The 72,089-nt window shown below is 42.3% G+C and overlaps 1 protein-coding gene across 2 annotated transcripts; it reads left to right on the top strand.

Annotated features, from left to right (window-relative positions):
- The first annotated feature begins 34,054 nt into the window (after window positions 1–34,054).
- Window positions 34,055–47,683, top strand: ISL1 (ISL LIM homeobox 1). Of its 2 annotated transcripts, none has more exons than XM_027793316.2 (6): window positions 34,055–34,501; window positions 35,367–35,556; window positions 38,786–39,045; window positions 41,023–41,306; window positions 42,731–42,898; window positions 45,104–47,683. In XM_027793316.2, exons 1-6 carry the CDS (start codon window positions 34,474–34,476, stop codon window positions 45,218–45,220), a joined length of 1,047 nt encoding a protein of 348 aa, XP_027649117.1. In that variant the 5' UTR covers window positions 34,055–34,473; the 3' UTR covers window positions 45,221–47,683. The 2 variants fall into 2 exon arrangements, with proteins under 2 accessions (XP_027649117.1, XP_005242057.1); XM_005242000.3 differs by having other exon boundaries at window positions 41,020–41,306; window positions 45,104–47,681.
- Window positions 47,684–72,089: the final 24,406 nt, after the last annotated feature.

Raw genomic sequence — 72,089 nt, 5'->3', positions numbered from 1 at the left:
TTACTCTAGAGTTCTGCTAAAATTTCTCATTTTAAAAGTTACTGAAAACTGTATTTTCTGTTGGGAATGAGCTGAAGCAGCTCCTTTCTGTGCAAATCTGCAAATAAAGGTTAAACTTTATTACCCAGTTCTTTCTTTCTCCAGTTCATTCCCATACTTGGGAGTTGCAGAAGTTTGATAATAAACAAGGAAAATGTTCATTCTGCTCCTAGTTGTGTTTTTTTTCTTTTCCTTTGACTGAAAGGTTTCACAAGACGTCAGCAGCCTGAGAATGGCAAATGAGAATGAGATTTGACAAAATAAAAAGAAAGGACACAAAAACTGTCAATCACTGAGAGTTGCAATTTCTGAACTTAGAAGTCCCTGATTTATACTTTTCTTTCAGAAGGTACTACCATTGTTCTCCATTGTTTCAGCAGAATAAAATAGGAACAACTGCCTTTAGAATACAATACACCAGATCCAACCCTAGGTGGTAGCTTCTGGCTTCACGTGTCAAATTTATTCCTGGTCTTTTATAGAACCTGTTAAGAAAATTCTTTCAAAGGTTATTGATGAATCACCTGAAGGCTTTAGCACTACTTCCAGAGGAAAAAGTTACTCATTTAAAATAAATGTTTAAATAAATGAAACTATACTTTTCATTTCTTTTGCAAATATTGAATGCACAGCCACAGATTTCTTTGAAGCATACATATACTTTGAACCATAGCTTGTAAATGAGCATTGAACTTCCAAACCAGACCTTTTGCTGTCTACTCATTACTTCTGCTATACAGTACTTTGCAGTTCCTGTCTCTGCAATTTCCTTCTATCAATGTACAAACAAAACATGATGAATTAAACATGCTATTGCATGTACTTTTTGGCAAGCATGAAAGATGAGGTAATTGAAGATGGTTATTATTTCCAGCTGTACAGTGCTAGCACATAGTGACATTTAAATAATAAGAGAGAAAGTAAAATAGGCGTTTTGGTTTTAACAATACTGTCCTCTAGGCACCCCAACTCCCTAATTTCTACTAATTATTTCAGATTACACCATTGTCACACAAAGCTCTGTCTCAGACTATTTAAATAATTTCTGACATGTAAAAAACCCTGAAAAATGTTGTAACAACTAGGTATTTTATTATAGTTAGATACTAGAACCTAGACAAGTCACCATACAGGTCTTAAGACATAAAGAATCACTTCTAGCAAAAATAAACTTTCTTCCTCTTTGCTAAAGAATAGATTAATCATAAGAAAGTAACTCATCTTTATTTATTACTCTGAAATCTGCAATAAATATATGAGATATTTTGTAAATTTTTACTTAGTAAAAGAGATTTGTCAAGGTTTCCCACTCATTCTTCTTCTTCTCAACCTTTAGTTCAAGATCATTTACAGAAAGAAACAATTGTTTCTATCTTGATCTGTTCTCTGCAACCTCCTGCAAGCTGCATTTTATTTGGTACATTTTTTCTCAAAAATTATAGTTTTTATTACTTAAGTATGTAGACAGTAGCTGAACATAAAGTAGGGAATGGCACTGTTTCAGGTAAACATCCAGTGCTTGACTCATAAGAGATCACTGGCTCTACTGGGAGCTAGAGACTGGTTTAATTTCTGTGCTCTCACTGTAATTCCATGGAATTAGCCACCAAACAGAACTTTAAAGATCCATGGTTGATTGCCATGTATACACTAATTTTCCATTTGAAAAATAAAACCAGCAAATACTTGGCTCGTTTGAAGTCAATAACCATTACACTTAACAATGGAGAATACTAGATTGGGCCTGTCAGCCCCTTGTTTCAGTAAATTTGGGATAACTGTAGGATGTAGATACGTTTTTCATCTGTGCTTTGCAGAGGCTCTGTTCATTACATGCAGCCTATGGAAATTTCAGCAACTCATAGATATTCATGTAAGGCACAATTGGTCCTCCCATGTTTGCACACACTCCAATGAAATTATCCTAGGAGGACAGCACACAACTGTCTTCTTCAGTGCCTTCACAGTAGTAATATTGTTCTCATAAGCGTTCCAGTCTATCTCTCCAGTTTCACATTTATCACAGAAGTGCTGAAACAAAGGTCTGAAGCTTAGCAATTAACTGTAAAATCTTGTTTAAGACCTCATTTCGTAAATAATGAACTGTAGAGAATGTGGTTCTTAAAGAGTGTGAAAAATTTGCAGGTAACTGAGATGCATACCAGTGTAAATGTAAGGTGACATCAGTACAAATGAAATCCTCCTTAAGGTATTGAATTACATCTATTTTCTTTATGGTGTAGAAAAGTCCGACATTAAAACAATCTTAGTTTTCGGTCATGTGGAATACCACTGCATTTTCCTTAGTTTATTTTGTAGGAAAAAACCCAACTTAAACCAGAAAAAAATGTGCATACAGAGAATACAGCAAAAAATCTAACCATTGAAGTTTATGGGATGATAGAACATATTTTACTATTTCATTAACCCAGTTCCCAAAAGGGATATGAATACCAAGGAAAATCAAATTGTTCATCTTTCATCCCAAAAAGTGAAACAGAAACAAAAAGCAAATACTTAAGGCTGGCATGTATCTTCAGTGATTCTTACTCTGTAAACAATTTGGTCATATAAACACAGTTTGAGAGTTCAGGACCAGCAGCCTATGTGGTCATCCAGTCTTTCTTTAAATATATCACTAGATCATACATTTCATCCTTTTACCACTGTGCTGAGTCTCACTAACTTGCTCTTCATCAATGTCTTCTAAATATGTATCTGAAGTCATCCTCAGATCTGGAAATTAACCACATCCATCTGATGGAAGTTGAAGTGACTGATTGCAATTCACCATTAAAATATGTCTTATTTCCTATTTAAATTTGTCTGGCCTCGGATTTGTTGTGCTGAACCCTGTCATTCCTTTATTAAAAGTCTCATTTTATGACTATATTTTCTCCATGTGAAAGAAACACTGTAAGCAACTCAACTCTCAGTTTTCTTTTTGGGGTCCTAAACACAATGAACGGTTTTAAACCTCCCACTGTGAAGCTTCCTACTCCTTCAGTCACACAGAGGATAATTCCTATCTCCTATTAATTTTTTTCAGCATCTTTTTTCAAATGCAGACACTAAAATACAAACATCATTTCACCATCAGCAATTTTTGTAGAAGTATCATATGCATAACTTGGAATATATGCCCAGTTCTTGCTGAATTAAACGTAACTTTTAAATATTCTTTAGAACTCGGAGAGTAGGGTTAGTTTATTGGAAAGCAAAGGCCACCACTTTGGATTATTTTGACTTCACAGCTTTATTTTTCAGTCTCATAACAAAATAATATCTGATCATGCCAAATGAATTCATTAAAATCAGTAGAACTCTTACATACACTTATTTTAATTTCAGTGAATTGTAAGAGATTACATTTACATTTGACTTTTTATGAGAACCACTAGTTAGAAAAGGTTCCACATCTTATAATGAACATGCCTTGCTTTTGGATTCTATGCCCAAGCTGTGGGAGGTGTCTTTGACATAGCTGCATCTTTCACAATTCTTGTCAGTACCTGTGTAGGTGACAGTAAAGTGATCCTTGGTCTCCCAAAGCTGACTTATTTGCAAAGGTTGTTCTCTTATTTGTCTTATGTGTTATTTTTACCCTTTCTGACAAATCCATTTTCAAACACCATTGATCTAAAGTAGCTAACAAGGTCTCCGAAGTTCTATGCTGCAATTGAAACAATTGGGGGGGGGGGGGGAGGACTTTGGCTCTCATCTACTTATATATGGTACAAATGTGTGAACAGATCTATCAAGATTCTTTTCATCATGATTCAGCACATCAGGTTTTCCAAAGTAAGCACACGCTTAAGAACTGAACTGAAAAGCAGAGGTTTACTCACATACTCATCGCTGGAAATGTCCAATGATTGTTTTAGGAGCTGAAATCTGTTTTAAGGATCTTCTTTTTCATTTGGCCTGATTCTGCTTTCTTACTTACTCAGGTTAGTGCTACAGATTTGAACCAGCACTCTGGTATCACTCACCAGTGAGATATTATTAAGGACTGGTGGATTTATCCCTTCTACCAGATTTTTTAGGCAAAAACATACTGTTCATGAGTGAATATTAAAGTTTGTGCCTTGAGTTTCATGTGACTAATTTAAAGGTCATACTTGTTAACTGTTGCAAATTTTTGCCTACGGAACCTTTGACATTATAAAATGAAATATGATCTTATAACACTCTAAAATTCCTTCAGCCAATGGATTTTGTTTCATATGATGTGGCATTTCACATCTTGAAAGCATGGCGTTTCAAGCCACATTCTTTAGGAAAAAAACAAAAATGTGTTGTGAAACTGATTATGCAAATGCTTGTAAAGACTAACTGTAAATGAGTATGTTGCAATGGGGACTGAAAAGGACATACCTTTTTGTCATTAATACTTGGAAGAATGGGAAGAAATTAATTCACATTAAAGAGGGAATAGACAGCATATTGTATCTTGCAGCACACGCACAGCTTGCTTGGGAAGAGGTGAACGCCCTACTCTGGTATTCCTAGTTCATTATGATTAAGTAGTGTCTTGCCATTTCAATTTCTTCCTTTGAAGTCTCTTGACCTGATACCATGCTGCAGGGTTCCAAGGATCAAGTTTCATACAGCCATAACGTTTGAGTAGAGAAGTAGTGGTTTTCCATCAGTGGGGTATGGGCCCTGCATGTTTGCAAAAAAAATGTCTACTGTGTGAAAAAACGAAGTCTGATGACAGTAGGCTTAAATTTGCTACAGATCCTTATTCCAGTCAGAAGATTTTAAGGATGTGAAAACTGCAGGCATTTGAATTGACTGTGCAAGACGTTATATCTGAACAAAATACCTGCTTTTCTAAAATTATATTTATAAAGCTTCAGGTTTATAATCCTTGGAAATTATGCTAGTAGAGATAATAAAGCTAAAAATACATGATGCAGTTTGACTGGAAGATGCCACTGTCACTGCTGTGTCAGGAGGTTGTAGCCACTCATATCTGAAAATCTGGGACACATTCCTTCAACTTGCACTCTTATATCTTGCATCCTGGCTGGTATGCTAGTAATAATACAGTAATATCTTTTAGATGACATGTTAAATCAAAGTTTTCCAGAGATTAACAATTACATGGTACATTTTCAAAAAGAGAAGGATAATAAATCTGGTGTCCTGACAAATTTCTTCAGTAGTCTTCATAACCTACCCCCTAAGACAAGGGCATGGTCTCTCTGGAAACAAGCATTCATGCTCAAAGAGATGTCCTGCTCAAAAAGCTGCTAAAAGATTAACGGATATCTAATGCTCTAGGACACATTGCAATATGCCATTTTTGGAATGCCACAGTTTCACGGTTGTATTAAAACATAATTTTATTTCTATGCTCAGCCTACAGATTGCAGATGGCTCTATTTTCCACTGGTTTATTGAAACACTGGCAACTTGAAATACAGTACTAAAGGCCACACATTATATACAAAATGTATTAAATGCATATTTACATGAAGTTAAAATGAGAGTTTGCATGGATTAAAGGCTGTGAAACTGATTTGGGAATTTTAACCAATGAAAATTATTTTCTTTGTTACATTTTTACTATCTGAAAAAATGTTACTGCACTAAAAAAAAAAAGTACTAGAGTGCTTGAATTCAGTAAATATATTGAAAATGTCATTTCAGTAAATATATTGAAAATGTCATTTCAGTTTCTGTATAGTATCCAGTAGCAGCATCTGAACAGGATGCTTTCCAGCTGAACACACACCTTTAAAAAAAAAAAAAAAAAAAGAAAAAAAGTTCTGTGAAAATATTGCCAGTTCCCAAATATTTTGTCCTTGAAAAGTGAGTGAGCTGGCTCTATCACATTGTCTTTTTCATCAAAGCATAACTTATTCCTAAACAGAGGAAGAAATGTAGATGTTGATTTTCCTGAGTGCTTCCAACCAGCATATTGACACTCCTTTTGGAATTACAGACATAATTAATCATAGACATGTACAAACATGTCTATGAGAGAAATTTTCTAACAAACTTTTCTAACAATTTAAAACCACATGTGATGCATTTTGGAACGCTGGGCCTGCATTAAGTAATTAACTTCAGGTATGCAAAATGTGTTTCCGTACTGTTACAGTAGAAGGTCTGTTGCAATTCAAAGTATTGTACGTACTCTGACCCTTTCTTTACCCATGGAAACTAGTAGGATTATATGTACTTCTGGTCTCCTTGCTGTACCCATGGGGACTAAGTGGCAATATCTGTAGCCCTGGAATGCCAGCTTGTGTATTATTGTTGCTGAATAATGCAGCATATATAAGATTTAATTTGGAACATAAACAGTAATATGTTTAAAGGTGTTATGGTGTCACGGTTTAACCCCAGCCAGCAGCTAAGCCCCACACAGCCGCTTGCTCACTCCTCCTGGGTGGGATGAGGCAGACAATCAGAAGAGTAAAAGTGAGAAAACTGGTGGATTGATATAAAGACAATTTAACGGGTAAAGAAAAAGCTGCACATGCAAGCAAAGCAAAACAGGAATTCATTCACCACTTCCCATCAGCAGGCAGATGTTCAGCCATCTCCAGGGAAGCAGGGCTCCATCACAGGTAACGGTGACTTGGGAAGAAAAATACCATCACTTCCAGTGTCCCCCCATTCCTTCTTCTTCTCCCAACCTTATATACTCAGCGTGATGCCCCATGGTATGGAATACCCCTCTGGCTAGTTCACATCAGCTCTCCTGGCTGCATACCTTTCCAGTTTCCTGTGCCACTCCAGCCTTCTTGCTGGCAGGACATGAAAAACTGAAAAGTCCTTGGCTTAGTATAAACCTTACTTAGCAACAACTGAAAACATCAGTATATTATCCAAAACACAGCACTGCACCAGCTAGTAAAAAAATTAACTCTATCACAGATGAAACCAGGACATTCTCCATCCCTTATTCCATACCATTTACATTATGCCACACTTTCCAACACAACCTCATTAACCACCACCACCCTTCCCATCCTTTGATATCATACACAGATATCATTCCCCTAGTCTATGAACCACTGTTTACAGAATGTCCACAAATGTCCACAAATTGTCCACCGAGTTCATTTTAGTCCATGACTTTGGGCACCATTCGTTACGGTGGTCACTCAGGACAACAGAAGTGGTGTTTTGCATGGAGTGACTGGACACCAAAGCCAGACCAGGTTGAGCCACTGCTGCACTTGCACAGCTTCTTGTAAGGTTTGTCCTCCATCAGTTCAGGTGGTTCCTGCTATAGCAATTCCTATAACATGCTACTCATTTCATGGGTTACAACAACTTAAAGGTATTTTCATTACATTCTCCCCCCTTGTACCATTTGGACCAGCCCATAGGGTTTAACATCGCAATGAAGTCATCCCCTTGCCCCTTCTCTGGCTTTGACTTTTCCACAGACTGCAGTCCCTCAGGGTTATAGCAGCTCCAAGTGGAGCCTCATCGATGAACCACAGTCTCTCCAGGGGTATGACTGCTGTGGCATAGATTTATTGCAGCCACAGCTGTTTTGAGGTTTACCTGTTCCAGCCTGGGCTTCTCCATGGGACACAATGCCTTCAGAGATATACCTCCTTCAGCATAATCACAGCCACAGTCCCTTCAGAAGTAAACCAGCTCTAGCACGGCCTTATCCTTGGCTGCAGTCCCTTCAGGGGTGCACCTGCTCTGTCATGGTATTATCCATGGGCACATCCTTTGAGGTGCTCCAGGATGACCTCATGCACAGCCACTGTTGCCTCAGAACATAACCCCATACTAGCTACTATGACAAAAATTATCTCAGTGAAAACCAGCATATATGGTTACATATTGGGATGGGGCAAAGGTAATGTCTGATCCATGTCATGTGCAAGATATGTAGTCCTGGAGCCTGAAGCCTTTTGTTTCCACCTGGTGTGTTTAGGGACTGGCAGCAATGCTGGCTGCCTTGGACTGGGTCCAGTGGCCACTGGAGCACCACATCTGCTTCTCAGTGATGATTGCTTTCAGAAAACAAGCCTGTTTTCAGAAACAAGGAACCTATTTCTAAGACAGTCTGAAAAGCCTGAAGAATAGAGCTCAGGGTCCTCAAAATGCTACAAATTAATGTTGATTTTAGGTCTGCAAGGAATTTGTTTGAGGGTGCCTGTTCACTTGGAAAAGGAGTGATAGATCCAGTGAAGGTATTCAGATAGATCACTGAACAGCCTAACACCATGAGCCCATGATAATTAGGCACACATTACCACCTAAGGATAGATTCTGAACTCACAGATAATGCTGTCAACCTCTGTGAAGATCTGTGAAGATAATGGAATAATTTGCAACCAGAGTCCCCAAACCCTTCTTTCTGACATTACATACAGTGGCGATAGAGATGTTATAGAAGTCATTCCCCTTTGACAGCATTTGAAGCAGGTAGCTTCCTGGGAATTGATTTTAGGACAAGATTGTTCAAAAAGTTTCACTTTAAACTAAAATGTCATCAGTTCTGAAAGGATCCTAAATATGAAGCATGTTAAATAGAATAACTCTGTTACTCCATTCACTTTTCTGTCTTCCAATCTCTACGCAAGCAGATAAGTTCACATTGTTTTGAATGACATATAGTGCCCACACTATGTCTGATGTCAAAGGGAGTTCCACAGTATTTGGTAAGAGCTTAGCTCTGTTGGTTATGGACACAATGTAGCTAGAAATACATAGCTGTAAGCAGAATGGCCACAGGGATTAAATACCAGGCTTTGCTCTATTAGCATAAATCTCAACTAAATTTCCTAAATGAAATAGCTAAAGAAAGTTCAGAATTAATCAAGGTCAAGCAGTGAATGAATCAGGTAGTATAAAGTGGGTCTCTGTTAGAAATTTGGCTGCTTCACAAATTTTAAAAAACCCTTAATTTTGGCTAAGCTGCGAACAGATGGCAGGCTTTGGAGACCTAAATCAGCGAACAACTGTCAGCCAGGAATAAAGAGTGTGCTTAAGAATGAGACCAGTGGGTTCTTGAGTTCTGCTTCACCAGACAACTCCCCTCTTTCATCTGCACAGTGAAATCTAGCACAGTGATCATTGCAGGGCTTCCAAAGCAATTCAGAATAATAAAGCAACAACTGTAAGCAGAGGTAGAAACTGTCATCAAGGCCCAACTATTCCTATGCTCTCTGCAAATCTGAAGCCACAAACTGATTTTTGTGGAACAGTAAGGATTTGGCAAATGTATACCCTCATATATTTCTAGCTTGACTTTCCAACCCAGATGTGTTTTCTGCAGAAGACTGAAGTAACAAAGATTGCACAGAGACCACTTGTTCCCTTTTGTCTCCACAGTCTGTGACAAAATCCATGTTTGGGACACTTTGTTTGAGGTAAATGGACTATATGAGGTCAAATTATGCCATATACTCTCATAAAATGAAAGGAACCACACTTACAGGACAGCTTTTATACAAATCAAACAAACAAACAAAAGATAAATAACACAGAGCTTCTAGAAAGCAAATTACTCCATTCTCAGGAGCTTCCTGATGACTAAATGTGGCCAGTACCTCTTGCTCCCAACCCATGGTAATGTGGTTAGCACAACTAATGCCATTTTATGAGGCAAGCAGACATGTTCTGTGATGACATGTGTCATGTATTCATTCCCTTTCTTTCATTATCAGGTCCCGAAGTTCTTGTGAACCAAGCAGACAAACCAAACATACTTTTTCTCCTCCTCACCAACCTCAAGACACCTGGGCACCAGGTTGATTACTCACTTCCTCACTGGCCTTGAAGGTTGCGGGCACCCAGCTAGCTAGGTGGTGGTGATGACCCCCTCATAGAACAGACAAGTGTAACAGCACCATCCATAAAATCAGTTACAAGTCCTAAGTGGGGAACCTGGATCAGAACCACTGCTGGGCAGTGAGACCCATGACCCACCAGCAGGCAGGAATGCCTCCGCAGTCTGCTGCTTCCTCCAAGGACTGAGTGAGTGACTCTTACTCTTTCATATGATTTTTGAGTCTAAGTTTTTATTGTTATATTGATATGGTAAACCATGTACTAAGATCTGGCATGATCTGTAGAAGGTCTAGGGGATTAGAAACCATAGTTAAATTGTATTGTAAGTTCTGTATTATGCTACTTAAAGATAGTGCTACGTTGATTCTGCTTGTAGGAATCCTCCATTCCACTCAAATTCTGTGCTATACTAATCATAAAGTACTGTTAAGAAAATAAAGCTTTAATTGTACCTGTGATTTATTGCTGTCATCATTCTGCCAAGGATCCCTAAAAGAACCTGTCTGTCCCCTCACTTTTGATGACACTGAAGCTGTGGAATTTCCATCTGGAAATACAAGAGCAAAACCAAAGAGCTATTTCCTCATCAAAAGATGAGCAGGAGTCACATTTCACAGGAAGAATCCAGAAAAACATCACAAAATAGTCACTTCCCTGCAGCAACAGGACTCTCTCTCCTGAAGATTCTCATTATACTTAATTATGGATGTGGGGTGAGATCCAGGATCATCCCAGGCTCCTTCTGACTCCATGCTGAGTGACAAGGCTCAGACATTAACTGTCTATATACCAAACTTTAATTCCACACAAAGCAGAACTGTTACACAAGGCAGAAAGACACTGTGGCGTGTTTTAACAGCCTCCTTGACCTGGACCATTAGGACCCAGGCCTGCTAGAGGTGTCCTTTTTCCACAGCAAACATGACTCATGAAACTCACTATCTCTTTCCTGATCAGGTGATACACTTCCTCCAAAACACATATGTGGAGATAGAAGCAGTTTGGCATGTAGGAATTAATGCCAGTTTTGAAGCAACTTCAAAGCAGGAAAAAACACAATTTGACCATTTCTACACTTGCACGGGAGAAAAACAAGAGATTCACCAGCTGTAGTAAAATGGATAAAGCAAAATACTTACTCAAATAATTCCGCAGTAGGAAGGACAGAAGAGCAAAATGATAAACAGATGACCAGAAACTTTGATGCAAACTGTAAAACTCACTTCAACCTTTACTGTACCGTGGAAAATGAAGTATTGCAAGTAACATGCCCTGGGCAATATCATTTTTTGCTCTCCTGCCTCAACTTTAACCTTCTATTTCTGGCGGCATTAAGCAACATCAGCATGTCCTAAAATAAAACGTCTACAGGTAGCAGAAATCACTGTATGGATGTGTCTGGAGAGGACCTCTTGAAATCTACATAAGAACTCAATGGGATGGTTTAGACCTCAGAATATATTTTTTGGTATATGCAAGATAATGGGCAGGAACATTTTGCATTCCAGAAACTTTGAGAAAGGCAGAGGCAATAATCAAGGATAAAACCAATTAGATTTACTGGAGTAGATCTGAAGCAGTTTCACAGAGGGGGCATAGTGTCCTGGTGACTATAGTCAGTCATAACCCTCCTGAAACATGAGACAGGAGACACTTTTGGACAACAAAACAACTCAGTGGCAGCCACAAAAGCAAATGGGAGGAAAAAGAAAAGGAGACTAAAAGCTATTTTTTTAAAACTCATTTTTGACCTGTCCTAAAAATCACTTGTATGTCTGATGTTTTTACTTCAAGAAGCTAAGACAAAACCATGAGTTACGGTCAAGACAAGGTGAAAAAATATCTGCAAGTATCAAAAGGCATGTTCACTACATATTATCATTGTGCAAATGCTGCAGATTGTTAAATGAAGTAACTGAATAGATTATTTGAAGAAGCAAAGAGCTGAGAATTTAAATTTTAGGACTTTTTAGCTAGTTCCAATTCTTACAGCTGCAGCAGCTCCGCTGATATAAAACAAGCTAGACAAACCCAGCCAAATGATGTTTGGTTCCGTATGCCTACAGGCATAACGTTTAAAGTGACAGATCTAAAGTGTATCCCTTACAACTGAAATGGACTTCCTCTGAATTATAGCAATGCAGAACATTATAACTTTGTAAATAAATTCATATTACTCTCCCATATAAAAATGTGGATATATTCCACTGAAATAATACATGGTCCTACACATTTACATTTGGTCTTGCATATATTGAAGTCATGCTGTTAATAATGTCGTTCTTTTAAGATGTGGTCCTTAAGACATCAAACCTGTAACCATTTGGGCAGGTAGTACAGCATCATCTAGTTAGGAATAACTAATTATCTCATCCATGATGCCAAATTAAAAAGAACCCCAGAACTACCTGCAGAAGCCATGAGAAACTTGGAATAAGCATGAGGACGTGGAAAGAGTTTTCTATGGAGAGCTCTCTGCCAGCACTCTGTACCTCCAAATGGCAAGCTGATGGCACTACTCCATCATCAGCTGATGGCTGCTGGAAACACACCACCTTTTCTACATATTGCTACATCTTGGTTTTACACATGAGCCAAATCAAAGCCTAATTTTCAAAGATCTTGAGAAACATATTTTCACATTTGCATGGCTGAAAAGCTGTCTATTTTTATGAAGATCATACACAGGGGCCAAAACATCATTCCCTATCCTTTGGATGTGCTGGGAAAAGAAAGAAAAAGAATAGCCTTGAACTGCCTCCCTCCTTAATCTGTGAGCTTTGGCAGCACTTCACTGCAGACTTCTGGGCTGTGTCTCCACGGGTCACACTTCCCACACTGCGGTACTCTGATGGACATGGTCATTGCATAAGCAACCCAAACTCATTGAAGAGTGCCCACGCTCCTCCAGATTTATCTAACTATATGGTCAGCTGCGGCACTGTAGAAATTTAATTGAAACTAGAACCTAGATGTAGGCTACAGTATAATAACCTAAATCTGCATGTAAATTTTCCTGTCTAGCCATGTTTTTACAAAAATTTCAGCACTGTGAAGGTGCGAACTTTTATATGACAAGGTTGTTGCATTTATTTATTCTTTGGAAAGCTTGTGACCCTAAACTTAGGAGGAGACAATTTTAAACAGAGAAAAGTGAGAGTTATTGGAACGGTGTCATTTTCCTAAGGTCTCAAGGCCAAAATGTACAAAAAATAACAACAAAATGTGTGTAAATTATGTTGGTTTGATCAGGCAGGATGGCAATTATAACATTGACATGAAAGAGGCAACAAAATGTTTCATCTCTTGTAAAAACCGTAAAGAATTTTAATTTAAACTTAATTAGAATTTCAAGTAAAGTATTTTACATTATTCAGTCACCAGGGAACATGAAAAATAGTGCTGTTCTGGAAGAAGTTAGTTTGATTTAGTTCTGTAAAGCTGCCAGCTGTCAAATGTAAGTAAACATTTTCTTAAGGAACTTGCATGCACATAAATGAAAATATACAGCAGCAGAAACAAAAATGAGAATGAGACTGTAGTGCATGGGAAAAGTCCTCTCAAATCTAGCTATAATTCTTCTGGATGGCTGATAGGTTTTCTCCCTATTGCAGTAAAAAAAAAAAAAAAAAAAAAAAAAAGTTATAAGTTATGAGCTTTCTTTTTAAATATATCTCTACTGGAATTTTGAGGCCTTTTGCCAAATCAATTCTAATACAGTCACTGGACAGACTCATATTTAACTGTCTTCACCTTTCTAGTACATTTGTTTGTGTCTTCCTCAAGCCTGGAGGCAGACATGGGGCTCCTGCCACCACGTTGGTGGGCTGATTCACATGGGTGGAGCCTGAATCATAGAATCATAGAATCATAGAATGGTTTGAACTGAAAAGGTCCTCAAAGATCACCTAGTTCCAACCCCCTGCCATAGACAGGGACACCTTCCTCTAGACCAGGCTGCTCAAAGCCCCATCCAGCCTGGCCTTGAACACTGCCAGGGATGGGGCATCCACAGCTGCTCTGGGCAACCTCACCACTCTCATAGTGAAGTTTTTCTTCCTAATACCTAATCTAAATCCACCTTCTTTCATCTTAAAGCCCTTGCCACTTGTCCTATCACTACAGGCCCTTGTAAAAAGTCCCTCTCCAGCTTTCTCACAGGCCCCCTTTAGGCACTGGAAGGCTGCAATAGGGTCTCCCTGGAGCCTACTTTTCCCCAGGCTGAACAATCCCAACTCTTTCAGCCTGTCCTTATAAGAGGTGTGCTGCAGCCCCCTGATCATCTTTGTGGCTCTCCTCTGAACTCGCTCCAATGGGTCCATGTCCTTCTTATGCTGGGGGCCTGTTGTGGTTTAACCCCACCTGGCAGCTAAGTACCACACAGCTACTCACTCACTGCCCCCTGCCTCAGCAATCTGGGGATGAGAGCTGGGAGAAAGGTAAAACTCAAGTGTTAAAATAAGAGCAATTTAATAACTGAAATAAAATACAATCATTTAAAATAAATAACAGTTGTAATGAGAAGGAGAGAGAAGGGAAGAGGAATAAAATCTGAAGGGAAGGGAGCAAAACCCAAGTGATGCACAATACAGCTGCTCACCACGCTCTCACCAGTATCCAGCCACTCCCTGAGCAGCCTTGGCCAACTCCTTCTGGTTTATATACTAGCATAACATCGTATGGTATGGAATACCTCTTTGGCTGGTTTGGGTCAGCTGTCCTGGCTGTGTCCCCTTCCAGTTTCTTGTGCCCCTCCAGCCCTCCGGCTGGCAGGGCCTGAGGAACTGAAAAGTCATTGACTTATTATAGACACTACTGGGCAACAACTGAAAACATCAGTGTGTTATCAATATTGTTCTTATACTAAATCCAAAACACAGCATTGCACCAGTTACTGAGAAGAAAATTAACTGTACCCCAACTATCTCCAGTTTAGAGACAAGGATGTTGTGTGAGAAAGTGTCAAACGCTTTGCACAAGTCCAGGTAGATGGTGTCAGTCCCTCTTCCCTTACCCACCAGCACTGTAACCCCGTGGTAGAAGGCCAGCAGATTTGTTAGGCACAAAGTGAAGTCTCCTTGTTCTGTTTCTATGTGAAGGAGGAGTGAAAAGCCCATGTTCACATGGGGCTCAGCCTCTGTAAATCAGAGAGCATGGCTCAGACATCCACTTTTCAGTGTGCGCTCTGCTATTTGACTCTTCAGGTTTTCATAACACACTGAAAACTCCAGTATTTAGGCACCTAATGGTGGAAAGCCACTAATGCAAACTATTGGTAATGAGATGCAGTGAGAATTAGGAATAATTAAGCTATGCTGATTTTGGCTGCAGTACAGAATTTCTGGGTGAACCTTATTGCCAGGTCTCAGGATTTTACTGACACACTCACAATATTTCACCTAGGCACTGACTTCTGGAATCAGTGTTAGAGAAAGATCTTTGCTTGCACGTGCAGAGAGATTTTTAATTTTCTCAGTTGTAGACAGAAGGTTAAAGCACAAGCTCTTCAAATCTGAAATACCTAATGTGAGCAGAAAGAACAAAACGGTATCTGTTAAAATCTAATTGTTGGTACCCCATTTTACAATTGCGCTCCTTGGTAGTTGGTCAAAATCAACACGAAAACTAAATGTGAACTTACGCAACCCTTTTTTATGCTGTACTATATGCAATGTATAACCCACACCTGGTGATGCTGCCTTCATTTAAAGTCAGAGTAGACTCCAAATGTTTATCAGCGTATCAGGCTGACTTTGTGGAGAAAGGAAAGGGAGGGGAGGGGGGTGGGAAGGTTCATCTGTTTTACACAAGGATGCTGTGACAGATGCCCCCACTCTGACTGAGCAGTACTTTGATTCAGGCATCACTGACAAGAAGGCCTGGCTGAAATCAACCCTGCTGTGCAAATCTTGAGAACTGTGCTAGACAATACCTTCTCAGGAACCAGGGAGTCTGAGCTATGTCTTGTCAGGAGCTAGCTGTACCAGCCTGAGCTGGGACTAGACAAAAACTAAACCTGCTACAGCTGCAAACATGCACATACACCAAAGAGGCAGGGGGAGTGATTTTATGCTTTATGCTATAGATATCTGTAGCCCCCAGAGCCCATTGAGTTCTCCTGTACAGCAGCAGGCTACACAGTGACCTTCCCTTGGGTAAGGATGTCTCTCAAGGTTACTCCTCAAGGCTGAGAGACCCCTTACCCAGTATCTGATGCCTATCTAGGCCTAAGACTATATTGTATGCTAGCAACATTTACATATCCAGCTATAGGTCAATTATTAGAAGTGTAGTAAGTAGCAGAGTGTTCAACTGCCATCTAATCACCATCTAAATTATTGTTCCAAATTACTGTTTAAATCATCATCTGATTTATTGTCAAATCATTGTTAAACCATATTCTCATCATCATTAAATCACTGTTTGATTACTATTCAATTATTGCTTAATCACCATTTGATTATCATTCAGTCATCAATTAATTATAATTGGATTATCGTTAGTAAGATCCTTTTAGTTAACCCCACAATGATGACTCCTCTTAATAATTCACCTGTGATAGATACCAAAAGAAAATTAGTCTTTTCCCTTTTTCCTGACTTACTGAACTGAGAAGGAACTTCAGGAAAGAATGGCAGACTTTTAGGTAAAAAGCATAAATCCAAGCTCTAGGTGCTGCAGAAAGGATGAATCTTACTAAGGCTGTCCTACACAAATCCTAGATTCATACCATTTGGCTAAAGAAATGGAATCAGGTTAAATAAAGCTAAAAAAAACTAGGAGGTAAATTTGAGCATAGCCCTGATGTTTCTCAGCTCATTGCTGCTGCAACTGAAGTACTCTTCTAATAATTTATTACTTCATGGGTTACCTTCTTGTTGCTTACTTGTTACTTCACCAGTCCCACTTTCCTTCTTTATATTACAGGCTTCAACAAAACCTGTTTAAGATCCTACATTGTTTATTGATTAAGCAACAGGTTATTAAGAAACCAAGAAATAATCTGAACACACTAGTGTTAGTAATTTGATATATCACTTTTCACATTTCTATACACAGTAATATACAATAATACACACAATATTTTTTTAATCACACTTTAATTTGATTTTTTTTTTACTCTTCTGAGGTAACCCTTCTTTGAGGCATAAGGCAGTATTACTATCTACTTCCAGCTGCTGCCTCCAGACCCCTCCAATCATCTCCAGTTGCTGCTGACTTGGACTATTTGGCCGTTGTTCACATATTGTTCAGAATAGTATTACTTTCTGTTTCAGTTATGGATTGCAGTTTCATCATCATTTTTCTGGAAGATTCAGGGTAAACAGAGCCACCTATGCTATTTAAGTTTATTCTGAAAAATATTTGTGTACTGAGTAGCATGTCATCTGCCCTGTTACCCACACTATTATTTTGAAATTAATATAAAATCTACAAAGTTTGCTGCTTAAAATTAATTTGTTATTTCATGTATTCCAGATAGTTTCTACTTCATCTAGCATGTGCACAAACACACAGGAACCTAGGAATCTCTGTTTAGAAAATTTGTCTCACTGAGTAACTCTAGCAGTGGAAGTTTACAACAGTCTGCCATCCTATTCAGCTTTGGTGATAACTAGAACAGCACAATGGGCCAAATCTGGCACAGCCATGACCTCCGCAAGGAGTCTCACCAGGATTGTGGTCCAAACACTCACGTTCCAGAACAGACATGCAGAAATTGTTAACTTGCTTAAAAGCTCCAGCAAATATAGAGAATGAACAGTGTCAAACAATCTGGACAGTTTGTACCAGGAAACACAAGGAACAGAGCTGGTTAATGTGCCAATGCTGATTTAGCCTGGGCTACACAAAAGTATTTCTGGGATTAGAGAATAACCCTGGCATGTTAAGTTTAAAATTAAATGTACAGGTCTGGATTTACCTCCAAAACTTACAACTTCAAACTGTAAAGTGTCGCAGAATACGAGTGGGAGTCCCTGTTACATAGATCAGTTGTTTTTCCCTTGAGAATCAGAGTGGAGAGTTTGTTTGGGTTCATCTCAATGGGATTGTGGTCTCCTGTCTCCAGCTGCTCATTGTAATGGATGAGAGACAGGAACAGGAAGGGGTTTGGATACTCCAAATTACACACAGACACACACATACATGCATGCATGCACTTACTTTCAAGAAGGGAGTTAAACATAAAACCCATGGAAACAGAACAGAGTCAGGTGACAGCACAGAGCTCTATATCACAAACTCTGCAGCAGCAGGAAAGAGATTTCAAGGCCATAACACCTTATTGTGTGGGCCTGCTTTGAGCAGAGCCTGTACCATGACCAGGGGAATGGGGAGTCCCACCACATACTGTAAGAGGAGAGCTATGCCACACACAGCAGCAAGAGAGCTAACAAGCTCAGAGCTGTTGAACTTGCAGTAGGGGCAGAACTTGTTTCTGAGGTACAACTGACTCAAACCATATAGGAATTTATGGATTAAAGTTGGCCTCATCAACTGACTTACAAGCAAACTGGATATCTATGGGAAAAGATATGATGTATCCCTTATAGAAGCAGTGCTAATTAGAAAAGAATTAGTGCTCTGAAATACTCGCATACTGTTAGTGGACTTCAAAGCAATCTCAGAAAGAAAGCTCTGAAATCATCCAGCAGAATTTATAATGTCAAGAAGGCTGCACAAGCTCTGTATCAGAGCAATGAGAATAAAGGCTACAGCCTCTTAAGCAAATTGAAGTGACTGGAAATCTTTGCTACTCTGCAATCCAGGAGCAGCTGTGCTTTGCTGATTCTGAAATTAAGGGTGGTCGTGTGCCTTCAAAAGAAAGAAAAAAAAATTACAAGGTCTTCTAGATGTATTTAGTTGATACACATCTAATGTTAGGTGTGAATCTACTTCCATTCACTGCTTATAACACATTCGGACAGAAACCATAAACTGCTAATAAAAGCAGTCACAGAATCAGGCCGCAGATGGCTCTGATGATCTACAAAGTCAGTACTGGTTGTGAAATGTTCTAAATGTCAAAGTTAATCTTAGCAACCGTGGCAAGTAGGAGGATCTTTTTTCTTTACAGAGGCATCCTTGAAAATGTGAACCAATACAAATCAGTGTAGACTGATAGTCTAATTAAAATTGTCACTTTTTTTTTCCCCCTGAAATTCATGGGTTGTAAGACTTGTCTCTGTGAGGCTGTGAAACTCCTATCAGCTCCTCTATTATCTGAAGGAAAAGAGAAGGCTGGGAGAGACAGAAAGAAAAGCTAAGGAGCAGACCAGACTAATTGGTGTTTGTAATGGAACTGAGACACCTGGGAAGCCATTAATAATTTTAAGGCCAATGCACTTCCTCTCCTTCAGCAGCCTGCAGCTGATCAACACCTTTCCCTGTCTCTAATATGAAGGGGAAAGTTTCATTCTGAGAGAAGTGCAGACTGGGAGTAAAGGTGGCAACTCTGTAGTTCTCTCACTTCTTTCTAGAAATTCGCTACCTTTCCTCCATTGCCAGAAGGACAGAAAGCAGAACAAAATTTAGGAATGCTCTGAAGAGACATTGAGAGATTGCAGAGTGCAGAGAAAAAGAATGGAAAGAAAAAGGAATTGATAATGGTTTATACATGATGACAGAAGAGGTGAACAGACCAGGAATGTGTGAATGGCAGAAAAAGACCAGGAGGGAGGAAAAGAACACTTTTCAGAAAGAAGAATAAGGACAGGAAATAATGATCTGTCTTATAAAAATGTCCATTAGCTGGATCCCTCCATCAGCACAAGACCTGTGGAGTGATACTAACACCATCCACGGTCAACATTTCTGCTGCATTTGAGGGCTTGGTGGAGAATGGAAAGAGATGCAATCATGGGATTTCTGCACTGTCTATTAATTTCTTGCTACAGTTTCCAAGCATTCACTCATGTAAAACAGATACTCATGAAAAAATCTGCATATACTAACAGCACAGACCCTTATTTGTTCCAAAAGTCACATTGAAAATACTGTTGACTGTTCAGTCAACAAAAGCAAAAAGAACACTATGCTTTTGTGTTCTTTTGGCTTACAAACAATAAGAAGCAATGCTATGTGCCACTGACAATTATTTATTGGAAATATCTAACAGTCAATAAGTGAACATGTAATAGGAACCTTTCCATTTTAAAGTATTCTTTTAATTCTCTGTTGTGTTATTACTGGGAGTCAGTGTATGGCACTCTTACAAATACTTAACTAAGCACCCAGATGATGAGACTGAAGTATGTCCACCTCAGCTCCACGTGGTATCACCCAAACTCCTTCTGACTGGATACAGAGCTGTACTAATATGTGCACAGTGTTTCTAATACTTTAACTGGCTTCTGCAGAGATCAGAAAAGAATTTAAGATTTATAGGACCAAAAGATGAGAACCCAAGGAACATGATCTTTAATCTGCTCATTGAAGAGCAGAAAAGTTCATATTTGTAGCTCCTTGTCCAACCACTATATGAACTATCTATGAACAAAATGTGGTTATAAGCCTTGAGACAGAGATCACAGCTTGGATTTTTTTTTCATCCAGTTCAGTGACCCGTCACTGAGCTTCACAAACATGCTTCCTACTGTTCTTGCTTTCTGGTTCAGCAGATCTCTTCTTCACAGTTGTACATCTTCAGCAGAATGGTCGGAAGATGCCTATCCTTTTCCCAGTCCCCTGCTCCCACCAGGGTAATAATAGCAAGGTGACAGCAACTCTCTGATGGAACATGGAAGGTGTCACCTTGAGTCTTCTCAGGTACATCTGGAGTGAGTCCTGTAATCTGTAAGTTATTGTCTAACAGGTGCCTGACAGCAGCGTGTTGTGGTTAGCTTTGTTTTCTCTTGGTTTTGTTTGTTTTTAACAGGGTCTTCTGTCCTGCTTTTTCATAAAAGATCTGTGCAATCACTAAGCTTTTACTCTCAGCCAGATTAAAGTGCTTTTTCGCAGCCATAGCTAAGTAGTCAAAGCCATGAACAGGGAGAGGACTGGAAACCTAATAGTTTTCAGGTGCTTCCCACTTAGGAACTCTACACATCTCCTTGATCAGCATGCTGACTGCAGGCAAACATTATTGCAGTGGACACGCATTTGGGATCACGTACCTCACCTCACACCCCTGCAAGCTGAGACATCCAAGCCCAGGGTTCCAGATTTTCCTACAAAAACATCAAAGAGTTTTGGAGCACAAGATGTAAATCTACTGTAATTACACCACTTTTCTTGGATCTAGCCCTCACTGTACTTACGGTCATGGATATTCAGCACAGAGTATATAGTATATTCAAAAACACTAACTCAGGAAACCTGCATTTCATTCCATGTTGTTTTCATGCATGCTGTTTAATCTTCAAAAACTCACTTTTTGTGCCATTTCCTTTTCCCTTCCTTCCCTTCACCAGTACTATAGATTCTAAAAGGTTTGAGGCAGACATTTTTTATTATCATGGTTTTATGGTGGCAAACATGCTACGCCTTGATTTCCACTGGGGACTGTAATGCTCATAGTATCTCTGGTGATGTTCAAGGCAACCAGAACTACAGCTTTAAAGAAGGGACAATTAATATTGCCTTAGTACCTTTCTGTATCCATCATGAATGTACCACGGCATACCCTGAGGGCCACTCTGGCCCTGTTCATGTCAGTGTGTACAGAAGCCTTTAAGCTTTTTATTCAGCCAGATGCACAGAAAATAGAGTAGCAGCTGGCTATAAGACATGTTGGAAAAGTGTTCTGTCACCAGAGCATTGCTGTACTCCAGTGGAGTACACACTATGCAACAGTCATGTAAAAAGGGCTGTGCATTCTCACATCAGCTTTTAGGACCCCAAGATATAGGACCTTGAAGGATGGTCTTAAAGCCATAAACCACTCCCAATGGATGCACTGAGCAGACATTCTTCACACACATCTGCATACGGCAGTATCTGCCAATTTCTTCTTTTTTTGGAAGTCTTTTTATATCTACTTTTAAATGGATAGAAAAAATGTGTATTTCAGTAGGCTACAGGTCATATATAGTCAACATTCAGGCACTACTTCACCAAGAAAATTACCTCCACCACATTCTCATCAGGGTTCAGTTCACCTTTGCAATATAATCAATAGCTATCAGTCAATAGTAATTTAAGCTATGTTGTAGAACTGACCCTGGTATTCAGTGCTTATAAAAGTAGGTCCCAAAACCACAATTCTGTGACACATCCCCTACACTTTTTTTGCCATAGCTTAGTCACAGGAATCAGGAGCTGAGGTTATTTCCCTTTTCTTAACTGATTGAATTGATAACAAGGAAATTAATAGTCATAGCAATCAGTGTGCATGTTTCTGCTTCAGAGTTTGTCTCCATATCCCTGCATTACCTAAGCAAAACAAAGTGAATATTGTCTCAGATATCAGCATTTCATACCCAACAAAAGCTTGCCATGGTTTTAAGTTAGTTTCACAAGCTTAATGTTGTATCAGCACACTCTTTTGTCTGTAAATATAATAGCCTTATTACTGACATGTTAGGAGGAGGGGGGGGGGGGGGGGACGCGGGGAACAACTTATTTTGGAAGCCTGCAATTAATCAGTTAAAGATATAGCTGCAAAGTCATAATTTATTGATGGTTGCACACAGGATACTGAAATGGTAGTATTAGCGAGTTGGTAGACTCATAGAGATTATATGTGTTCTATTCACAAGCACTAGACACATTTTGTCCCTGTAAGTGTCTGAATATAATTGCATCAAGTTATTTATTTAGCAATCCAAAACTTCCTTAAGAATAATATGAGGTGGTGGGATTAGCATAAAAGGTAAACATTTACAGTACACGGGAAAACATGCTCATTCTGTGTTGGAAGTTTTCTAAAGATCTTGTTTAAATTGGCAGATTAATTGCATGTTTGACTTAAAATGTTTAAAAAGGACAGACCAAACCTAAAAAAAGGAAGCACAACTGAACTATACTCACTGTTTAGGATTCTACTACTGAAGTAAATGTACTACTCTATCAGTTTGACTCCTAATTATATGTGATTCTACTACCACTAACTAACCACAAGATATTCCTTCTATGAAAAAGACTATAGTTTGCATATTACTGCACTTTATTCCACTTCACTTCTCTCTCCCTCCTCATTTCTTTACCATTTTGTTTCTATGTCATCAGAACATTAAAAGATTCCTAAAATTATGTTTAATTTTGAATATATTTAAGCCTAAGAATTCAATTTCCAACAGTATTTTGGCTGTCTATAAGTAATTTCCAGTGCACATTTTCTTTTCAGTAAAAGCACTTTTGTTAATTGGTTTAAATAAACTGAGTTTGTCTTAGGTACAATTTTATGAAGCCTATATAAATTTTGTTTCTGTAACTGGACATATTTACAGATACTTCTAGCTTCTGAGGAAAAGTATTCTAATGACTGTGATATACTCAATCTTGTAACTTTCTGGGGAAAAAGAAAAAAAAATCTCATCTGTAGTGTACATATTGGACAGAAAAAATGTTTGAGCATATGGGGGGCTTTTCTCACATGAAAATTGCACTGACCTGAACAATAGAGCACCTTTGGCTAAGGTTTCTGTCACAGAAGTCTGTATTGAAACTTTTATAATAGAGGTCCTGACTTAGTGCATCAATGTAATTAATCATCCAACTAAGTATTTGTATGTTTTGGCCCAAAAATGCGTGTTTCTACAGTTCTGGACTGTGATACCTAACTATTCCAGGTGGTGCTAGTAATCTAAGCTGTGTTCATGTACCTTCAATCATTAATATTTCTTCCAATGAATATATGAATGTACTGAATGGGACTAATTCACAGGAAGAAAAGATAAGAAGAAAAGAAGCTGAAATATGTTCCTAAGATAGAAGCAAGTTGTAAGAACCTTTACTTAGTATCTGCTTGACTTTCTACAAAGCCCATGAAACCATTACTTGTTATTTTCTTAAACTGAAGAGCAGCCCTTCTGAAGCACATGGCTGTTTCTTTTTGAGCTCTTAAATTTATAGAAGAATCAAGATGTGGTGAGTTTAGGTGTAACCAACTTGTATAAACTGAAACACTTCTTCCAAAAGAAGAAAAGACAGGAAGTCAACTAACAGTTCAAGATGGTAACTTTCAGAAAATCCTTCCTTCCTCTTCCATAAGAGTTCTTAAGAATAGAGGCAAGATTTCACCCAAAACAACTGAAATTGGTCCTTTGTGATGATGACAGTGTGTGAGAAATATTATAAATGAATGGAAGGTGACAGAGGTTTAGGAAGCCACATATTCTATGTGCCTGCCTTCAAACATATTTGTGAGGCCATTTATGACAGTGGAGTGACTTGCATCCTTAAAAATAGGCAAATTCTTAACCACTTTATAAACAGAGCCCTTAAGCCCGTAAGGAGTCCATTTGCATAATAAATAACCTTAGAGTCAAAGGTCATTTATGTGTACTGTAAAGTGCATAAGGAACAAAATTCTACCCGAAATACTGTGGCTTTTTTCCACTTTAAAACTGCTTGCTAGCAGGCAGGATCATCTGTAAGATTTGCAGATCTAGGGGGATCACAGATGAAAATGTATGTAAAAACATTTGGGTTTATGTCTGCTTAAGTATTAAAGCTGATGCACCAGTATAATATTGCACACTCAGCTACCTTTGCAACATACACATTTATTTGCTGGAACATAAAAATGCAGAGACAGTGTAACTTTGATTCTTAAGGCTGAGAAATATGTCAGGATACTGCACCATAAGTCAACAACAAGCTTCCCACTGATAATATTGGCAGTAGAATTTCACTCTTTTTCACTTGGAAGGACAGTTCTGTGTATCTGTAAAATGGGTATCATAATTATTGCCTGCCTCACCATATTGTTTGACTAAAAACTTTTGACTGAGTCCTGCAAATCCCCCCCTGTGCCCATATACCCACAACTCCAATCCTATTATTAAGGACTGAGTCCCTGAGGCAATGGTTGTGTTGACTTTCTGAGACCCTAAGAAATCACAGATGGGCATATTATTATCATTATCATTAAAACCAACAATTAAAGCCTCGTTACACAGTATATTCTAAATAATTTTTTGTGGTGCTTCATGCATCTGGCATACCTTATTTTTGTCTTAACATGTTAACCATTTGCTCAGCTTTTGAGTCATGAGTGCTCTAACTTTTCATGTCAGTGAAGTTCCACCAAGAAACACTGCCAATTACCTAACAGAGATTTGAGAGAAAGGAAGGACTATTCTGCTTATCTATTCTGACCTACTGTCATAATTCCTGCAATAAAACCAGTTTTTCCTTTCCAACACATACACAAATGTTGTCAAACCCAATAGTTTCAGTATCAACAGAGTAATATTTATAGCACAGCCTAGATAAAGAGGCAAGAGGTTGAAACAAATAAGGCTGACCCCAATTACTATTGAAAATCCAAGTATGCCAAAATATACACCCACCATAAAAACATTCTTATCTTGTCACACAGAGGTGGAAGATGGTTCATTGCAACATGTGGTGCCAGTATTACCGTTTCTAATGTCACACAGCAAATCAATTTCTAAATTAAAAACAAAAAAAGTAATTTCAGGTTTTAAAAAATCTGATAAGAGTTCTCCATCTGCCATGTTCCACAGTTGACAGCTGCTTCCTTTTGCATAGCTAAGATCAACCTGACCTTAGACAGTCAGCATGTGCAGGTTATATGGGCATTGTTGGACATATTAGTAGAAAAGTATTAAGGCTTGGCAGAATTTTTTGTTCTTTGCCTTCTGTCTTTTGCTCTGATTAATACCTATCCCTTTCTAAACTGTTCATGTCTGTCTCATATTCCTTCTCTGTGGTAGATGCCTTTTAAGAGTAGCCTGATTCAGCTGTAGTTGACCTTTTATGGAGCAGTGCTGACTCACATCAAGTTTTTATAGGCCTGCTAGTTTCTGCACATACGCAGAGCAAGGGTTCTCTTTGACCTACAGGAGTTACAGAGAGAGAGGGAGATTTTTGGGGAAGGAGGTTTGGGTGGGGGGGGGTACTTTCTTTTGGAAGAGCAAAGCTTTCTTACAAACAAACAAACAAAAGCATTTTATTTTTTAGGAAAAAGAAATCTTATGCAGATCCAAGAGTAAAAAAAAAAATTTAAAAATTAGATTTTTAAAGTGAATATAACATAACCATGTTTTGTTAAATATATTAAGACTGACAGCAGCCCTAACAGAAAAATATTTTTGTGAGAGAGATTGGAAGACTTTTGAGTGCCAAATTCTCGTCATCAGTGGCAGCATTTGATTTGTCACAGCCTCAGCGTCAAACACAAATACACATAGCAACTCCAAGACAGAAGATCTCTTCTTTCTGTTTTCCTGCCCTGTCACCATCTTCCCTGTCTTCCTTCCTTATTCTGCCATGCTCTTTCTTTTCTATCCTTTTCACCACCAGTTTCTTTCCTTCTTCCTTATTTTCTCAGTTTCCTATGGCACAGCATTCAATTCCTTAAACATTTCTCTCCCCTCTGTACCTCTGTGGTTCTACTTATTCCTTAACACATTTTAGCTTAGGCTTCTCCTACTCCTACCACCAGGTTCATCCATTTTTTACCTTTCCCCTAGCCTTCGATCTCTGTATGGCGTTCACTCCTTGCACACACACTTTGTCCTGCAACATGGCAAAAATGCATATGGTCTTCAGATCAGATCATATCTAGCCTTTTTCCAAGGCCCTCCATTCATTTTGGTTCTCTTGACAACAGTGGGAATGACACAGCCTCTTTACTGATTGCACTTGCAGTGCTGCCCAGAGTACATGTCATCAAGTACAGTCCTGGGGCTAGAACGCATTTACTGGTCTGCCTCCTTCTAAGAGATTTTATTTTCTTTCCAACCTCTCATGGAACCAATGAACTAGTACATAGCAGACAATCTACAGGCAAACTGGAAAATCGTTGTAAAGACATCAAATTTCCTCTAATCTGCACTTCAAATATAATACATGTGCAGATAGGAAGCTGATATCATTTTAAAATTCCTGATCTGCAAAACATATATTTGGCAGCGAAACTGTTAAAGTACACACCTTACTTGCAGGGTCTTCAGATGCTGAGTTCACCCTGTACAAGTGGGTTTTTTTACACAGGAACACAAAAGCTGTATACAACAGAGTTGGAAAAGTCACAATATGTGGATGCAAATAACCATACAGGCAGAAATACACACCCACCGAAAGAGAAAGAGAAAAAGAGAGAGAGAAAGAGAAAAAGAAAGAGAAAGAGAAAGAGAAAGAACAAACAATGACTGGCAGCTCTTGCTTCACTTACTCATGATACAGCTCATTTCAAGAGCTGGGGCTGAATCCAGGATTCTGAGCAATACAAAGGAAACCACAAGTAGCTTTAATAATCATTAGATGCTCCAGACAAATGTTACAAATGTGTAACACATGTATTGGTGGTATCTATTGCATTAATACTCTGATTGTTTTTCTATCTATATACATATATAACTCAATACCATTGTATTGTGTGATATACCTTTCATCTTCATATGTAATGGATGGCACATGTTCCACTAGCAGGAAAAAGTGCTAAGCCATAAGTATGTTGTGAGTGTTTGTTCTTAATGTAAGATTTATGATTTATTGATGGCTTTTATTTGCCCCTGTTCAAAACAGAGACCACTGAACAGTGGACAATACATAACAATCCCCCCCTCCATTCTTCTGCTTTCATGCATGAGAAATGATGGTACAAAGGGTCATGGTCCGTCTTTAATTCATCCCCCTAACATGCTGATTGCACTACTTTCACTCAGGATTCTCCTGTTTTGTATGTAGCTACTTTAACAAATTTGTGTCTGCAGTTTTGAAACTTGCAGGGTTAGTATTGTGCAAATCTTGTTAGGCTTTTTTAGTTTGGGGGTTTTATTTTTTTTTTCTGTTGTAGTGAGGAATCTTGTCCTCAGAACAGGTATAATAACCTGTGAGCATTGCAGGGATATTCACGCGAGCACACCGAACAGTATTTATGGATATAGGGTTCTAACTGTTCCCTGTTCAGACTTCATCTACTTTTTGGGTCTCCCTACTGCTTCTGTGGTCATTAATTTTGCAAGGTTTGTTTTCAAGACCTAAGCAATAATAGCTAATGTAACAGGGCATCATTTTGTGTTTACACACATCCATACTTGGGCTAATTAACTCGACCTGTCTAGCCTCCATGCAGATAACTCTGTGTGTTCGGTTTGTTTTTTGGGTTTTTTTCTTCAGGTTGAGCCTGTCAATTTTATTGTGCTCTTTTGGGATGCAATAAATATACCTTAGAATGATCAAAGACAGGTGGAATATCCACTGCTAGGTCTAAAGCAGATCACTCCCCGTCGGACAAGTAATCCACTACCCATGGTCAAACTTAGTTTCTTCTAGTTGCTACACTCCTTCATTTATTTGGTGCTGTTTCCACTTTGCTGCTGTTGGGTCTTACTGCTTATGCATTGCTGGAAACCCTGTTGCAAAGGTCTGCAAGGCGCCGAAGACAGCGAGCCTCTCAGAAGGACAACTGGGCAGTGCCCGCCGCACAGCCATGTTCCAAACTGGTGAGACATCAAAGACGCGGCTGAGAGCAAGGGCAGGGGCGAGGGAGGCAGTAATGAATGCCTAATTGTCTCTGAGGGAAGGCGCCTTCGCTCGTCGGGGAAGAGCCCTTCGTAGGACAGCCGGTGCCGCCCGCACCGGGAGGCTATGCAGCTCTCCCCGCCGCCCCTGGCTCCTCGCCTCGGCCCTGGGTCGGGTGACCCGTGGTGCCGGGAGCCCCGTGGCGCTGCGCGGAGCTGGCAGTGCCGTCGCGAAGGCTGCGGAGCGGAGCGGAGCTGACCGGAGTGGAGCGAAGCCGCCCGCCCCCGCCGCCCAGCGAGGGGCGGCCTCGGGGCACCCCGGTGCGCTCCAGTCGGGCGAGGTGGGCAGGGAGCGGGCAGACTTGTGCAGCGGCCGCGGGCCTCGACAGCACCGCTGGGCCCGCCCCGGCTGCTGTGTGTGCTGTGGCGTTATCGTTGCTAGTGGTGGTGATGAGGGTGTTGTTAATTATTTACGTGCTTTCTTGGTTTGGTTCTTTTTCTTTCCAAAGCCATGCTCCAGAGCTGAGGGTCTGGGCTGTTTTCCCGGGAACTGAAGAAGTGACCACTGTAGCAGCACTGAGCCGGAACGCTAGCTGAGGTTATTCTGGCGAGGAAAACCTCCAGTGGGAACGAGCCTGTTCACGAGCGGGTAGAAGTGGTGTGTCCCCCGCGCCTACCCAGGGGGACAGGGTTATCCCGCTGCTCCGCCTCCCTCCTCTACCGGCAGTTTGTCCCCCGACGTGGGCTCGCTGCCTCCCCTCTCGGCCCCCCACGGCCCCCACGGACCGCGGAAAGAACGAAAAGGGCCCGATCCCCTCCCGGCGGGACCCCCGGCAGAGCGGGACTGGAAAGCGTGCCTTAAACTCCCTCTCTACCCAGAGATTGCTGTTCGCCCCAGAGACAAAATTGAGGCTGTATTTCCTGTCCTCGAACACTTCCTGACACGGGGAAGATAACAAAGGGGAAAGTTTAAAGCAATAAATATCCCCGATCCGCCTCGCCCCCCGTGTGCGCCCGCTGCCGAGGCCGGGCGGTGTTCGGCTGAGGAGAGACCGGGCTGTTCCAGTCCTGCCTCGGACCGCCCGGCCCGACTCGCGCTCTGCCCGAATCTTAACATCTTCGCGGATTTTCCTCCCCCCAGAATTTTTGGGGTTTATTTTCCCCCAACTGCCAAAGACCTTGCTCCCCTGCCTGCACTCCCCGTTAGTGTGCCCATTTCTGACCGGATTAAAGTGGGGCTGGTGACGCTGGCCGGTTCTGTGACAGAGCTAGCACACTCCGAGGAGGAAAAGGATGGCTTTTTTTTAATTTCCTTTTTTTTTTTTTTTTAAGCGGTAGAGCGATTTAATAAGCCAAATTGTATTACCAAAGTCACAAAGGTTTCCTGGGCGCGCAGAAGCCCACTGACAGGTTTTCTTGTGTTTTGATAGATTTAGTGCTGTTACGGTACACTTCTCACTCATATGCAGTAGCTAAGATTTGAAGATTAAAGATCGCACACCTCTAGATGAGTCAAAGACACACCCTGGAGCAGCTAATACATTTCGTGATTGATTCCCCGCTGCGTTGTTTCCAGTTCAGCCTTGTGCGAAACTCCTTCCTCTTCTCGGCAAATTGCACGGGCTCAGCCCTGATTTCCTCGCCGCATCCCACCAGGCAGCGAGGGGGAATCTGAACCTCTGGGAGCCCAAACCGACTCTTCTTGCAAAGCATCTTTCCGGCCAAAGCTCCTCAAGAAAAGTTGTAAACCGAAGCCAACTAAAGGAGCCCTTCTGCGTGCCGAGTGGCGAGGCTGCGCCGAGCCACTGCCATGCAGTGGGACAAAAAACGGCCCTCGCAACGGGAGTCGGGGTCGTTGGGGGACGGGACGGGACGAGACGACACCTCGCTGCTCCCCGCGGGCAGGACCCTCGGTCTGAGCCGCGGGACGGTTACACCGGCGGGCCCCGGCGGGACGGGTGGGAGCCCCCGCTGCCGGGGGCGCGCCCGGGGCTCGGCCGTCGCAGCTTGGTAGTGCCCCAGCCCTGGCCGGCAACGGCACCTCACCCAGACCCTAGTGCTGCCTCTCTTCCGAAACCAGCACTACCTCTTCAAATATTTCCCAAAGCTGATCTTTTTTCTCACTTTTTTTCTCCCCTGGGAAACAGCCCTAGTTTTCGCCGCTAAGCAAAGTCAGAACAGAATTTATAGCTGTTTTTTACGGGACAGAAGGGGTTAATCGCCGCTGTGAGTTTGGGGTTTGGTTTGCTGGGGGGTTATTTGTTGTGTTGGTTTTTTTCACCCGTTTCCTTCCCTAGAATGCATATAATCTCATTTGAGCCCCTCAACGTGATGAAAGCTATTGATTGCTGTGTAGAGCCACCGACTTTTAGCAGGCTCCCCCAGTCCCCTCCCCAAAAGTAAATAAATAAGAAAAAGGGGGGGGGGGGGGAAGGGGGAATGAAATTAACATATATTTTCGGAAGTGTCTCTAATATGTACAAATCCCATTTTATGTCTTTCCATTCCCATGTATATTGATACCATAAAAGAGAAATCCTTCAGGAGGGTTTTTCTCTGAATACCTTATTCATTGAAACTGGCAGTTCCACTCATTATTCCACTCCCTTAAACCCGATTCTGATGCTGGCTAAATACAGAGATTCCCCTTCCTGGAAACGCGAATCGAATACACAGTGAGCAGATCAGTAGCACAGGAGGGGGGAAAAAACCGTGATCAAAACCCTCCTTTTCTTCCTAATCCTGGTTTATTGGGGCGGAGACAGGTTTCTCGCTTATTGCACATCATTTGCAAAGATCAAGCTTAAAATGCAATCACCTCTCCAGAAGTAGTAGTTAAAACCCTAAAAGTCAGGAGATGGGGGTTAATAGGATTAAAAACAGATTGACTTGCTTTCAAATAAAGGTGTAACGGTGGAAAATAAGATGCGTTATTTCAGAGCTGAGGGGATGTATTTTAATCAGGCCAAATTTTTAAAAGAAATACAAGCGTCCATGGGGGAAATGCATAGGACGAAGTACAGGAAAACACCTTCCCTGTTTCCGTCTCTGTCATAAAATCCGCGCATTTTTTTTCTCAGGCATTGGGACGACTCTTTTTTTGTTGTTTTGTCGGGTTTTGTTTTTGTTTTTTTTTTAATTACTCGGATCTTTTGCCAGCTTGCAGCCTTCGAGGTCACCCGAGGGGGCGAGGGGGGGGTGTCTCACCGTGGCCCGTGCGGAGGCGGGGAGGATGATATTCGCAGAGTAACAGGCGGAAAGGCACAAAAGGTCCGAAACGTGCCCACGGTGCGGGGCCGCGGCCGATCGCCCCTCGGCCAGCAGAGGTCGCCGCGCTGCCTGTGCGCTGCCTGCGCGCCTCGGCGCGGGGAGAGGCCGGCCGGGGACCGGGCAACCGGGCAGGGACGGTGCCCCGCTGGAGGACGATCCTCCACCGCGATGGTGCCGCCGCTGCGCACGCTAAACACCGCGCACTGTGCCCCCACGGGAAAGGCGGCTGCGGCGGGCTCTGGGGGAGCGGGGGGGAGGGGGGCACGGCAGCGCTGCCCCCGCCCGGCCGACCGGCGCAGGGGTGACACCGCGCTCTGAGTCGATTTGGGTGAGATTGCCCACTGCTAGAGCTTTGCTCCATCACGTGCCAGGCTGTCCCAAGCTGCCAGCATCAGCAATCGTTGCTGATAATTGCTTTTTGGTTTACTCAGCTAACACACAGAATTATAAAGTATACGTATACCTAGTCTCTTACATATATATACGTGTACATAAACAATCCTATGTATATATATATGTATATCGTCAGTTTCTTGAGCGTAGAAGTGATCACCTAGCAGATTTGCATTTCAATGTTAATTTGAACGTCGAACATATAAAGTTACTGTGTGTGTTTACAACCATATCTTTACCGCCTGACACTATCTTGAGATCATTTCGAGACAGCTTGGTTATCTCTACAAGTGGGTCCCACTTCTTGTTTGAAATACTGCTGGAAGGTGTGTTTGTTCCGTCAGCTTCGGAAAGAAAAATATCTTGCAAACTAAGTTAGGACTCCGAGGAGGTCCGTTGTTCAGTAGCTGTCTTATCAGCAAATGCGAATTGCAGAACTTTTTCTTGGCTGTTTCATTTCAATTAGATTTCCCCGCGGGAAGATATCCCGAGTGAATAAGGCTTTGCCTCTCTTTCACCCAAACTCGATTGCCTTTGAAAAAAATAGGACTTTGAAAAAAATACATTCTCCTGAGAAGAAGTGATTGGAGGGCACTTATACACTACGTTCATGAGGGCGGTGTAACAGAACACAAAATCGGGATCTAACTGAAAGGGGACGTTTAAGTTGGGGGTGGAAAGGGGGGTGGGGTGGTAGAAGGGTTTGGAGTGGACACTCGCTGGAGCGGGTACAATTGCGCGCACAGACTAAACGAAAAGTACAACGGAGCCTAAGCGGAGCCTGCCCTTTGAAAAACATACACAAAGAAATCCGTGCCCATAGGAGAGTTGCATTTTGCCTGCTTTGGGAAGCTTTCAGATAACCGCCCGCTGGAGCCCGCAGCCCCTCGAGGCCGGTGCCCGGCGAGGCGGGCTGCGGGGCGCCGTGCGCCGGTGCGCAGCGGGAGGGCCAGGCACCGCACCGCACCGCACGGCGCCCGGCCGCGGCTCTCGGCTCCGGGCGTCCCACGTTTCCTCCAGGGAGCAGCGCCGCACAGCCGCGCCGGCAGCGGAGTCCGCGTATTCTCCCCCCCCCCCCCCCTTTTTTTTTTTTTTTTTTTAATAAGAATGTTACGGCATTCTCCACAGAGAAAGACAGAAGTTCTTGACTTTTATCCGTAAATCTCCATTCATGGCCAACCTACAGGGTGCGTTTCTATTTACAGATGGCGGGGGGGGGTGGGGGGTGGGGGCGGGGGGAGGCGGTTGGAGAAAGAAAGGAAAAGGATCTAAAAGGATTAGAAAACATAAATAGAATGGAGGGAGTGTTCAGAGATAATTTAAGGCAAATATTTGTACCTTCTTCGATCTTGTATTTGACAAAAATGCACGAAGCTTTTATCCGCTATTTGAAGGCAGAAGGAGGCTGTAGGAGAAGCACGAACAGCCCCAGCCCGTGGCTGGGGCCATGCCCAGGAGCCCGCCCTGCCCTCCCCGCTCGGCGCAGCTTCGCCCGCCCAGCCGGAGCAGCGGCTCCCGGCTAGGAAAGATAAACGCTCGGAAAGGAAACAGTTGGATTAACACCACCACCCAAAAAAAATATATATATACACACGCACATATATATATATATGTATGGAAATGGTAAATATGGCACGGCAAGACGGAGAGGTGGAAGGGGTGGAGGAGCCCGAGCGGGGCCGGGAAGGAGAATGAAAGGTGTGACGGGAGATAAGCGGCAGGGATGCAGTAGAGCGACAAGAAGAAAGTATAAAAGGAAATACAAATGAGGAGCGAGGAAAAGTTGCCTCCGAGAACCCGAGCCGGGGCCGCCGCGCCGCCAGACGCTGAAATATGATAATCAGAACAGCTGCGCCGCGCCGCCCGCAGCCAATGGGCTCCGCGCAGGCGTGACGTCCCCGCGCATGACGTCAGCCAATGGCGAGCGGGCTGAGTTGGAGCAGAGAAGTTTGAGTAAGAGATAAGGGCGAGGCGAGTGCCCGAGCCGCCAGCGCCCAGCTCGGCACCGCCGCACCGCACCGCACCGCACCGCGCCGCGCCGTTCCCGCACCGCGCCGTTTCCGCACCGCACCGCACCGCACCGCGCGGCCGGACTTCGCTGCGCTCCCGGCGCCGCGCCCCGCACGGCACTGCGCCGCGCCTCACTGCGCGCCCCCTTCTCTCTCCGCAGCCCTGACAGTAACTCTCCCACGCCCGTGGTGTTTTGTTTTGCCTTTTTTTTTCTTTTCGAGTCTCTGTTTTTTTCCCTTTTGTTATTGCTTTTTTGTTTGTTTTTTTTTTTTGTTTGTTTGTTTTGGTTTTTTTTTTTTAGCGACAGCTCTCAAACCTACTTTGGGGTCTTAAAACGAAACCGTACACCATTTCACTGTGGACATTACACCCTCTTACAGATATGGGAGACATGGGAGACCCACCAAAAAGTAAGGCGGAATTTTTACCGTTGTCGGAATAAATGTGCTGTCTATTGTAATCGTCTCAGGCAGGCGAACTGCTAAAGAGCTGAACTTCATTTGAATAGTAGAGAAGGTGCCTTTGTTGCCGTACCTGCATGCTTGCTGTGTTTTAACCTCGTAGCCTTGTATGTTAATAGCCTGGGGTCCTGCTCTCTTTTAAAGTTTGGGGAGTAGACATGATTTTAATGGGATCTCCAAACATGGAGCCTTAAATTCTCGTGCTAGACTGCGGTGAGGCTGTCTGCCTATCCAGCACCTAGTTTGTCTAGGGGAATTAGCATTAGACTTGCAAAATGGAGCAAGTGACAACAGTAATGATGCTTGTTCTTGCTAGCAGCCTTGAGTCCCCTTTCTGTGGCAAAGGGCTGAATGTGAAGAGCACCCTGCCACGCATTCATCGTTTCCAGTCACAGTCTCTTAAAAAATGAAATCAAACAGATAGGTGCTGTCCCCGTAAGGCAAGGAATTCAAACATGCAAACAATAAAATAAAAATAAAACAACGAGGGAGTTTGGAGTTTTGATTCCGTGAAAGGCTTGGGAAATGAAGACCTTCACCCTGAAGACTGTTCACATCTGCATTTTAACATATGTTCCGCCTCCTTTCTAAACAAGGCAAGGTTTTGATGGCACACTTCAATTACAATCCAAAAGTGTTATACTCTTTAAAACAAACAAACAAAAAAAAACCCAACAAAAAACCCCAAACAACCCAACAACAACAAACCAACAACACTCCTAAAGTACGCTCTATAAAAGAACGACACTGAAAGTGTGTTTATCGCTGTAGGAGAGTAAACGGTTAGTCAATCATGTATTTATTTTTATTTCAGAAAAACGCCTGATTTCCCTATGTGTTGGTTGCGGCAATCAGATTCACGATCAGTATATTCTGAGGGTTTCTCCGGATTTGGAATGGCATGCGGCGTGTTTGAAGTGTGCAGAGTGTAATCAGTATTTGGACGAGACCTGTACGTGCTTTGTTAGGGATGGCAAAACCTACTGTAAAAGAGATTATATCAGGTACGCCATTTACGTTGTTTAATTCTTCGGTGAGATTTTTTTTTTTAACTTTATAAATCTGACAGAGGCAGGAAGAAGATAAATGGTGAGAAAGAGGGTGAAAAGACAATTGTGACTTCTCTATAGATAGACAGGCGAGTAAAAAAGTTAGAGTCAAGTTTTTTGTTCCACAGATTCAAATGCAAATTTATGTATAAACAAAACCGCATTCGGGAACGGCTAGCGACTGTGTGGGACCCTCCTGAGGACTTTGGCAATGCATTCTGTGATTCTAAAAAAGTGGGAAATCGTAGGTAATGGAGAATATTTTCAACAGTGTAGATATTGCGGGCAAGACGGAACTGATCGCTTTCTAACACAACCTGAGAAATGCACCTCTCTGTTTTTGCAAAAGCATAATGGCATTCATAAGAAAGGCACTTCAGGCATGTATGCCTTAAAAATAAATACACGGCGCGGGGGGGGGGGCGGAAGAACCCAAAACACAACCTATTTAAAGTAGGCCTATCGGGGGAAAGAAAAAAAAAAGGGGGGGGGGGGGGGGGGAGAAAAGCAAAACCTAAGTTTCCTTCAGAATGAAGGATCCTTTACTGTGGATCCTAGGTTAAAACCTAGACCAAAATGTTTCTTCGCTAAAATAACTGACATTTAATCTTTTTAAATATTAACCCCTTTGGTGATATCTGACTGCCTTTTCTTTCTTATCTTATCTGTACTGATGAATTAGACAGAGCAGATCAAATTGCCCATCATCTGTTCGCGAACAATTGGGTATATTTAGATAATGGAACCGCTTCCTTCCTCACATTAAAATCTGGTAACAGATAAAATGTGAGAGTTGCCAATCCTGACACTATAGAGAAACCAAAGCAGGAATTTCGAGTGTGTTTATTTTTTGTGCTCCTGGGTCATGCTGATCCATTTCAGTGTCGCTTACTGGGTTTGCCAAACCAGAACTTTGCATGACACTGCGGTACGGACAATATAGTTTTTTACAGAAAGTTTTGGAAGCAAGTACCTCCATAGCCACCTAACATATCTTTTCTAGTTTCTTCGCAATTCTGAATTGAAATAAAACACTTGAGTCTTTCTTTCTCCAGTGCACAATTCATAAGCAGATCATTTCTTCAAGTCGTTGTGAGATTATTTTCAAAGTTTTACCATGGCAAAAACCAAAAAACAGCCAACCTTCTTTCTTCTTTCTTTCTTTCTCTCTTTCTTTCTTTCTCTCTTTCTTTCTTTCTTTCTCTTTCTTTCTTTCTTTCTCTTTCTTTCTTTCTTTCGTTCTTTCTTTCTCTTTCTTTCTCTTTCTTTCTTTCTCTTTCTTTCTTTCTCTTTCTTTCTTTCTCTTTCTTTCTTTCTCTTTCTTTCTTTCTTTCTTTCCTTCTTTCTTTCTTTCTTTCTTTCCTTCTTTCTTTCTTTCTTTCTTTCTTTCTTTCTTTCTTTCTTTCTTTCTTTCTTTCTTTCTTTCTTTCTTTCTTTCTTTCTTTCTTTCTTTCCTTTTAAACGCACTGTGGAGCCGTGCTTTTAAATGTTGTCCTTTCAGTTATTTCAGATGAAAGGGAAGTTGGGACTTAGATGTGCTCACTTGTCTCCTGCTAGAACTCAGTGGTCGAAATTTAATAAGGGAAAAAAAATGCTTCTCTTTTAAGTTAATACGGAATACATTTCATGTGCAAGCCGACTTCGAATTAGACCGTGAGCCAATCTATAATTGTAAGACATGTGGGCACACACACCCCACCCCCAACTTTTGTACCTATTGTACCGATTAACGCATACACTGTGCGATCGCCCTGTTCTTTTGCTGTTTAGCTGTTTGGGTTTTTTTCTTCTCAAAACCTTACAGTTTGGAAACATGTAGCTCTGAATATAGGATTAGCACACCTCCACAGATAGAGCAGCTGAAGATGTGTGTAAATAAACATCTGTACCCACAAGCATACATTACAGACTGTATGTCTAAGGAAGTGTACTAGTAAGGAAACGTGTGGGGATGTTTTAGGAAGAGCTTTTACAGTTCCGTGGATCGTGTGCGTATATACGCGTGCGTACATTTGCGGAAATATGTTAATTTTACTTAATACCAAGAAGGATGGCTAAGGAGCGCTTGGTGGGAGCCGGGAGACTGACTGTAGTTCCAGACACCCGGGTTGGTGCGTTTTCTCCTGGTCACCTACTGATGGGTGAGCTGTCCTCCTCTCCTCCACGGGAGACAGGGAACCTGCCACCCACCCCACAGACCCATTAGTTGCCGCGTGGGGCTGTCAGCGAGAAGTTGCCCTCTCACTCCTGCCGGAAGGCTTGAGCCCCGGCCCAAAGTGGGGGTGTCAGCCGGAGGAGAGACGGGGCAGGGAGGCTGGGGCAGAGTCAGGCAGCAGAGCCAAAGCACCCAAAATGCCTTTTAGTAGGGGGCGGGGGAGGGGAGTCGCACTTCTGTATATGTGAGCGTGTATATATGTAAGGAGGTGCGTGTGAACGCCTGTATTGCGGTATAAAATGAACCCGTTGGTAGGGGATAAGGGAAAGAGCCCCGGCCGCTGGCAGAGCCGCCCCTGCCGCGGCCCAGAGGTGCAGCTGCCGGCGGCCCGGGCACGCATTAAGTGGCACAAGCCCCGAGTGGGCTCCTCCAGAAACAGCACCGTTTGGTGAGGCTGGAGGGTTTGTGCGTGGGGAGCGGATGGCAGTTTCTCCATCCTTGCCTTTCCCCGGCGTACCCGGGAGGTCCGGTTCAGCCCCGGGCCAGGCTAGGTCAAGTCCCCCTGCCGTGGGGAGGGAAGGAGAGGGCAGGGACGGCCCCTCGCCTGCTGCAGCCCGGGCGCTGGGGCAGGAGGGAAAGGTCGGCGTCTACTCGGGAAGGAAGGGGGTCGCTTTTTTTGTTTCCTCCCGTTTCTCCTTCCACCTCCGTCGCGCCTTCCCTCCTCCCTCTCCTTGCCCACCGGTGTCTCCTGGTCCCCACCGCCTTTTTACGGCGTGGGGATCAGGGCACCAGCAGCAAGCGAATCTGTTTTGTTTCCTCTTCTGGCTTCTGTATTTTCAAGGCCTGTTTAACTAGTGGAGTGCGTGTGGCGCGGGGCCACGGGGCTGCCCACGAGCGGGAGTGAAAACCTCTCTTTCTTTTTCCCCTTCCTTTCTCCCCCCTCCGCCCTTCCCTGCCCTCCCCCTTCCCCCTTCCGTGCTCTCCCTCCTTCCCTCCCTTCTCCTTCTTTCTGGACTGGGCCCCGCTCAGGTTATACGGCATCAAGTGCGCCAAGTGCAGCATCGGCTTCAGCAAGAATGACTTCGTGATGCGCGCCCGCGCCAAGGTGTACCACATCGAGTGTTTCCGCTGCGTGGCCTGCAGCCGCCAGCTCATCCCCGGCGATGAATTCGCGCTGCGGGAGGACGGCCTCTTCTGCCGGGCGGACCACGACGTGGTGGAGCGGGCCAGCCTGGGCGCCGGGGACCCGCTCAGCCCCCTGCACCCCGCCCGGCCGCTGCAGATGGCAGGTACCGCCCGCACCCGGCGCCGCGGGAGCCCGCGGGGTTCGGCGCCACCCGGCCCGGCGCCTGGCGAGGCGGCCCGCCGCTGGCAGCGGGACACGCGCACCCGCGGAGAGGCGGCCCCGAGCGTGCGCGCCCCTCGCCCGGGGCTGCCGCGGGTCCCGCTGCTGTCAGAAGCGCCCGCGCAGGCGGTACGCGTGAGGCGGAGACACCTGCGCAGGGGGCCGCACCCCCGCCAGCCTGCGCCCCTCCCGCTCCGGCCATGCACAGGGCGCGGAAGCCGTGTCCCGTTCCGTCCCGTCCCATCCCCCCCGCCCGAGCCCGCGGCAGCCGGGAGCCGATGTCGGAGAGGGACGAGCCGCTGCAGGGAGCAGGTCTCCGGCAAAGCGCAGACCTCTCTGCCTCAGGCGCATGTGGAAAAGCTGTTCTAAGCACTGGTGGAAGCAGGGGCCGAAAAGATAGACTTCATAACTACAGGCGAGCACTTAGGCTGTAATTTAAAACTGTCAACAAGCTAATCTTCGGTAATTGCCTTTTAAAGTGACTCTGCCTCTTGAAACGTTTTATGTGATTTGATGAGAATTTCATCTTAAAACTCAGTATTGTAACTTCAGAGTCTCCGCCTTACAACTTTACTTACACTTTTAGTTCTCGACGGGTACATCAGACACCCGGGGACGCTTAGCTTTAGGAAGGGACACGTCTCTGAGGCAAACTAGGCTGGTTAGCCTACAAAGTTAGCCGGCGTTATTGCTGTGCAAGTAAGTGTAACTCGAAAGGTTACTTACAAACACGGGCTTGCTTCCCGCTTCTGAGCCTCTTTCAGGTGACATATCTATATATAGGGAGAAATAATCCCACAGCTGATCACGGCAAAATTTTAAAGAGATTGTGCGTGCTCCCTATAGCCTATTTGTCCTTGTCTCCGAAAAGTGTATTGTGTCGGCAGGTACAATGCTGCTAAGATTTGAAACCTTTGTATTATCTTGATCGCATTTGCTGATTTATTGCTATAATCAGAAAAGTCGGAACCCGATGGTACAAACCCAAGCACTTCTGAGCATTAGCTAACAAGGGTTTTAGGGGGGGGGGGGAGAAAGTAGTGTTTTTATTTTTTATTTGACTGGCTCAGATTACAAGTAGATAGCTACAGCTACACAATATACAGCAGAATAGCACAATCACACGAACACTTTTAGCTCTTGATGTGACGCTACCCGTAGGTTTGCATTTCTTGGCAAACGAGTTGCTAGGCTTGTTCCCCTTGTAAAGAATTGACGAAACATTCATTCTTTCTAAGTATTCATCAAAAGCCGACATAAATTCGCCTAGCACCTCTGCTTTCTAAGATAGACACCCGTCTTCCGAGCTCTGGGATACGGGGCTCTCAGAGGGCTTTCCTCCACTGTCACGGTGCAGCGGATATGGCTTGGTTTACTTGGATTTGGAAGCATCAAAATGCCGGGAGCTGTTGCACTTTACCGCAGCCTCTGGCTAAACTGAGCTAGATTCAGTATACAAGAAGCAGTCCCGAATTGTGATTAATTTAAGAAGGATTTCTTCAGTAATTTTCGGGCCAAAAATCTGTTTTGGTGATCTGTCAGGAAATAAATACGTAAAACCCTCCCCCTCCTTTCCTAGAGCACGCACACCTTAGAGAACTCGCCCTCCCCTGTCAAGTCTCACGCAGGTTCAAGCTTCTGTCATTAAAGGTTTTAGGGGGGTGGTTTGTTTTTGCAAATTAATTATCTGTGGAGTCAGAAATGTCAGTCCTGTCACTCCACCAGCGCATAAAGCAGAGGAGGCTGCAGGAGCACCAATAGATCTGACTGCTTGAATGGCCTCTGAAAGAGGGTTCATCACCCACCCGCCCCCCACCCCCCGCCTCCCCTTGTCCCACCAGCTTAGATTCATAGCCTCTGCAGACTCCCTGCTTCCTACTCATGGGGATCCTGTTCCTTCCTTCCCCTTTCCTTACAGCAGAACCTATCTCTGCCAGACAGCCAGCTTTGCGACCCCATGTCCACAAGCAGCCCGAGAAGACCACCCGAGTCCGGACTGTCCTTAATGAAAAACAGCTTCACACCTTGAGGACCTGCTATGCTGCCAACCCCAGACCTGACGCCCTCATGAAAGAGCAACTGGTAGAAATGACTGGCCTCAGCCCGAGGGTCATCAGGGTTTGGTTTCAAAACAAGAGGTGCAAGGACAAAAAAAGGAGCATTATGATGAAGCAGCTTCAGCAGCAGCAACCCAATGACAAAACTGTAAGTGGTTTCTGCCTCTGACCGTGTGCTGCCTTCCTTTCCAAGGAGAAACGCCTGGGCTATGGCCAGCCCGGCCAGTTTCTGGGGTCGGTTTGACGCTTTTGGTTTTGTGGGAGCTCCCTTAAAACAAAGAAAAGGGTACCATTTCACTATTAGCCGCTTGTTTCTGCTGTAAGTGCAATTAAAACAGACCACAGCGAGGAGCCGATATAGGCTGCTCAAGCGAGTATGTCTTTTGGTGGGGTTGAGGACACACTTCTCTGCAGCATGAATAGCGACCTGCAGAGCTTATGGGACATAAAAAGCCCAGCCTTGTGAAATATTTGTATTGCAAATGCAAAGAACTTCTGAAGGGGAAAATGACGCTTTTGCCCTCTTCAATGGTTTTACATAGGAGTAAACCCACAAGTAAAACCAAAAGGAAATTTGATGTATTTTCTTAGCATTTCATGCACTACAATGTGTGTGTGTGTCTAAGTGCTCTTACTGTAGAATAAGACAAATGCGGTGCAATTTTTTTAATTACCTTCCTGTTTACAAGTTACTCAAAATATATATAGTTTCCACGCAGATATAATATTAAGTACTTGTCTGCAGGCATATATATGCACGTGTGATGCAAACAAGTGGAAAGCACTGGGTTCAGCAGAGCAGACTGGCTGTCTCCATTTCAAGTTAACTTTTTTCCTTTTTTTTATCCCCCTTTTTTCCCCTGCTGTTATTAATCCACTTGAAGAAGAGTCTGTTATTCTCCCTGTGTATATTGACTGACCTAAGAATGACTATTAATTCATAAGGCTGCCTAGTTAAGTGGAATTTAAGGAGTTTCATTTTACCCTGTTGGAATGCAATAAAACACGATGTTATTAACTCGCCTGAACAATCTATTCGTCGAGGCTCGGAGTTATTTTGTACGCAGTGCCTGCTCCACTGGGAGGGCTGAGGGTTCCTTTTTTTTTTTTTTTTTTTTTTTTTTTTGAGGTGGGAGTGAGGGGATGCGGGGGGAAGATCGCGGTATTGGCGTACCCCAGGTTTGCCGTACAGTGGATATACGATCCAGTTAAAGTTGCTCAGAAAAAAAACCGGCCTGGATGCGAAGTGGAAAAGCAGCATGATTAACCGTTTCTTGTGCCGATCGGCAGCCAAGGTACAGGCTGCTCGTGTTTGAGAAAGCTTGGGGCGGAGGGGGTATGCCTTGAGAGAAATAGGAGGATTAAAGGGAAAGAAAGTAAACTTCCACCGTGATAAATGCAGCGGGTAGAAATAGGCTGACCTGGAGTAGAATAGAGTAAGACATTCACAGCAGATTAACAAAGCAAATACAAGCGACTGTATAGATAAGATAGAAAGCAGTTTATTGACTCTGCGCTTATATACAATATAGTTAACCAAGATCATTAACATCTTTCCCCGGCTATTTACAGAATATCCAGGGGATGACAGGAACTCCGATGGTGGCTGCTAGTCCGGAGAGACATGACGGCGGTTTACAGGCGAACCCAGTGGAGGTGCAGAGTTACCAGCCGCCCTGGAAAGTACTGAGTGACTTCGCATTGCAGAGTGACATAGACCAACCTGCTTTTCAGCAACTAGTAAGTGTCGGTTCCCAGCCAAAGCAGACCAGCCTGTACTCGAGGCAGGGCAATGGGGGATTCCCTAAACGTGCCGGATGCCCTCAGTGAGATGAGCAACCCGGACTAGACAGGTTTTCCTGAAATTGAGAGGTGGGCATGATGGCACCCTGTAAATGCAGCGAACTATATGATTTAATAGGACTCGGTGCAACATCTACCTTAGTGCACAGCAGAGCTCTTTCCGGGTGGAGTGGGGACTAGATAAGGCCCGACCGGGGTCTGAGACTAACTGAGCTCGCACACTCTTGAAAACTGAAAGCACCCTTATCCAGAAAATTAAAAACATTCTTCACGTGTCACTTAATTTCATGTACATTTGTGAAAGCAGTTTCTAAAATCTGCCCCTCCCCCCTTCGGACCAATTTTGCCTTAATGCAGTAGGGTGGATTTTAAATATATGATTGCAATGTCAGCCTGTGCCCTTGATTTGTCACAAACACATGAATAGCTCGATTACATTTTTGAAGTCCTTGTTTTAAACCTGTACCTCTAGATATCACTTTATATATCTATATACACATACATATAGATTACATTAAATGTTGTGTTTTGGAAAGGGAATTGTTAGTATTTATTCACGTGAAAAATTCAAACAATATAGTAAACTGCCTTAAGCCAAAAGAAAACAGACCTTTTAGAATAAATACAGTTTTTAACTCACTTCCTTATGCCTACGTCATTTGGCAGCTCATACGGGACCATATAATCTGCAATACTTAGGCTCTACAAGGTGAATTAAGGACAGAAGTTCAGCCTTAACTGAATTTCCTGACCTAAGTGTGTTAAAACCAGATCTTTATAAATAATCAGGTACATGGCATGTGGTTTTTCAGTGATTCAAAATAATACTTAATGATGAAAAATTAACATATAGACCCTTTTTTGAGCTCTTAGGCATTTTTTTTTTTACATGAAGCAGTGGAAGACAAAGTTTTGTAGCTATGTCTAGAATTGTTTCTAGACTTTTTCAGATCAGTATCACTCTCTTGCAGAATCGATTTTCTTTTGCCCGGTGGCAGGCTGCAGCGTGCACACTGTGCTTGCTCAGGAAGCTGTAGAACAGCAGCAGGGCTATTTGCATCATCGTACCTCTAGAGCAACCACCGGTTTTCCTGCTTTAATCAAGCTGTCAAGCAGACACAAGAAAAATTGATCTCCTTCGGCTGCCTTACTTATTGTGCCTTAGCAGGATAGGAGACTTTAAAAACCTTTGATACAGTGAGTTTTTGTATGGAGTAGTTCGTGGGCGGGGGGGGGGGGGGGGGGCGCAGCATGAAAGATGGATAGCCCTACCTACACATATAGGTAGATAGAACATTAGATAAATAGGTGACTATTTATATATTGGACATGTCTGACGCTGAAAAGAGTTAAAGAATAGTGCATGGAACAGACAGTTCATCCACGGTTCGAGGCACGTCTCTAATCTGGAAAGGGACTTTATCACAGGATCGGCCAACTAAATAGGTGCCAAAGAAATGCTTTTGGATTAGCAAAGCTCCACCCTTCAAATCATGCCTTTTCCCAACGCTGCTCCTAAACTAACGGGAGCTGCGGGGCACATTAGGATGGAGAAGTGTGACCTTTTTTATCAAACTGACTCTCGTTAAAAAGAGATAGCACCCACTTCAAATCACAAATGAAAGAGAATGGTTTGTTTCAAATGCCTTCTGCTCCTGGATGCTCCTTCCAGGTTTATTTTAGTACGTGCACAAAGCGGGGAAAAAGTAATCTTGCAGTTTCGTGTCAAAAAAACATGTGCACTCTTAAATAATTGACTAGAACATCCTGTTGGGATTGCCGCTCTTGCAACACAGGGAAGAAGGCCTCATTAATAAGTTTGTTTATTTGCTTGGTTTTTCAGGCTTTTTTTGTTAAGTGGTTGTTGGTTGGTTTTGGTTTTGGGTTTTTTAACCTGTTTTTTTCGGCGATTTCGCCGAAGGCCTGAAGAAGGTTTCAGTGAAGTCAATGGGGAAGCTAAACAAAGCAACAAAGTGACACAGCCTCCCACGGAGATATAGCAGGCTGTTCGGCTGCGTGCCTGTGTATTTGCTTTTGTGTTCTTCGTCTTTGCCTGCTAGTTTTCTTTGCTTGTTACAGTTGTAACAACACCTATTTTTCTTATTTTTCTTTTTTTTTTTTTTTTTTTTTTTTTTTTGGCAGGTTAATTTTTCAGAAGGAGGACCCGGTTCCAATTCTACTGGAAGTGAAGTAGCATCAATGTCCTCTCAGCTGCCAGATACGCCCAACAGTATGGTAGCCAGTCCTATTGAGGCATGAGGAACATGCATTCAGTTTTCTGTTGTGTTGTTTCTGCCCTTACCCTCACCCCTGTTGGAAAGAGTGGGAAAGTGATCGTGTTGAGACTCCGAAATTTAGGGGGGAAAGTATTTAACAACCCTGTAATGAACCTAGCAAGGAACTGCTTCATGAAATGAACGGAGTCATGTTTGAAAAGACAAGGTAATATGGTAGCAACACTGTGAAGACAATCATGGGATCTTACTAGAATAAATACTAAAAAAAAAAAAAAAAAAAAAAAAGAAAAAAACACACAAAAACCAACAACAACAAAAAACCAACAAAGCAAAACAAACTGTGCTATTCAATTATCTTAAGGGGATCGAAAAGACGTTTTCAAAACGTAAAGCATTTGTACTCGTGGATCTCAAAAAAAAAAAAAGAAAAAAGAAAAAAAAAATTCATTTGACTGCACATCTTAGAGAGCAAGGTAGAGGGACTTCCTATCCAGTCCCTCCCAATCCGAATGGTGCTGTTTCTATATTGGTGATTGCCTTGCCAAAAGGAGCTCCAGTAGGTTTTTCATCATCAGGAAAGAGACTATTTAGCCTTGCATTGTTGAAAGATTCATTGCAGGAAGGTGGAGCTGCATTGGTTTGCAATGTTGTTTTTAGTTGACTCTTAACAAGGGGTTGTTTCCTGGGTCTCTTCTAGCATGTACTGTAGTGGGGATTTGATTTTGTTTAGTTGAGATCCACTCTCTATCAAGTTAAAGCGATTAAAAATAGGTTTTTGAATTATTCTTTAAAAACCAATTTGTAAAAGCATTGCAACAAGGTATACCTCTATTTTGCCACAAAGCGTCTCGGGATTGTGTTTGAAATGTGTCCGTCCAAGAACCTTCCCCTCCCCCAAAGATGTGTATAGTCATTCGTTAAAACGACTGTTTTTCTCTCTTACTCTTTCTCTCTCACTCTCTAGAAATAAAGAGGAAAAAGTAAAAAAAAAAAAAAAAAAAGAAAAAGAGAAAAGAAAAAGAAAAAAACCCATCCTTTTTGTTTGCTCTTGCATTGCAAAATTATAAAGTAATTTATTATTTATTATCGGAAGACTTGCCACTTTTCATGTCATTTGACTATTTTTTTGTTTGCTGAAGAAAAAAAAAAAGAAAAAGAAAAAAAGAAAAAAAAAAAAGAAAAGGTTGTACCGTGGTCTTTGAATTATATGTCTAATTCTATGTGGTTTTTGTCCTTTTTTTTCTTAAATATTATGTGAAATAAAAGCGCCATATGTAGAATTATTATATCTTCAGGACTATTTCACTAAATAAGCGTTTGGAATAGAGAAAATAATAATAATATTAATATTAAATAATGAACAAAGTTCCCTCTTCTAAATATTTACAAGTTAGCAGCTAAAATACCTGAAATAAAATATTGCATGCAAAGCAGGTCGTTAGTGAATAAAAGGAGTGTGATATTTTATTGCAAGTATTCACGACCAGCTTGTAAATTCCGTTTCAACAACTATATCAGGGCTAGTTGGATGCCTTAGCTTTCAATCGATAACGTTAGAAACTCTCTTGTTAGTGTTTCCCCCACCCCATCCCTTGCCCTTAAAAATGATATTACTCTAGGCATGATCTGACTTAACGTTAAGACATCTAAAGAACTGTGAGCTCAGGCTTTTTGCTGAGTTCCATTATTTTTAAAATAATAATAAAAAGAAAGAAAGTGCTGTATACCAAAGCCTCGTTGTTGAGATTGTTGAAGTGACCTGTACTTTAAGTATAAGCTCCTGATAAAAGGGACGCTTTTTGCTTAACAAGTCAAGTATGACCATTATTTATCAGTGTCTGCTGTCAAAACGATTGAAAAATGCTGCAGGAGGAATATATTGAGGGGATATTGCTATGAAATTGCACGAATGGTGTTCCTTATTTTCTGTCGACTTCCCTCTCTTCACTCCCTCTTTTCTTCCTTTTTTAATTCGTGGGGGAGAGGGTGGTGAAAGCTAGAAATGTGGGCGATTTTTTGGGGATAAGTAGAAAGAAGAAGGAGGAGGAGGAGAAGCAAAAAAAAAAAAAAACCCACAAAAAACCACAAACCCCCACAAACATAGGAAAGGGTTGTTTTTGCTCCAATCCAAGTGCTCCCTAGTGCTCCTGGCCAGCACAAGACAAGGGCTTGCTTTAAGAAACCCTTAACTGGAATATACAGAGATTTTTAGTCTGACAAAGACAAGTTGGTTTGCATGACAGTCACTCCAAACCCTAATGTTTTCTTAACATAACCTTCTTTTTCCTCCCTCCTCACCATCTCAGCCCACCCTGAGCAAGCTCAGCTATAGAGACAAACCATTTCGACAGTACAGAGAACATTAAAAAAAAAAAAAAAGTTAAAAGTCTAATACAAGGATTTAAATCATTCTGATTAGAAACTGGATTCATTTTGTATGCTCAAGTGTAATACATTTTTGAGTACTTGATAAATATTTAAATAAATATGAAATCTACCTTAAACTGTGTGATTAGTAACCCTTGTGTTTTCATGCAGGATCAGAGACTTAGTACGACGCTTCGGGGGGCGGGAGGGAGAAGGGGTGTCATTACTGCCCGGTGGTCTAACGTGTAAGTTGTTGGGTCGCGCTTACCGACGGGAGCGGGAGTGGGAGCGGGAGTGGGGGCGGGGGGGGGGGGGGGTTAGGGAAGGGGGAAGAATTTTGGAGACCAAGCCTCCGACTCGGGGGTGGGTGGGTGTTGTCTTTAACTGGCGCTGAAAAGCTGTAAGGTCAGGGCAACACGGGGGCCTTGCGTTCGGCTTTGACCGCCCGGAGGCTGACGCGTAGGTGGGAAGCGCGGCCGCCCCGCGGTCAGCGGCGCAGGGTTACGCCGGGGCGGGGGTGACCCCGCAGGAGAGGAGTAACTTGCGCGCCAGGGGGTTGCTGAGAGTTCCCTCCACCCAGGGCAGGGCCTTTGGGCCAGTGAAGGTCTGCCGTCTCCGAGGGCCACGCAGGAGGGAAAGGCGAATTTTGGCTGTCCCTCCTGTCGCCCCTTACGCGGGGAAAGTCCCCCCCCGCGCTGCGCGGCGCCCCGCGGTCCCGGCGCGCCCCCCCCGGCGGCCAGGGCTGCTGCCGAGATAGGCGGCCCGCCGGGGGCAGGGGTTTGCGTTGGGGCTGCCAAGGGCCAGGCTCCGCAAAAGGCACAGGGCAGCGTGTCCTCGGAGGGCGTCAGCCGGCTCCGACTGCTCGGCTCAGCGGCGGGCTGCGGGAGGGAGCTCCACCCGGGATGTGCCCGCACCCACACCTACCGCCGGGTCCTTCCAGCACCCCAGCGGAGGGTCTAAGCCCCTCCGAGCTTTCGGGTGGTGGTGGTGTGGGGGGGCACGACTGTGGTCGCTTCTGCGGCGGCCAATCGGGGGGTCTCCGCGACCCCCGGCCACCGCCACCCTGCTGCGGCCCGTCCCGCTGCGCAGACCTGCGGCCCCGGGGCCACCCCGGAGCCTCTCCCTTCGAAACTTCATTTGAACAAAACTCGGTTTATGTCAACATTACTTCTATTGCTGGATGGAGGGGGTTCTTCCATGGCCTTGAGTTCCCTTTTCCATTTCATATATTTGTGACATATTTCTTCCCTCCCCCAAACCTTTGAGCGTTATCCTCCATGGAGCAAATAGAGACAAACTTTTGAGCAGTCCCTCCTAGCGCCTTCAGGAGAACACCCTTCCTGAGCTCGAGCAGCAGTATTTGTGCAAGCGACAGAAAACATCCTCTTCATGAAATGCACGGCCTCATGGTGCTCTGTGCAGGTTCCTGCCCTGGTTCCTCTTTCCGATACTGGCGAGGGCAGCAATTTTCCAGGTCTGCCGGCTTTCTTCTTGCTGCAGCCTCTCATAATTACGTCAGATAAGGTCTGTTAAAGACTACTGGAATTTCTCTGAGAATTTTGTTTGCACACACACAGAGACCAACATTCAAACTCTTCTCATTTCAATATTTGTACCAGGTTAACTAGCCCTCAGCATCTCCAGCCAACATAGTAGCAGTGAGACGCAGAAGCCGGGGACGTGAATTCCGGCGTTGAGATCAGTCGAACATCTCAACAGTAAGTGTCTGCCTTTATATATATATCTATGCATAGATACATATCTCAGATCCACGTTAAGTCACCCAGAAGCGGGTAGCGGGGAAGGAACGAAGGCCTCCGCAGCGCAGCACCCGGGGCGGAGCCGGAGCGGGTTCAGGGCCCTGGTGCCGGGCGGGTTTCACGGGTACCGAACCGCCCTCGCCCCCTCTGCACGCCCGGAACACCGACAACGTTTTACGGTGCGAGGTGCCGCAGCTGGGCGCTTTGCGTGCTTCAGCGGAACTATAAGTAGTTAATAGAGGGGCTGGAAAGAGATCCTGTTTACTGATTGTTCCTGATTGTTGTTTTCTTGATAACAGAGCAAGCCACTGAAAGACTGTTTGAGCTCAGGCGCCACAAACATAAACTTAACAGCTCCCTGTGTGCCAGCCCTGCTGGAGGATCACTCCTCACCTCCCGGGACTTGTGAAGTGCAGGCGGAGAAGGCAGCTCCCAAGGAGGCAGGCGCTGGGGGTGGGGTGGGGGGGCGGCGGCGGGTGAGGCTCGCCTGTGTGACTGAACTTTCCGTATTGCACGGTATCTGCCCTCGTTAGCCGGGGGGGAGGGCGTAAAATTAATCGGTGCCTTTCCGGGAGCCTCCTGCCCGTGCGGGGGTCGTGCAGGTCCTGGGCGCCGCTCTTCGCAGCTCTGCAGCCGAGTGCTGCGGCTTTTCCATCATTCTGCTGTTCCCTTTGAATTTCGTTGCATTTTCATGCGGCGGCGAAGCGCCACCGAAGAAGCGCTCTGGGCTTGTCCGGGGCCGGGGCGGGAAGGCGCGGGGGCAGGGGGGGCCGCAGCCTGGGCGCGACCGGCGCTCACCCCCCGCCGGGCCGAGACCCCGGGGACGGCAGCAGCCCGGCCCGGGTGCTCTCCGCCGCCGTTGCAGCTGGATTCATTCCCTGCAGCTCTGGCTTTCTCCTGGGGTGTGTGGCGGGGGGAGAGAAGGAAGGAGGAAGGTTGCAAAACAGGATTTTTGCTGGAGTGTCTCTTAGCTTTTTTTTTTTGTTGTGTTTTCTTTTCTCCTGGTAGACAAAACAGGGCAAGGTGTGTTTGTGGGGAGACAGAGCGGGGTGTGTGTGTAAGTTTTACAGAAATAAGTGACACGGGCCAAAGCAGAGCTCGGCTCCTATCTCGGGGTAGACCTCGGGCAGCAATGGAAAGAGGAAAGTAGGGTGTTACTGTGGCTTTTCTTCAGAAGGGCTGTTCAGGTCGGTAGATCTCCAAGGCTAATCCAAACAACCCGTTTGACTTGTGAGGTCCGGAGTCTAGACAGAGCTGGTGGCTCGGCGGCTTCTTATCTGGTTTTGGAATCAGCCGAAAGAGACTTTTCTTAATGTCCACAGCAGCACTGGGATCTGCTGGGGCCGGGGAGCCACCGCACCTCGCAGACAGGACAACAAATACACCCACCACCTGGAGGCTTTACAGCCCGCTTTGTTGTTCCCGGGGCCGCCGCGGCTGCGGCCCTGCCTCCCCCCGCCCCCGGCCACCGGGCAGGGTGACCGGAGCGCTGTTCGCACCCCCCGCCGCTTGCCGCTGCCGCTGCCCATGTTGCGCCCCGGGCACCGAAGGGCCACCTCCGCGGCAGGACGAGGCAGTGGGCACTCGGGCCCGGCTGGGGTACAGATCTGCTGTTTTTTCTTACCCCCCCCTCCCCACCCCCCGTGTGTGTGTTGGTCGTTACTGGTATTTTTTTTTTCCTTCCGAAGTTTTGCAGAGAACGTAAAAAATATGCCCCAAATGAGTCTGGTTCAACCAACATTAAGGAGTGATCGAAGCAAATCAATTAAGAGAGAGGAAGTCAGTTTAGATACAAGATCTTCTTTGAGAGTAGAAAATTGCCTTCTGTATTAGTCCCTTCTTGGAGGGTTTGTGGATATTGCAAGCTGTAAAGCTTGTTTGAGACGGTTGGGATCAATAAAAGCATTTAACTCAATAGCAAGCAGCATTTTGGAAAGTAGGGAGGAAGAGGCATCTTTTGGTTGGATGTCAGTCTTTCTGTTTAGTCATTTGTTTTCCTGAGCTTTCAAACTGCTGTCATATTGGTGGGTGGATGGGTTTCCAGGTTTCTGAACGGTACATGAGCCCATCTGCTGTCTCTGATACCGGTTTCTCTACTGTAATGCAAAACGGTTTTCTGTGAATCTACGATTGTGATGTTTCTCAGTGCAGTTGAGTTCAGGGCCATGATATTCCATTTTGCAAGAAGGCAAGCTGATTGCTGTAACGATGATGCACTGATATGCCATTTGCAGCAGGTACAGTAATTGAGTCTGCTAATGTGGAATTATGAAATTTGCCAGTGGGTAGGACTCTTTGTCTGTGCAGTTTAGAAGGGCTGTGGATAAGTGGTGTTTTCTAGATTTAGTAGTTGCAAATTTCCCCATGTACAGAGCAAATTATATTGCAAGGCTTTTGTAATAATTTTCCATCAAACACATTTAAACCATTTTAAACTCCCAATAACTCAGGGAATTCAGGATCAAGAGAGCAACATTTTCTAGAAAAGGAATCTTAACCATGATCCTGGTACTCCTTTTTTTTTCTTTTTTTTTCTTTTTTTCTCATGGGTAAAACTTTGTGTTTATTTTTAACTGTCATGAATACAAGGTGTTGTTTGAAAAGTGTTAAACTTAGCAGGTATATAGAGATAATACTGACGTGTCACTGTGCATGATAAAGTAAAATATGGTGGGAATTAACTTGAAAAGTTTATGAAGATTTTAACTACAGCCCATAAATTAACCTTTTTTACAAAGATACGATGATATGTAGAAGATCTTACAATATATATAACGCTTACAAATACACTCCAATATTTGGAGCCTAAACATTTTTTTCCCCAACTTGAAGACACAAACTGAGGTCTTGGTCCTCAAAGAGCTTACTGTAAGTAATCTGAAGTAATTAATGTTAGACCACTCTAGTAAACCAGAAATTGCAGGAGCGAACTTTCTAGTTTACATAGGGCCTTCTGTGAAGGTAGTGAAAGATTTCAGCTAACCTCTAGTGAAGCAGGAATGCATACCTCTGAAGGTTCAAGTCCAGCTCTCACAGATGCTAGTAGCAAAAATCCTTTAGACCTGTGGGTTTAATATCAGTGCTGTGATTCTGCAGGGAAAAAAAGTGATTTTCTTTCCACCACCCTCATGTTTCTCCATGTTTGACTTTCAATGACTGCGTAATTATGTATTATATGACAAAAACCCTCTTAAGCTATCTGTGCATCAGTAAAAGTACCTTGCTTGGTGTGGTAGTCAGAAACAGGAGCCAAAAACTCATCTAAACATACAGAACATTGCAAAATAAAACAGCCACTCCCTGTCTCAATTACTGCCACCTAAGGGAAATATCATACCCTGTGAATTCTGGGGTAGGAGACTACCTACTGATTACTTAAATTGTATTTTACAGGTGAGAACTCTTAGCAAAACTTTACAAAAATAGGCCCACAGCAGCTCAGAAGTTCTAATTTACATGTATTTCACTTTCATGATAGGAAGGTTTTGCAGGATTTGACTCCACCAGTGTTACTCAAATTCAGGCTGGTTCTGCGCTGGCAGCTGCCCGGTTGGCTGTTGCAGAATGATCCCAGAATTCACAGACAGCACAGTCAGTGGGATTTGAGGTGTGCTAAAGATGCAGGGATCCATTTAGTGAAAATGAATTGATAGTAGAATTTTTTTTTTACTTTACTCAGATCCTTTTTCTGCAGCAAGAATTTAATGATTTTAGCATTTGAAAGGCTAGAGCTTTTTTAGTTAGTCAAGTAACCTTATTCAGGGCTGGGTCCTTTCTGAAAATCAGGATGAGCAGGACGGAGGCTTTGTGGTCAGAGACTTCGAATTGTTCTATCACTTTAAATGAAAGTGGTGTCACCCAGCATTCATTTCAGACCTTACGACAGTGTAAACTAGGGAAAAAAATAACTCCGAGTGTTCATACGGGAGCAGTATATTCAAGACATTAAATCGATCTTCTTAGTCACACTTTTGAAATGCTAGGTTATAAAATCCCTGCTCTCGTGGTTCACTGTTTTTCTTCCAGTTACTTAGTTTTCAAGGCATCTTTGCCTGTTATTCCAGTAGGCACAGTTTTATGCCCTATCTTAATTTTTTTTCTGAGTAAAGCCCCAATGGACTTCAAGAGAGTCATGTTTTCTCCATTCAGTTGAGACCATCCCATTTCAAAGCCAGCAATCTCTGCCAATTATATAGTGGCAAAGGCAAGAAATTTTGATTTTTGCAATGACTGCCACTTACCATATTTCTTTGTATTAACAATACTATTATGAGGTACTTCAGAGCAGAAGAATTGGTCATTAAAGTAGTACTGGAAGTGAAATTTCACCATTTGGGATCTTGGTTCCGCAGTGTATTGGGTCTTCAAAACTGAATACATTAGGGAAATGTCTTTGTAGTTTTAGTTTAACTTACTACATCATTATCACAGGGAAAAAAATACAAATAAAAACCCCCAGAAGATTAAGAAAGGCAGATATCACGTCTTACAACTATCAAATTAAAATTATTCTTTGTCAGTTTGCCATATTTCCTGGTGAATATTTTGTTAATAAAGTGTCATTTATTTCTGAAATCATTAGGTCATTCAAACAGGGATTCATTTGAGGGTGCTTAGGGCTGTTCCGTGGTTGCGCAGTGCCTGATACAATGGGCCATGTTCCTCACAGGTTCTTAGAGCAATGCTGTAACCAGTATGGTCAATAATAGTAAACAAAAGAGCATGATGATGTTAATAGAACTCAACAGTAACAACTGGCTAATATAGACATAAAGCCTTGTGTCTTATAGATGCTAAATTCCTGCAAAATAATTTTCAGCACTGCACTTACTCCTGTTTCTATGGTAAAATTGTTGCTAACTTCCACAGGAGAATTTGGTCTCTTCATTCAGTAAGTGCCTCAAAGAAAAAATAAGAATTAAGAATGAACTAGCATGACAAGTAGTGTCATGGCAATTAGCACTACAAATGTTATGCTGCATGGAAAAAACCCTGAAAACTGAAAGTTTTCTACTGCAGGATCAAATGTGTGGCTGTTATAGTTGCTAAAAGAATATGTCATTCTTTACAGTTTTATCTGCCTTCAACTATTTAGCAAGATAACGCTAAACCTTATACTTCAGAAAGTATTTTTAGTTTTGATATACATTTGAATATACTGCTGCACTAAAAGCAGATTAAAACAGCTGTTGATCAAGCAAGGAATGTAAAAATTAAACCAGTTAATAATCAATTAAATATGGTGAGTTATCTGCTCCAGTTCTTAACTATGTCTTTTAGTCAGGTGGTGTTAATCTGAGTTGCCCTTTAGTTGATGATTGTTTTATACTTCTTTTTTTTTAAATATCATAAGATATTTATGATTTGGGGATAAAGGTGAACAGAGTTGGAGGAGGTACAGACTTTTGTGAATATGGAGTCTAAAAGGAACAAATAATTAGTGCTTCCAGTTAGGTCAGTGAAACTCCCAAGGGCAGTAGAGTGGTAAATGCAATTGTGAGGGCAATGTGAAAGAGAAAAGGGAGGATGGAGGTTGTTCATGTCTACCTGCGACATGACACAGAGCCTGCGACACCCTGATAACACTTTCCGGTATTGAAGCCTTTGTTTCATGGCACAGCCCAGCCTCTTGTGGGCTTGTGGAGGGGCTCTGCTGGTGGGAGGCAGCAGGGCTCCTCTGGGGGAGGACTGTTTCCTGCCTCCTTGACAGAGGCTGAGTTGTCCTTGGCAGGGATGGTTAGACAGGTACTCTCTTCCTAGGAGGGATGCTGAAAAAGGTTGTGGCAGAATAGTTCCCAAAGCATAGAGCTGCCTGAAATTCACATCTGCACAGGAAGAGGCACTGACCACAATGAGAGCTGATCTCTTGATGATGGATAGAGATCAGGCGTCCCTGATGAACTTCCTTGTGCCTTTGTTACAGCTGAAATGAAGTATTGGTAGTCAGTCTGCAGCACTTATGGGGGAGACCTGAGCTTGTGTTTCAGTCAAGGCTTTCTCCCTCTCTATGAAAGCCCCTCCAGAACTGTTGCAGGGAGGCTGGGACAGGGAGCTGAAACTTGCCTGCTCTCAGGAGTGTGGCTGCCTGCCCTCACCTTAAAGCATCATTGCTCTTCCTCCCACTGCACCACTCAGGCAGAGGCCTGGAAGTTTACAAATGTGGGAGAGCCTGTCCCTGGCTGGCTTCTCACCCCAAGTTCCCACACTCCTCGGTCCTGCCTCCAGCATGCGCTGTTGTTGCTCCAGTGGTGGGGCCCCAGCTACATGCAGGATGCTGCAGCTGGCTTGGCAGAGGTTTCACCTGGGCCTCCTCCATCTCCTCAGCTGGCACAGGATCCATACACATGCTTTGTGATGGGATGCAGGCTTTTGTCCAAAAAGCTATGAGATGAGACTTAGCACATGGCACCTGCCTGAGCATGGGGCTTGTGAGGAAGTGCAGGCAGGGGCTGTAATGTGCCTCGGCTGGGCGCTGCTTGGAGAGGAGCTGCAGCTCTGCACCAGAGCCATGCTTGGTGTACCTGAGAGCCTGCACCACAGTCAGAGCTTGGGATATAGCAAGGGCTGCCCATCCCTGTGGGGGTGAGCTTCAGTGTGGCAGAGCATGTGCTGCAACAGCTACTTTTGGACACCTGGCTCTGTAGTGGAGTACAGGCTGTGGAGTGGTATCTTGTGCTGTGGCGGGTGGATGGGGAGAGCTGAGTGGGGTTCACAGGAAAACAGCTGCTTCTTACTGAGCAGAGGGGTATACCGCAAATGCTACCCCTCTTCAGGGTGCACTCCCCTGTGGTGCTAGAGGTCATTACTTTCTTCCCTCAAAATTTACAGTCCAGGCTCTTTGTTAATAGCAGGCAGTTATGCTCTTTCTTATTTTATTTTGTTGTATTTTATTTTGTTGTATTTTATTTTGTTGTATTTTATTTTGTTGTATTTTATTTTGTTGTATTTTATGGAGGGATACAGGGTATAGTTTTTAGCTTTCAGAAGTGCCTGGGGCAGTAGCTCCCCCTACTCTAAGTGATGGGTGGTTTCAGGGTTTACTTAGGACATGACAGGCTGGGTTTTAGATTCCTCCATGCCTGAGGGCATGCAGCCACGCATCCCTCCCCCAGCCAAGGTAGCCCTGTGTATGTATAAGGCTGCGGGGTGTGTGTGTGGTGTGTGTGTGTGGGTGTGTGTCTGTGATTGTGTGTGTCTGGGTGGGTGGGTGGGTGAGTGTGTGTGTTAGGGTGTGTGTAGGTGTTTCCATCTTGTCCACTGAAGCTGTTCTACAGGGCAGGGAAGACTGGAGAGAAGAAATGAGAGTATGACGGTTGAAACCTGTGTCATGGGAAGCAAGTCTGAGTCCATTTGGAGGATGGATTTTGTCTGCCGTGTGGCCTGTGAGGAACAGGCAGGCCTGGGAATACATGCAGGCAGAGGTGTGAGTGTGTAAGAAACTCCAGTGCAGAAAATGGAAGCTTCTCAGGGGTCAGATGTCTCTGGGGATCATCATCAGCTGAGCGAAGTTTTCAGGATCCCAGTCTTGGGCTTAAGTGCTTAAATCACACCCTTCAAGCCTCACGCTAGGCACCTCAGCCCCCTCCTTGGAAGGCTGCCACTGTGGGGGGCGCTTGCAGCACACTGACAACACCCACAAGGAACCCAGAGCCTCCACAGGAGGAAAGATCTGGACAGCTTCCATCTTCCTAGCAGCGTCAGAGCAGAGCGCCAGGGGTTATGCGAGGGAAAATGGAGATCCTCAATCTCTGCCTCATTTAACTTGCTCACTGCTGTCGAATGCCTTGCCCAGTATGTGGGTGAGACAGAGAGACAGCTGACAGCATGCTGGCCACGGCTTGGTCTGCGTAGGGCTTAAGGCAATGCCACAGACTGGAGGAAGCTGCCAGCAGGTAGGGTAGAGCTCATACCTGCTGTGCTTACCGGTGTGTCTGCGTGTGTTTGTGTCTCTGTGTGTGTGTCTTCTGTCACAGCTGTCAAGCTGGAAGCATTACTGAGGCTTTGGCTGCTGCTAGGTGTTCCCACCCCAGCAGGTGGAAGGCAGGCTTTCCCACAGCACTCCCCCATCATTTTCTGGTGAGTCATTTGTTACTAACATTTTTGGATGAAGACCTTGCTCTTGTGATCCATGCCCGGGCACCTAGGTTCTTGCAATGGTCTCTGTTTCAGCAAATACATCAGCCTGTGCTACAACTCGCAGTGCCGCCTCCGCTCACTAAGGAACATGTCTTGCTGGGAACATGAGACAAGTGTTCCCAGAGCTCTGCTAGCCACTAGTTGGTCTCCGGGTGGAGTTTTCAAGTATAATTTTGACCTGTGGAGCATATATAGCCTGCATATATGAGAACATGGGCATCTGTCCACAGCCGCAGCCTGTGCCAGCTGGTTCAAAGTTGGAGCAGCCACAGTATGCAAATAGAAAAGAGCTACCTCCTAGTGAGTTTCTCCAGGTTTCTGCTTCTGAGCTTGTTCCTTGGTCCTGCCTATTGTCAATGCAGCCAGAGTAACACTGACCTGCAGGACATGACCAAGTTTTTTAAGAGGGTGAGGAAAAGGAGATTGCAGAGGAAAAGGCATATATTTGAGAAAGATGGGCAGGGATAAGGTTTTGAGCCCATCTTTAGGAAGTTACTTTCTAAGTTAGGGGTGGGTCTTTATATGGTTTTTAAAGATCAGTATTTGTATGTATAATAGCTGTAATCCCAGAGTTTCTTTTCAAAGACTGTAACCATTGTGTTTCTTCCTAGAGTACTAGTAGACACAGTCTCCTCTTTCTGAGCTTATCAGAAACTCCCTGTCATATTTATATCAGGGATAGAACTTTTCTATTGAGAAGTTCCCAAGTTGTTGTACTTGCTGTGCAACTATTCAGTGCAATTTGTGAACAACTGAGCAGTTCCTGTGCAAGAACTTGCCCTTGCACAGAGCTCTAAGGTACTCTTACCTCTTCAAATTAAGTTTGGTAATCCTTGCTTTATTCAGTTCTACAGAGTGAGTCAAATACCAGCAGCTTTAGACAAGCAGACTTGTCTAAAAGCACATTGTAAGTATAATTTGGATAATAATTGCAATTTGTAATGCAACCGACTCCATTAATATTAGGAGAGATCTCTTGGCAGTGGAAGGCTGTATCAGAGAGTGCAAAAGAATCTCACCAGGATTTTTAATGGAAACTGTTGCTTGGATCATTTAAAATTATAATCTAAAATTTGATGGACAGTAGTGTGTGTGTGGCTGCATGGTCAATACAAAGATTCAGCTGCATGTGGAAAGAAATGCTTGATTTTTATGGTTATTCATTCAGAACTAAAGCAACAAAAATGAAGATTGCGGTGGACAGAATAGAAGAGCAACTTCATGTCCTTTTCCAGAATAATGAGGTTTTAAGGATTGTGAGTTCATTCGGATAATGTTTTTTATCAGCACGTACTAGATGTGCTACAAAATAGTTCAGTGCCATCTAAACCAGAGTTTTAAATACAAATAAGGCAACCATAGCAGTTTTCCTTCTTCTCATTCTACCTTGATTAGGTACACTGCTCTGTCCTGATTCACAACATACACAGCACAGGCTCATGGAAGTGCCACTGAGCCCTACAAGGGCAGCTCTATGTCTTTTGTACCACACCCACAACACAAAGAGGTTGGGGCATGGTTTGGAGATCTGATCCAGGATGTTTAAAAATACTCTATGTCTAATGACTAAGCTAACCCTCTCCAAAGACATTTTGAAATAATTTATCCTACACTTAATCACCAAAACATTCTTTCTGCTTGCCCCTAGCAAGATCCAAGGTCATAAAGAAAAAGTTAGGGATTCTTCCACAGGAAGACTGTCTGAGGTTTAGAGATTCTACCCAGGATAGCATTATACAGCAGAATAGCAGAGCATGAGGCTTTGTATACTTTTTTAAGCATCAAGTGAAACCCACCCAAGCTGCAAGGCTGTTGTGGGCTTGGCTGTGTTTTCCCTGCTCTTTAATATTAAATAAATTCATAGCCATTTCTTCTTTCAGATCGCTTGTGGGCTCTCATTTGAACACAATGTTTGCTTTAAAAAAATATTTACAGTGCTTCTATCATTTGTCAGTGTTATGACACTATAATTCTTTGTTGTGATACATTAGACTGCAAGTTTACTCAAATGTGTAGACAAACATGATGTATTCTAAATAAAACCACACAATCAAATATATTCTAGTTTCACTGGGGATCTACCAGAGGCAGATGGTGACTTAACTATTCTCACATTCATACTGCTCAATTTCCCTTGTTTGAATACAGTTTGATGAGTGTGAATCAGAATTTGACCCTGAAGTATGCTTTCTGATGCAGTCGTGTTTGTAAGAATATATAATGTAAAACAAATATCCAAGGAGACTTTTATTTCATTAAGCAAACCAGAACACGGTTTCCCTTAAAAGCAGCATTTCTCTGCCTCTGCTTTGGCTTGGAGCAGTCAGCAATCATACAGGCTCTGTACAGCAGCACAATAAATCCTATATTTGGTGAGTCCCAGAGAAACAGTAAGAAAGTCACTGAAAGAGAGCAGCCACACACTGGCATGAGCAGTCACCGCTGCCCTGCATGCGTCCTCAGCAAACCGCTGCCTTCCGCGTGGGCAGTGAGGCCCAACATACGCTGTTGCTCTAAGCCAGGTTCACAGAGCACTGACTCCACCATTCCTGTTCTGCATTAGATGATCAGTTATAAATGTGGATCCAATGGTGATCCAATGCCTCACTGGAAATGTGACCCAATGGATGCTCCTGAGGAAGAGGTAACTGAGCGCAGACAGGTGTGCTACACTGAGGTCTGTCACAAAACTGAACATAGCATTTACTTTGTTTCTTGTTGGAAATACCTGTAAAAGCAGAATACATTTGCATTCTAAGCAGATATACAGGTCTGTGCCTATGTCTCAGTATGCTGAAGTTTTAGTGACAAACCCACTTTGCCTTAATAATCTTTTCTTTGAAAGAAAATAATACTGTGCTACACTACTCTGTGTAAAATAAATAGTAAAGTGTGAAAGGTCTGTTGTAAAGCATCAGAATATTTTTAGAGGGAAACTACATTTACCTTAATAAAAGCAATACTTCCTAAAATATTCATAGGGAAGTAATGCAAGCTTTCCAGCATAAACTGATGGGCTTATATTGTGATATATGATAAGTCAAAGATAAAGAATAAAAAGCCTGTTTACCACTTGAGCTACTCCAGTTTATCAGGCAGCAAGTATCAAAGCAAACGATGTAACATTTTTTCAGGCAACATGTAATAACTACGCTCTGCTTACTGTCACATGATTTTACAGGTGTTGAGTAGTAAATAGATTCAAAAAGGCACAAAATCAATTAATGCAGACAAATTTTGGCCTCTAGAAGGCTCTGTCAGGGATGGGTCACTCTGTGTGTATCTTGTTTTCTTATGGTTTTGCCAGAGACAGGATAGAAGGACCTTGTCTGATAGGGTGCAGTAGTACTTAACATGGTCAGGACTCAGTCTTGTCTCACTTAAAGGCATAGAATTTCAATTTACTGAGTTCACTGTGAGGATCATTGAGTTCTTGCTATTTGTAGGCTTCAACATCTTTATTAAAATAAATTTGGACACTCATTCCTATGGAATGAATCACTGGAGGTGACAGCTCTTGACATTTTCTCAAAGTTGTCCTCGTTGAAGTACTGGGACCTACATTTTTTTCAGCCCAAATTCCAGTTTATTTGTTCCTAGTAAGCTATGCAACTGTTAACAGAGATTAAACATTCTGTTTGAAATTAAATGTAATATTTCTGTGTAGTCAAATATGTCTAAATCATTTCAAATGAGGATGGTATTGTAACATTATAAAAGATAATCTTAATAATTATTTTAATATTTCCATATATATATATATATATATATATGAAGTATCATTCTCATTTAATTATCCCTGAATTTTTTGTTTGAACTTTCCAATTCAAAAAGGATGTAGGGGTCAAAATTTGATATAAAACCCTCTTTTGCAAACTTTGAACAACTTTGCTACCCTTATTTCTAGCAGTCCATAAAAACAGCAGGTAACATTATTTTGTTGACTTCTCTCTTTGATTTTTATTTCCAATCAAATGGTACTGGATTTTCTAAAAATACTTCTTTATGGTCGGTTACTTTTCATTCATGTCACATCATATATTAACAGTTCCATGCAGCTCTTTCAAACTACAAAGCTTTGTCTAACTTCTACATATTTTTCAAGTCCTACATTGTATATAATTTATTAATGACTCTGTTCTTTGTATGCACAGACTGTACCCTCAGTGAAGGTCATTCCTAAGGAAACCATATTTCAAAAACTGTGATAAGGGCAACGCCTCCTTCTTATCATTCAGGATTTTGTCCAAATGTATGTACTTCAGTGTGAGCTGAATTGGCATAAGCTGATAGGATTCTGCAAATAGAAGAGTTTGGATGGGTTTTGTCACCAAAACAAATTAACTGGATTCCTCCAAGTCAAGCAAATGACTGGATCAAAAGTAATTCAGAGAAGAATGAAACCTAGGATGTGGGATCTGATCTCTTCACCATCATGGTACATATAATGCTACCTCTAGCCTGGAATTTTTCTGCACTAACTACAGCAATATGCTCTCATACACAGCAGCAATAAAAAACTAGGACAAGAGAGTTTCAGATGAAAACTGCCTTTTCCCTTCTTTTCCCACCTGAGAAAAAAGAAAATATATTGAATTATGGCATTTGCAACTCAACTAGTAAAATCTTGACAGGAGGCCACTATCACTCCAAACTGCCTTGTCTCTTTACAGATATACCAAGAACAATTCTGTGGCATTTATGTGAGTTCTTGTTTGTTACAGAACTCAGGCTTTTGACTAGATCAGATTTTAATAGCTCTCACAGTTACCAGGATAATGGCATTTTCTCCTCATTTTGGCTTGCTCCTCTGCTGGAGTTGGATGTGGTCTCAGTTTACATGAGGAAGCTTGGCAAAGGTGCAGTATCAACACACATGTCCTTTCTGATGTTGTGATAATGAGAGAGGGCAACTGACCTAGGAGCAGGGATGAAATTCCTTAGGTGTCCCGTTTCTATATCAGCTGTTGATCAAAATTTCTCTAAGTAGCCTGGCTTGGGACTTACATTATTCTCTCCATGCCTTTGCAACCACTGGTCAGCCCTCTCAAGCATTTCTTCTGCAGCAGGATGAAAGCAGTACAGGAAAGGGATTACGGTATACACAACACTCTTTAAATATGACATTTTACCTAATAAAATATCTCTATAGCAGACAATTTCCTCAAATGACCCCAAGCCATGTTATGTCTCATTATGATTTTTTCAAGCTATTACTTATTGCCTCAAAAAAGAGATTCTCCTTTTTTTCTGGAATTATTTTGTAGGTGTCTGGAGAAAATGTAAAATATCCCAAACTAGTAGTTTAGATGTTGCCTTTTAGCTGTCCTTAAATTTGTTTCATATAATAGCTCATCTGATGAAACTGCTTCCTTTACTGTTCTGTAAATCTTTAGTTTAATAAGAACTTGTAAGCCAGTATGATCACAGAACAAATAACCTGGTGACCTAATTGACATATATTCTTGATGAATTATTATAGGCTTGCTACCTTCGAATATCATTATAATATGGAAAAAAAGTGCTATAGGCTAATATCTGCCCCTTACTGTGGGGTCCTAGTGAGTAACAGAAGCCATCCAAACACATTCTGAAGAACACAACTACTCCAAACTATGAATCTGTCTCAAAGATGTAAAATGAACAGGTGGTTAGAAATGCTATCTCCATGAATTGTGTTCTTTCTTCTTCATTGCTCAATATTTTACTTTTCAAGTGCTCTCGTTATTGGACTCCTTCATGAACCTGGAATATATGCTTTTTCTTGTCCTCTGCTGAGAATAGTATTGTACTATCCTAATGAAAACATGTCTTAGGCAGTTTTCCTAATAATACTGTGGATGAAATGACACATTTCTTAGAAAATTTGTAGAGAATGCCAGGACATGGAATGAATAAAATAATTTTCAGAGAAAAGTACAAGGAAAACTTCTATGTCTTGTTTTTAAATCTGTTCCGGCATTGGTGGTTCTTATACGTTAAGAATGTCACTGAGATTTGTTTACTCGGTATTTCCCAAAAAGACCTGAATGCATCTGTCTGCCTATGGTACAATACCACTAACTCCAGTCACACACAATTAAGCCCCAAGTGAATAAAACAGTGGGAAGAGTAATTAAAGGTATATCACAGGAACCACACTTTATTAATCAGTAATATTTATGACTCTTAAGTCAGTGCTGCAAATTTTTATTCACCCACTTGCCCTGTGCAGTTGGTTTTTTTTTTGACAAGGTTATAAAACACCACTAGATTTTTTTTATTACTGTTAATCACAATGGTAAAGGGCAGTCAGGTATGGTAAATTTTAGTGACAGCCGTGTGAAGCTGGGTTGAGTGCTATTCAAACATTATTTTTTCAATGCTTTTTCTCTGCCTTGTAATGAATACATTATTTGTAAATGCATTGTCTGGTTCCCCTAGAGAGATGATTAGTTAATATTCCTCTTTCCTACTTCTTGTGCTGGTTTTCGTATCAAATAGATTGATTATTCAGTATTAATTTTCTGCTGTTACTTAGTGTGTTCTGTCTTTTTTTGTATGAAAATCCAAATATGAATTCATCATATGCTACAGAGAAAGGATGTGATGCTTCCTCCATATGCTACTGGAGAAGCAGTTTCAGATGGCTTCACCAAATGCTAGTGAGATTCAGGAGCACTGACACCAACTGTGTCACAGCCTGGGAGGGATACAGCTTAGTCCTGGTTTTCCTTAAGTAGCTGCATGGTTCCTCTTGTGTTCTGCAAAATACAGTGAAGAGGCTGTCTTTTTTTTTTTTTTTAATAAATAATTTATCCTACACTTTATGGTATAAGTTGACCTGCACTGGACAGCTAATAGGTCCTAGACTGGCCCCTCTCAAAAGATACTATCTCACTTCAGCATAAACCTAGGACTCTTCTTTTGTCGTCTCCTAACATTCCAGTTTTAACTGACTCCTCTCCTTGATAGTTTTGATAAGATATGCAACTTTTGGGTGGCTAATGAACAGTGAGAGATGAAGCTTGCCTTTGCAGGCTCATGAAAATTATGGAACCCCAATATTACCAAAGGCAACTGTCTGGCTTCTAGCTATTTAAGAATATGGTCCAAGTATTGCTTGATTATAGCTTACCCTAATAACTTTTTGATGTGTCACTGATATATGTTTTATTCCTGGCTTTGGATTCCATTCTCACCTTCCCAAGTTGTAGCACTAGGCCGAGGATGTAGAGGCAGTTACTTCTCAAAAGGTGATAGTGAAATCACTTGATTAAACAGCTACAGGAACGTTACTTAGGAAAAAAACATGTAATGGGAATAATTTCTGTAGTGTCTAATAGCTTTAATCCAAGTTTACATGGGTTACTTGCTTTTACATTTTTCATTTAGAGCAAACCCCCTACTTCATTGCCAGATTAATGCCTCACCGCCTTCCCTTTCCAATTCTCTCTTTTATTTCCATGACACAGTGATCTGCAGCATGGCCATGAGTGAGGCTGCAGTGTGTGCTGTCTCTGGGGGCTGGCGGGCTCCTGGAGGCACAGGCAAAGCTCCCCACTCTTGGGTGACAAACAGCTGCACTGCCCATTGCTTGATTCATTCTGTCAGCATTGCTCGAATAGTCAAGTAACATGAAAAATACACTAAGAACCTCTGCATGTGATGGTGTCTTTTAGATGAGCTCATCCTGGACAGAAGCTTGCTTGGACAGAAGTGTTCCAGTCAGCTGTTTGATTTTCTACTGATATTTTTCCCCTCCTTTGTATGTGACTGTACCTCAGCCACTCATGGTACAGTTTATTAGCACTGGCAAATTGCTGGTGTGACTTAATATTGTTGAACTTACATTCTTGTACAAACATTGATGAAATCTACTGCAAAGTCTGTCTGGTCTATGCCAAATGAGGGATCCATATTGTAAGTCCTGTGAAAATCTCCTTTACTTACATAAAACTTCAAAAACTTTAAAGTCTCCTTTTACTTACACAAAACTTCGTTATAGTTTTATTACACTTGCTAACTTATATGTAACAGAAATGCATAGATAAGTAAAAAAATCCTCTAAGAGAAAAATGAGAGACACTGACTTTTAAAGCTGCAGGAATTAAAATAGAAGGATATAAAGTAGCTCTGAACACTGCCTGACACTGCAGGTGCTGTAGTGATGGAAGCAAGACAACAAGCTTCTAGAAGCACAGAAATTGTAAGCTCTTTGAGAAGAGAATCTCACCTTCCAGAATCTCACCATCACTTGTCAGTGTCTCTTACTGTAGATCTGCTGTATTTTGTAGCAGTTGCAACAAAGTAGAAGTGTATCCACTGCGGAAGGCAGATTTACTTCTCAATGCGGTGCAGTAGGTCATGGTCCTATTTAAAGTTCCATTGCTTGCCATCAACAATAAAGTAGCTGTTTAAAAATTAGATGCTCATGGTTAGTGTATGTTTGGATTTTCACATCTGCTCCATGTTACAAAGGCAGTCTAACCCTGGTTACACCTGAGTATCCCCATTGAAATCACTGTGACAGTCACATGTGTGTAATTGAGAGTAGAATTTGGTCCCTGTGTTGAAATTGCTCCTTTGAAAGCTGTTCCACCTCCTTTGGTTTAATTCTGCCCCATTAGGGGAATGTAATCCCACTCTTGTATAACTGTAATATGACTTGAGTTGCAGCCTGATAACTGGAGGGGGGAGCCCAGAGGCAGTGTATCTTAAATTCAGATCCTTATTATCTCCTGTGGAAATTACATGAATGGTTGAGTCAGATAAAGAGCAGATTCTCATTTTGCTTTCACATATCCCTTTCATGCTCTTGCAAATCCAGCAGAGAGACCAACCATTAATACACCATGTAAATTTTATTTCTCATGTACTGTAAATAATTTTTTGGATTTTAGACAGTAAATGTAATTTTAGGAAGAAGGTTAGATCTTCAGAAGTGGAGCAAGAGTACCAAAGGAAAGAAAGAAAAATTGAATAACTCAGAAGTCTAAAAGCTTGTAAGGGACCTCTGGAGATCATCTGGTCCAACCTTCTGTTGAAAGCAGAGCTTTAGGTAGGTTTTCCAGGGCCCTGCTAAGCCATGTCTTCAATACTTCTGGCAAGGGAGTTTCCACCACTTCTTTGGGCAGCATACTTCAATGTTTAATTGTTCTCACAAAGAGGAATATTTTTCTTATATACAGAGAGAATTTCTGGTGAAGCAACTTGTTCCCATTGTCTTGTCACCATGCCCCCTTGTAAAGAGAGTACCTCCATCTTCTCTATTAACATACTTAAGGTATTGATGGAATGTAATAAGTTTCCCCTGAACCTTCCTCCCCTAGGTTGGGCAAATTAAATTCCTAATATTTCTTCGTCAAGTTCTCCAGTTCTGTAACTATCTTGGTGGCCCTCCAGTGGGTCCTCTCAATTTTTTCAGTGCCCCTCCTGAATTTGGGAGTGCAAGCTGAACACTCTTCCAGGTGTGGCTTAACAAGTGTGAAGTGGAATGGAATAATCATATCCCTTGATTTGGTGATTCCCTTGCTGGTGCACCACAGGATGCTCTTGGTCTTCACTGCTGCCAAGCCCACAATTGGCTCCAGAGCAAATTGCTGTCACCCAGCTATTAGATGTACTAGTTTTCAAGTCCTTTTTTCTACTTTTTTTGCAAAAATATTAATCATATAAGCTGTGTGGTCCATACTAACCATGACACCAGACTTTAATTCAGTTGAGATTTATGCCTAATTGGTGTTCGAGTCTGGTAGAGAAAATGAATTTCTTTTGTTCAGCCTTGCTTGAATGAACATTATTGAAAAAGATAGATAAAAAGACTGTTTAAATAACTTGTAAGGGATTTAGTTTTCATGTGATTTACATATCTTAGTCATTTCAGTACTGAAGGACAACCAGAATTACAACAAGATGAGTGAATATGAGTTCATACTGGCTGCTTCTGGCTATGAAAGCATAATGAAAATTGCATTATGATGAGTTGGTTTTCTTATGCACCTGCTTTTTTGCAACTGAACATTCAATCTCTGCATTTATTTTTCTATACAGATTGTTTACAAGCAAATAATTTGATGGAATACTGAAGGCAAACTACACCTGAGCAAAAGACTGGAAAATCTTTTTAAAGTGGCACTAACCCCATAATTAGGGTTGAATACACCAATGAATCAAATAGGTATCAACATAAAATTATGAATATGCGTAAGATTGCAAAAAATTGTAAATATTCCCTTGTGGTGAGAGGGCATGATGGAGAACAGGACCTGTGTAGTTCAGAGGCAGGAATTCAGATCTGACTGTAGCTTCTTTCCTCTTGCTTTTCTTATTTGACCCCCTTATAAAGAACAGTTGTGTTGGTGAATCAAAGGTAATTTGGCATGATACCAGTTATTTCATTTATTTCTCTTCCATTTGCTTCAGAAATTGACTTTACCTGCTGTGGCCCACCAAGCTGTTTAAGCTCAGGGGAGAACTTTTGACCCCTTTTCCTTCTTTTTTTTTCTTTTACTAAATCCTGCTGAATCCATTTCTGAACAAGGAGAGAGTGGAGAATCGTGGAACCCTGGCTATACTTTAGTCATGCTTTTTTCTTCCTGAGTCTAAGGTGAATTAAAGAAGAACTAATGAATGTGAGAAAAGTTAATGAACCAACCATCCCTTTTAGAAAAAGTATGCCAATATTATTTCCTGGTTTCACTTTTGTACTGTAGAAGGTAGCTTTTTAAGATTTTAATTTTATAGGATTAAATAATTATTGTCTTTCTCCCCCCCCCTTTTTTTTTTTGAAAAAAGCATTTACTTCATTACAGAAATCACCATAAAGGGCTTGTATAAAGATGAGGTTATGACAAGTTATCTTAGTAAAGAATCAAGCTGTGAAAGAAAAGGACCTTCCATATTTGAATAAACTTGGAGGTGATTCTTGCTTTGGTTTCTTTGGTTCCTCTGTTTTTTTTGTGTTTTGTTTTGTTTTGTTTTAAAGGACTCCTTGTCTACCTTACCTGACTGATTTTTTCAAGGAGGAATGTATCTCTCTGGGGGATTTGCTCAAGGTGTTACGTTTAACCCTTGCACTAGGCCAAATCCAGGTAAGCCTTGTGACATCCCTTGGCTTGGAATGCAATTTCACTCAAGGCTTCAGGAACTATGTATGAAGGAGAGTACCTCAGTGGTGGCATAGACAGAGTCTGCAAAATGACCTGAGCCCTGGGCTGGAGAATCCACTTTTTGTATTAGATTAGCTCTGACCCAGCTATGCCACTGAGGCTCTTTTCATTCTCTCTGCAGAATGTGCTAATTTAAAGACTGGCGTGTTTACTATTACTTGATTATCAAAGGACTATCAGCCCAGTTTTAGTATCTTGTTAGTTTGATAGTATCTTGTTAGTTTGAAATGCTGTGAAGACAATAAAATGCAGCACTTAAGTGAATGGAAGTTTTAGGAACTTTAGGCTTGATATCTTAACAGTGATATCATGCCTTGCAAGATTCAGTTTTTTCTTAAACCTCCAGCTTTTACAGTTTCCCTAGAGTATTTGTCATTCAGCCAGTCAATCAGTTGAGCAAATAGTCACAGAAGCTTTCAGTTTCTAGTACTTATGGCTCTAGAAAAAACAAACCAAAACAACATATCATATGGACATTGCCTAATGATTTAGGAACCAGAACGTGAACACAGAGAAACTGTATTAATTAAAAAATAGCTGGTGATTTTTCATGGTAAGTCAAGACTTGAGATGCTTAGACTCATGCTTTCTGAAAGTTTGGAGTTGAATTAAGTTAAATGTTAATTGTAGCCTTGATTAAACCTCAGATAAATGCACTCCAGAACTCGTTATTTTGCATATATGAGTTCTTAAGTAATGTTAACATATATAGAATACCCTACTTGTTCTGTTGTGAGCAGGTTGTATCAGTGTTCTCTCCTGTATGCCTACCTCTCTTCCTCTTTATTTTGTTCTTCACAAAACTGTTATTGGCAAATACTGTGTGTAGTTAAAAAAAGCAAATCTGCAAAAAATCTTAAACTAAGTTTTAAACAGAAGTATTTGCATGTTTCTTTGTGCAAGTAATGACATCATTAAAGACTTCATCTTTGGGAATCTTATGTATTCCAGTGAAAATCCCAGGATCAGAAAGCACAGAGGAAAGGTACCTGTATGTAACTTTAGAAGTTCAATGAAGCTATGAAACATCACAGGAGAGATGAAAATAAGAATTCTGCCACTGGCTCTCAAAAAAGACTGATTATTTTCTTTTTTTTTTTTTTGAGAAGGAAAACAGCCTTCTCCCTTCTGATTGCTCTACTGTGTCAGCAGGCAGGAGACAGTCCTTAGAGCATTCATTGTCACCCACTGTTCACATGTATGTTCTTAACAGTAGGAAACTCACTCATTTCCAATGCACACTTTATGGTAAAAAGAGGATTTTGCTCCATTTTTGTATTCTCACTCCCATAATTTCCTTTCTTATGATTTGAAAAATGTCTAAGCAAATGTTGGCAAAGGGATGTAAGTTTCTGTAGTGCAGACAAAAAGAACAATTTAGATGGAAATCATTGTAGCTCTTCAGCTCCCTTCCTTCCTATTATGAAACACGGAGATGGAAATAAATCTTCAGTGATGATGGAACACAAAATAACCAAAGAAGATGAAAAGGTGTGTGCACAATATCAGCATGGCTGATGCTTTGGCTGGCCAAATTAACAGCTATATTATGTATAAATTATCAGCATAGCAAGTGAAATGAACTGCCTATTACTGTCTCATGATGTCTGAATTTTAAAACAGAGGAAGGCTAGATTAATTTAGAAGAAACTGTCAGATTCTACACCTAATGCTTATTCTTTGGTTATGGCAGAAATGCAGGGCTCTATAGCTGCCATGGTGCTTAGGGTAATACCCACATGGGGAAATAACTATCCTCTTTTTATAGTGCAAAGGCAATATTTTGGTTTGGCTATGCCCTCTTATATGGACATATTGCCCCTAGCCTGTGACTAGAGGCATGCCTATTTTGTGATAATAGTGAGGGATACCTGCATTTGGTTATGTGATGGATGTAATTTCAGTCATTTGACAGAAGAAGAGTAGTAAACCATTGGGAGCAAACCAACAGAGGGTGGGCATCCAGGACATGCTGTGGAAGAAGGCACCAAGGGAAGAACCACAGCCTAGATAAACTGGTTGGATTCAATCCACAAGTCAGAAGTTTCACCACCTTGATACTTTAATTCAATGTGCAGTTTTATTTTATTAAATCAGAAAATTCAAGAAATTTCCAAAAAAAGAAAGAAGCAGCTTCTTTTTTGTTTGCAATCCTCTCCTTCTTTTCCTTCCATGATTTTGTGAATCTCCTTTTAAAAAAAAAATCCCTCCATGTAAACATTTTTAATTCTCCAACCCAGAATCTATTCCCAGGCCAGTCTAGGCACAAAATGAACAGTGATTCAACAATTCTGGGGACACCAAAGTGTAGTTGTGCCTCAAAGCTCATAAAGGAGCATACTAGGCTATCTTCAGACTCAGGTGGGCATCACTTCCAACAAAGAGTGGCTTGCTTCTGCACTCAAGAAGTCTAGAGGTCTTTAGATTTTAGTGAGTCAGAAAGTTGGAAAAAACACAGAAATACATGATGTGGGTCAGCTGCAGCGTATTCATATTAGACACTTGTTTAAGAGCTTACAGAGGTCTGTGGTTCACACACAAATACAAAAAGCCTAGAAGACTGTAATACTTTGGGGTATCAAAACTGATGTGGAAGATAGTGAATTCTGGTGTTTGAAATTTCCATTCATACCAAAGGCTCCTGGAGCCCACAGTAGCACCTTTTTTTGTTATGATACTTCAAAAATTTGCAGTGAAAGTAGGAAGTAATTAGGTCGACTTTAAAAGAATGCAAACCCACAATTAATGATGTTGATATAGCTACAGTAGGAACTTACAACTTCTGCGATTAACAAAAACGTTTCTAAACCTGAAGCAATTTTCATCAAGCTGATCTCGTTGAAATATAAATTAAGCAATTCTCAAAACAAGGTTCACAGCTGGATATGGCCACAGTTTCAGAACAAAATTAGAAGATCGAGGGGAGGTAGAAATGTGCAATGACTGCTGGTTGATAATAATGATCTTAGTTACTAGAAGAGGTTGGTATGCTGTTTTTGTCTTTTGGAGATATGTGTAGGTTTAGAGGCTCAGAGGAAAGACCCCTTGTATCCATCAATCCTGTGGCAGGATGAAGACACACCTTGGTTCATATTTTATTAAACACCATGCCACCTTGCCTGTATGTAATAAACATATAGTAAATTATAACAGTCGAACTAGTTCTTAGTGAACTGGTCTGGATTACTCTGTTTAAGAGAAAATAAAAGGAAAACCATAAAAAGCTATTGATACTGAAAAACTCAGGAGCCATAGAATCATAAGACCACAGAATGGTTTGTGTTGGAAGGGATCTTCAAAGGTCATCATGTCCAACCCCCCTGCCCTGGCAGAAACATCTTCAGCTAGACTGGGTTGCTGAAAGCCCCATTCAACCTGACTGTGAACATGTGCAGTGGTAGTGCATCCACAATTTTTCTGGGTAACCTGTTCCAGTATCTTACACTCTGGCTCTGACTTGTGACTCTGCACTGGTTTT

The sequence above is a fragment of the Falco peregrinus genome, chromosome Z, assembly GCF_023634155.1.
Source record: "Falco peregrinus isolate bFalPer1 chromosome Z, bFalPer1.pri, whole genome shotgun sequence".
NCBI lineage: Eukaryota > Metazoa > Chordata > Aves > Falconiformes > Falconidae > Falco > Falco peregrinus.
Note: the sequence above shows the minus strand (reverse complement) of the source record. Positions and strands in the feature narration are given on the sequence as shown.

Excerpts from the sequence above, each read along its gene's own strand:
- ISL1 (XM_005242000.3), top strand. The coding sequence starts at position 34,474 with ATGGGAGACATGGGAGACCCACCAAAAA. Across the intron at positions 35,557-38,785 it reads TGTAAAAGAGATTATATCAG|GTTATACGGCATCAAGTGCG; the intron begins GTACGCCATTTA and ends GGCCCCGCTCAG. Across the intron at positions 39,046-41,019 it reads CCGGCCGCTGCAGATGGCAG|CAGAACCTATCTCTGCCAGA; the intron begins GTACCGCCCGCA and ends CTTTCCTTACAG.